Source organism: Aquarana catesbeiana, linkage group LG12, assembly GCF_042186555.1.
Source record: "Aquarana catesbeiana isolate 2022-GZ linkage group LG12, ASM4218655v1, whole genome shotgun sequence".
Classification (NCBI taxonomy): domain Eukaryota; kingdom Metazoa; phylum Chordata; class Amphibia; order Anura; family Ranidae; genus Aquarana; species Aquarana catesbeiana.
The window spans coordinates 42,108,535-42,180,623 of NC_133335.1; positions in this window are offsets into that span (position 1 = coordinate 42,108,535).

The window sequence follows — 72,089 nt, forward strand, 5'->3', positions numbered from 1 at the left end:
CTTACTGTAAGGTAAGGTAGTCACCAACATCTGGTGAGTGCGGAGTGACTACATACTTCACGTGGTGAATATACAGAACACAGGCTGGGAAGAAGACACAAATCACCCAACATTGCACAAAAGAATTGTTTGTACTGTGTCAGTTTGTCATTAGAACTATGTTGGTACACGGATTGTCTTATTTTTAGTAAAAATACTCACAACACATATAACCATATTTAAAAGTATACATTAGTAGTTTAAGCAAGTGCTGCCTGAATATTTATTGATGTTCGTCCATTTGGATGGATAGACAGTGGCTTCTCATTATAATAATTTAGTTATATACCTAGGCGCGGATGTTTTTTTCCCATTTTTCATATACACACACACACAAAACACTTGGAAAACAGATGGTAGAATAAAATAAGAAGTGTAATAGGCAATTCCATCTCAGCTCTCAAAGTTACCATGATTGAAACTCTTCCAATTAACTAGTCTAATTAACCATTATACAGGCACTATATTTAGAAACCAGTTTATCTCTATTGATTTGGTACAGTTCTGTCTCAATTACTTGGCTAATAAGTTACAGAAACTGCTGCTAACACAACTAAACAAATAACTGTCTTAAATCCACTGAGGCTACTTTATGAACACACACATTGACATAAAACCTATGCTGCTCATACACTGCCTGGAGACTATAGCTAGCTTTCCAATATTCAATAGATTTTGTGAATCTGGCCGATATAGGAGGTCCAGAAAACTGATGTTCAAGAGCTGAATGTACACGCCTTTGAAAAGTTTCATCTTTGCTTGCATATGCAATTTTTTGTTTGGAAAATCAGCATCAGCCACGCAAACATAGTTTCATTTTGGACCCCATTTATAATGAAGAGTGAATACTGAAAACCACAAAACACAACTTTTTTCTCCACACTGCACCTGCGTTTTATAATTCATCCATAAAATCCAGGCTGTGGTCTTAAACCCCTGCAGAGAACGCTCTGACAAGAGAGCTTGGTCAGGTAACTTGGAAAGGTCATGTAACTGGGCTCCTCCTAGAACTTTGCTTATGAATTAGTATTGAAATAAATCAGATTTATATACCAAAAGCCATGTGATGGTATAAGACACTTGTACCTCCCACATACTGTAAGGGCTTATTCACATCACTGAGTTTTGGAGCATTATAATGGACATTTGCAGTGCTTTTATTCAGGGGGAACCTGGTGGAACTCAGTTCCACCACCTCTGGCTCAGACCCTTGGGGGGGGCTGCTCACCACAATCACTTGTAAGCACAGAAGTCCGGTTTCTGTGTTTACAAGTGACAGCTCTGCACTCTGTGTGTAACCCCCCTGAACTCTGCACTCTGTATGTAATGCAATCTTGGTATTTAATGCCCCTTTAAGACCCTCCTAATGTTTGTGAAATTTGACGGACCACACCCACTATTTGATGTGATTCGGAGGGTGTGTTTGGGTGGAGGGTTTTGGGGGGGGGGGGTCGTGGTTGAGTTCCAGCACCTAGTGTTTGAGAAAAAAAGCCTTGGACATTTGTCTAGCAAAAAAATATGCAGGGGCAGCTCAAACAGAATTGTTAGATGTTACATGTTGGGATGTTAGATCAGAGTGCTGCGGTACGATGGAAAAAATAAAAGTATTTTTTCTGCTGTAATGCGAGCTGAAGAAGACCATAAGAGCATAAAGTAATGCATGTTTTCACATATCTTAATGAATGGTGAAGATCTAAGACTCCTATTATAAAAAGACCTTGAATTCCGACGTGTGTCTAGACAATTAGGCTGTGCGCTGGATGAAAATGGCTCCAACATTGACTCTTGAGATTACACCATTAAATGAAAGTCCATGTTAACAACCCTTGGTTGTTTTTGCCAGAGCAGTAAGAAGCATTTGAGACATTTTATTGTCAATGCATGCTCCTTGGATTTCAGTACATATGTATAACTGAGACAAGAGAAAAAAAAAAATCAGGTAGCACAGACAGTTAAATTAGTTATGCAGCACTAAAAGTAATACTGCCCTTTATGGTAGGCAGCACCCGAATACTGTGTTCCCTTGACAGTATGCCCCATGTGCACAAAAGTAGGGCACTGTGCCCAGCTGGCGTGTGCACAGTAAGGGCAGCTGGAGCTGCCTTACTGGCACATGCGCAATAGGGGCTGCTGTCTTTCTGAGATCTAGTGCTGTGCCCATCGATGATGCTCCAAGTCAGGATATACACAGAAATGTGCTTAGATTTTCAAGAACGGTACTGCACAGGTGCTGGCTGGATACAGTACCAGAGCACTGAAAGGCAGCAGCCCTTATGCCGCGTACACACGGTCGGACTTTTCGGCTACAAAAGTCCGACAGCCCGTCCCACAAACTTTCGATGGACTTTTGGCAGACTTGTGGCGGACTTTCTAACGAACGGACTTGCCTACATACGATCACACAAAAGTCCGACGGATTTGTATGTGATGACGTACACCGGACTAAAATAAGGAAGTTGATAGCCAGTAGCTAATAGCTGCCCTAGCGTGGGTTTTTGTCCGTCGGACTAGCATACAGACGAGCGGATTTCTGGGTCCGGCGGAATTACGACGTAAAGCTTCGAAGCATGTTCCAAATCTAAAGTCCGTCAGATTTGTGGCTGGAAAAGTCTGCTGAAAGTCCGGGGAAGCCCACACACGATCGGATTGTCCGCCGGACTTGGTCCGTCGGCGTCCGTCGGACTTTTGTAGCCGAAAAGTCCGACCGTGTGTACGCGGCATTACTATACATGCACTGGCCAGAGACACAGATGACCCCTACTATGCATGTGTGTTGCACGTATTAGGTGGTGGAAGTGCAAACATCAAGTTGTCACCAGGGAGACACTGAAGACAAAGGAGTCACCCTTTAGGTGAAAACCCCACAGAGGAAACTTTCATAGGCTGGTAATACTGTAAAGATTCCACAGTTAGAAACAGTAAGCAATGGTGACAAAACACGCAGCTACATTTATTTTTTTATGAGTTTAATATCATTTTAACTACATACGTGTAGAATAGGAGTACAAATGCCTGGCTCTATCAAGAGAAGAAAAAAAAAAAAACTATAGTATGATAGTTATTTAATGTCTAATTGCAGTCAAATATATTTTAATTGTATATTTCTATCAATATATAAAATTTAAAGTGAGTGAACATAAGAAAAATGTAAATCAGATCAATATTTGGTGTGACTACACTTTGGCTTCAAACCAGCATCAATTCTTACACTTGCACACTTTGTACACTTGCACAAGGGATTTCGTAGGATTAGAGTCAGGTGTATGATTAGCCAATTATACCAAGCAGGGGCTAATGATCATCAGTTTCATAGGTTGAAACACAGTCATTAACTTAAGCAGAAACAGCTGTGTAGGAGGCTTAAAATGGGGTGAGGAACATCCAACCTCTGCTACTAAAGTGAGAATGTGGAAGACAGTTTCATGTCACAGGTCATACACCACGGCAAGGCTGAGCACAGCAACAAGACACAAGGTAGTTATACTGAATCGACAATGTCTCTTCCAGGCACAGATTTCAGATGACTTTCAAGATGGTGCTGCTCAAGCTCTTTTGAAGAGGCACAAAGAAAACGGGTAACGCTGAGGACTGTTGACACAGTGGTCTGCCAAGGAAACAATGCAGCAAATAAAAGACACATCATGCTTACTTCCCTTCGACATCGGGAGATGCCAAGCAGTGCACAGAACTGGCAGAAACCAGGGGGGACCCAGGTACACCCATTTCTATCTGGAGACATCTGGCAAGAAGTGGTCCTCATAGAAGAACTGCCAAACCTCTGACGTGGAAACAAGGCTAAGCGACTCAACCATGCACAAAAACATAGGAACTGGGTGCAGAAAAATGGCAGCAGGTACTCTGGACTGACAAGTCAAAATTTGAAATTTTTGGCTGTAGTAAGAGGCAGTTTGTTAGCAGAAGGGCTGAAGAACGGTACAATAATGAGTGTCTGCAGGCAATAAAGAAGCACGGTGGAGGTTCCTTGCAAGTTTGGGGCTTCATTTTTGCAAATGGAGTTGGAGATTTGATCAGGATCAATGGTGTCCTCAATACTGAGAAATACAGGCAGATACTTATCTATCATGCCATACTATCAGGGAGGCGTGTGATTGGCCCCAAATTTATTCTGAAGGTGGACAGCCATTTCAATTACACAGTGCATGTCATTAAAGGGGTAGTAAACTCCGCTTTGTGGCTTTTACCTACATGTAAGCTTATAATAAAGCTTGAATATTGGAAGGAACGTATCAGCGCATAGTGGTCATGTGGATACGGATTTAGTTACAAGTGCCACGTCTTATCCAAGTAGATTGGAGGAAATAGAGAAATTGTGAGCGCAAGACTTTAAAGGCACAGTAATTACTAATTTATTAAAATTCCAGTTTATTTAGAAAATATTAAAAAGTAATATAAAACAGAGAGGCAAAATAAAGTTCAATTCAGCATTAAACAGTTTTACAAATTATGCACTCCATACATAGCTATATGGTTAAATTAGTAGTTAAAGCAGTGTTCGAAGTCAAAAGATCTTGATCAATATAGTTACATTACGTTGAACCAGAAGCTATGCAGTGGTGATAATCAGATTCTGTATGGGCTCAACATGTTACGCGCCTCATGCGCTTCTTCAGGAGCACAGAATTGAGTACCTGATAGGATGTAGCTATGTAAGTGGGAGTAACCTTATTAGCAAGTATCAATAGCTTTCAATAGACAACAATTTTAGCTTGATGGACGAGAGTCTAGTGTTAGAAGTACGTGATGGCTTGCATCAAGATTCATATAAGGTTAGATGTATAAGAGGTTAGTAGTCCCAATCTCTAGGTGTACTGAGGCTGGGTACTCAGCTGAAAACGATAGATGGAGGGGGGAAGGTTGTTGCCCTCATAGAGCCACACAGCCGTCTTGTGGATAGCGGCTGGTAGTGTGGATTGTACGTTGCATTCCAACAACTGTTCCCTAGTGCGCTCCTTCGGTATTTGGCTGAATTATTCCCTTTCCTCTGTCACTAGAAATGCATAGTACAAAACCTCCTCTAAATTAGTGGTCATCAACCCTGTCCTCAGGGCCCACTAACAGGCCAGGTTTTATGTATTACCTTGGGGAGATACAGACTAGAATACTGCAGTCACTGAGCAGCAAATGATATCACCAGTGATGTATTTCAGTTATCTTGCAAACCTGGCCAGTTAGTGGGTCCTAAGGACAGGGTTGATGACCACTGCTCTAAATGCATCTTGCAGCCATTAGCAAACGCTGAGACCAGATATTTCCCAATTCCCAGGTGCAGCCAATCTGATCATCAGTGGCTTCAGTGTTATGTAAGGGATACCATAAGCAGGTATCCACCAGAGATGACCAGATCACTGGCTACACCTCAAGGAAGTAGGAACCGGACTGATTAGGCTACAGTCTAAATATAATGGATGACAGGCTAATCTGAGGGGTATCATGTTTAGTATCTCTGGAATGGAAATTGCGTGCTCTACAATATATGGGTTACCAGATCATGACAAAATATTAATACTTTTAAAAAACTGTATCTAATGCCGCGTACACACGGTCGGACTTTTCGGCTACAAAAGTCCGACGGACGCCGACGGACAATCCGATCGTGTGTGGGCTTCACTGGACCTTCAGCTGACTTTTCCAGCCCCAAATCTGACGGACTTTAGATTTGGAACATTCTTCAAATCTTTATGTCGTAACTCCGCTGGACCCAGAAATCCGCTCGTCTGTAGGCTAGTCCGACGGACAAAAACCGACGCTAGGGCAGCTATTGGCTATCAACTTCCTTATTTTAGTCCGGTGTGCGTCATCACGTACGAATCCGTTGGACTTTTGTGTGATCGTGTGTAGGCAAGTCCGGTCGTTAGAAAGTCTGTTGAAAGTCCGCCAAAAGTCTGTTGAAAGTCTGTCGGACGGGCTGTCGGACTTTTGTAGCTGAAAAGTCCGACCGTGTGTACGCGGCATAAGGGTGTGACAGCAAAATGATCATAACGTCTGCGACATCCCATTGGCCACTTTTCAGACCTTCTCATTGGTCAGGCTCATTCTGTCAACACCCTCCTCAGGCACCAGAAAAGGGAGACTGTTCAGTAGCGTGTAGCTCTCTTTTAACCATCAAAGAAGGAACATCAGCAAAGACTTATGAGAACCACTCATCTACTCACTGATTTGACTTTGCCAAACATGCAGAACCTGTCTTTGTTTAGTATTTTTTATAATTAAAACCTTTTCATTTCTTGGTTGTATTATTGTCTCTTTTTTCTTAGTAATACCCTTTTTTCTGTAAATATTTAGTTTTCACCATTTTTAAACTATTTTTTCAATTAAACGATATTTTCAAAATCATTCATATTGTCTCCAATGCATCGCATAACCCCCGTCTCTTTGAAGAGCGCTAGTATATGGTAAATCTCTGGATAAACCTGTCTGTGGTGACAGTGGGGGTGATTTACTAAAGGCAAATCCACTTTGCACTACAAGTGCACTTGGAAGTGCAGTCTCTGTAGATCTGGGGGGAAGCTCTGCTGTATTCTATCATCCAATCATTATACAAACAAAAATGCTGTTTTTTTTTATTTTCCTTGCATGCCCCCCTCAGATCTACAGCGACTGCACTTTAAAGTGCACTTGCAGTGCAGAGTGGATTTGCCTTTAGTAAATAAACCACAGTGTGTGTTACAGACGTTCATTTTAAGTCATAATTGTTTGTGTGAACGTTCAATATTTTACGATAAACATATCTAGTGGAAGTGATTGATTTGGGATATGACGAGTTAATGGCTTAGTTAACCAAACCCAGCGACGATTACTTTCAGTCTGCTGGCACTTGTGTGTAGTCCTGGACAAGCTTGAAAACCTTTGTGCAGGGTGAGAGTGTCATTATCAGTGACAGCACAGTGTGACCAGTCCATTCGTCACAAGTTGGTGAAGGTGGCCAGGGTCCATCATGTTCTGAAAAAGAGAAGATTACAGGGGAAAGATTCCCACTGAAAAGAGACACAGGCAGACCATGCTTCTTAATAAGAGTTTTTTTTTTATTAGAAAAAAATATGTTTAATACAAAAAGAGCCAAGACCAGGTACCCACCACCAACACCAAGATCATATTAAAAATAGACAACGTTGTCTGTTTAAGAGCAGCTGCATCACGCTTCCACCATGCATGCACACACCTATAGCAAGGCTATTGTTAATTGGAGTAGATAGTGTTTTATGGATCATACTGAAGGTTTCAGTGACATGCACCATACATAGCAAAGTCTGTTCTGTTACTATATTTTATTAGAAACCCTTTTAACAAAAAAACCCTGCTAAACGGTGGTTGATTGAGACAAGTTGCTGGTCCCACAGAGACAGCTTTAATTAAGATTATAGCAAAACATAGCTGTCAGTGTGGAGAGATGATTATAGTCCACAGTTAGTATCCAGTCCGAAGGCATAGATATACAGTTTTCCAGAATGGAATTGCATGTATTCACAGGATCTAGCTGTTGGAAAAACAATAGCTCAATGATGCTATTATGAAGCTGGCTAATACTGGCTGAAAAGTAACAAACACTAGGAGGCAAAGTAAAAGAAGGCAGCTAAAAGGCCTATGGTTCACTCACCCGACCATTCATGAAGCGATATAATCACAGTCCTGTACTATCTTTCTCCGGTCCGGGGGGCTGTATGTGCCATCCTGTATGCTCCGTTTGTTAAGCGGGGTCCGTGGGGCTTCAGTGAGCAGTTTGCTGTCAGCACTATGTAAGTGTCAGGTCCTCTGGGCAACCGTTTGCTTGTCTCAGCCGAGACAGTCTCCTCCAGCTTCAAGCAATCAGCTACGTGTGCACAGGCGCGATGAGATACATCATCCACGACGCATATAGCGTCTCTGTTGTGATGCCAAAACCGACATGTTTCACCAGGAACTCTGTTTTTTTTCAAGGATAGGATCCAAACGGAGCATACAGGATGGTACATAAAGCCCCCCGGACCAGAGAAAGATAGTACAGGACTTTGATTATATCGCTCCATGAATGGTCGGGTGAGCGAACCTGTCAGGGGCGTGCCAGTACTGATCAGGGGCACCCGCACCTTCCCAAATTGTGCAGCAGTGTTTGCCCACCAGTATGCGCCGGCACTCTCCACAGGCGTGCGCGTGTGCGCGCTAGCGCTGTTTGGCGCCAAGGAACTTTTAAAAGTATCTCAGCTGCACTTGTGCGGCGCTGTTTTGTCTGCAGCTCTGTACCAGTGTTACCTGAACCCGTTTGCTGATTGTTATACTGACCCGGCTCCGTCTGACTTCTCTACCATCTCCAATCCTACCTGGCCTGCCTGACTCTGCATATCTGTTGTGACCCGTTGCCAACTTCTGCTGCCTCACCGACTCTGCTATTGCCTGCTGTACTCATCTGCCTGATCACCTTCCAACCCGGACTGTCTGACCTTGCTGTTTGCCTGCTGAGTTCATCTGCCTTATCCCCTGCCAATCCGGAACTGTCTGACTGTGTCTACTGCCTGCTGCTTGTGCTGCTGTGTTCCCAGCCTTCTCATCCAGCTCCAGTTGCCACTGTTCCTGCATTTCCTGCCATCCAGCTCGCTGACCACTTCTGCCTGCTGTCATCTGCAGTCCAGCCATCCCTGGAGGATCTCCACTCCGTTCCTGTGCCGGCCACTGCAACTTCCATCAGGCACTCCTACCCACTGTGCTCACGAGACCACTGTTCCCATTCCAGAGGCTCCTGAACCAGTGCTGTAAGAGGGGTCTTCTCCTACAAGTCGGGCTCTACTACAAAGTACCTAACAGAACCATAGGCCTTTTAGCTGCCTTCTTTTACTTTACCTCCTACTGTTTGTTACTTTTCAGCCAGTATTAGCCAGCTTCATAATAGCATCATTGAGCTATTGTTGTTCCAACAGCTAGATCCTGTGAATACATGTAATTCCATTCTGGAAAACTGTATATCTATGCCTTCGGATTGGATACTAACTGTGGACTATAATCATCTCTCCACACTGACAGCTATGTTTTGCTATAATCTTAATTAAAGCTGTCTCTGTGGGACCAGCAACTTGTCTCAATCAACCACCGTTTAGCAGGGTTTTTTTGTTAAAAGGGTTTCTAATAAAATATAGTAACAGAACAGACTTTGCTATGTATGGTGCATGTCACTGAAACTATCAGTATGATCCATAAAACACTATCTACTCCAATTAACAATAGCCTTGCTATAGGGGTGTGCATGCATGGTTGAAGCGTGATGCAGCTGCTCTTAAACAGCTAACGTTGTCTATTTTTAATATGATCATGGTGTTGGTGTTGGTGTTGGGTTCCTGGTCTTGGCTCTTTTTGTATTAAACATATTTTTCTAATAAAATGCATCCCTTATTAAGCAGCATGGTCCGCCTGTGTCTCTTTTCAGTGGGAATCTTTCCTCTGTAATCTTCTCTTTTTATAGTATTTAGGCACAGAGACTGCACCTATTATTGGTGAGCCTGCACATCTTGAGACACCACATGTATATTGAATACCCAGTGTTGTGGTAACTAATAGTGAGTACTAATCTTTAAAGTGGAGGGCCACCCTGAAAAAAAAAAAAAAAAAAATCACCAAAAATCCTAAAAAAAAATAAAAAATAAAAAAAAAAACATTTGAAAAAAAAAAAAGTTAAACTTACCGAAACTCTTGTTGCTAGGCAGTCTTCCTAATCTGCCTCTTCCTCGGTGAGCAGCCCCGTTGTCTTCTGGGAACTGTGTGTGTTCCCAGAACACCACGGGGCCATTCACAGAACGGAGCGCCGCTCGCGCGTGCACAGTAGGAAACTGGCAGTGAAGCCGCAAGGCTCCACTGCCTGTTTCCCTTACTTAGGATGGCGGTGCCGGGACCCGAGAGCCGAGGGACGGGTCGGCCTCGGGCGGCAGACATCGCGGGCACCCAGGACAGGTAAGTACTTATTTAAAGTCAGCAGCTACAGTGTTAGTAGCTGCTGACTTTAAATTTTTTTTTTTTAGGACGGAATCCCGCTTTAACCAATTTCTCTCCATCATGTTCTGAACCTCTGTGAAGTTACAGAACGAGAATTTCCATGCTTGGGCAATGGTTTGCTTATTGGCTATGAAAATGTGTATTAGGACGCTGTGACACGGCACATTATGGATGAATTATGTTTCAAACATATCTTAGCACAGGCCATAAAAAAATACCAAATTGATTGTGTGAGCATTGACTATTTGACCTGAATCCTTACCCTGGGGTTCCTCATCAGTTCCTTGGGTCACTGGTGTTTGTCCTGTTACTTGCTTTTAGAGACAGGTGATATAAGGCCTAGTTCTCTTCACAGGCAAATATTAAGATATAGTGAACAAAATTTATCAAACTAAATTATTTCAAACACAATAATTTCTAGTACAAACCCAGCAGCCTTTGTGGTAGGTTTAGTATATATTAGGCTCAGAACCTAAAATCCTGATTAGACAACTGTGACAGTTATTCAGCGACCAAAAACATATTTCCATCCAAAACACACGCTAAAAATTATTAAGTGATCATTAGAATATTTTATATCAGGGCAGTTCCAAATTTGAACAGCAGAAGGTGGAATTTATGTATCAAGCTGTCATATCATAGTAAATCTCTTTAATTGCTCCTATACTGTGCTGCCTTGATGCATAAAAAAAAAAAAAAATTCTAAAACGTCCATATCTTTAACAATATCCTCTCTCTGCTACTGACAGTTTTATCATTGTGAATGTGAAAAATATATCCGCGCTTGGAAAATAAAATAAAACAACCAGCAGTTGTGCGCTATAACCCAAATACCAGGCACAAATAATAATGTTTAAATAAAGTGCAGCGCTAGAACAATAGAGTGCAATCCTTACATTTAGCACAATACATGTGATATGTGCAAAAAACAATTAAGGTATAATTAAGTACAATCATTTACATGTCAACAGTATAAACATATCTAAATGTTAAAATCTATAACAAATATGCAGTGTTTGCATTGCATGTGAAAAATATTGTGCAAACAGAAAAAGTTCATATGCAGCTGAGTTTCATCAGAAAAAGTCCCATGAAGGAAAGGTGCATTGGAAATGACGATCACACACTTGACAGCGTGATACACGTCACCACAAACAAAATGAAGGCTTACCGGAAATCCAGCAACCCCCCCCCCTTACTCAGGGAGGTCACAAAGCGCTTGGTTGGATCTCTGATCCTCTGAAAAAGAAATCCAAACTTCTCTCCCCAGCAGGCTTGGATAGTACCCTGTTTCCCCGAAAATAAGACCTAGCGTGATTGTCGGTGATGGCTGCAATATAAGCCCTACCCCCCAAATAAGCCCTAGTTAAAGTCCTTGTAGGTCCTATTTTCAGGGTAGGGCTTATTTTCGGGGGAAACAGGGTAGGGCTTATTTGGGGGGTAGGGCTTATATTGCAGCTATCACCGACGATCACGCTAGGTCTTATTTTCGGGGAAACAGGGTATACACCAGGAGGTTCACAGCTTCCTAATTAACACGCCCTGATCAGCTGTCAACCTCCTGGTGTATACTATCCAAGACTGCTGGGGAGAGAAGTTTGGATTTCTTTTTCAGTGGATCAGAGATCCAACCAAGCGCTTTGTGACCTGAGTAAGGGAAGAGGGGAGGTCACTGTCGCTGGATTTCCGGTAAGCCTTCATTTTGTCTGTGTTGACAGGTATCGCGCTGTCAAGTGTTTGATCAACAAACCATTTTATCATTGTGTTGAGCTGGGTACTTATAAACCATCCAGTTATTTTGCAGGTAGATATGAACCTACTGCTGTAGCGTCAAATCAAAAGGATAAATGTTTTACTTTTTTGGCAGTATTTAAAAAAAAAAAAAGAAAAAATTCAGTAGTTTGATCTTGCAGGTGAATATACACTTTATTACCAAAAGTATTGGGATGCCTGCCCTTGCATGTACATGGACTTTAATGGCATCCCAGTCTTAGTCCGTAGGGTTCAATATTGAGTTGGCCCACCCTTTGCAGCTATAACAGCTTCAACTCTTCTGGGAAGGCTGTCCACAAGGTTTAGGAGTGTGTCTATGGGAATGTTTGACCATTCTTCCAGAAGTGCATTTCCCAAAGGTGTTCCATCGGGTTGAGGTCAGGATGTGTCAGGGAAAATCTAAGCTTCTCCATATAAGCATATAATTTCTTTGCGCTTAAAAGCACAAATACAGCTCTCTTATATAATGCCGGGAAAGCGCGCCTTTCTTTCTCTCCAAGTAACACAAACAGATGCTGGTATCACCTCGAGCTCAGTATATCCTGCCAAGCTGCTTTTATTTATACTAAACACATCGATAACAAAAGAGGCTGCTGACTTCAGAATCAGCCAATCAGACACTTGTATTCATTCAAAAGAACCAATGACACACATGCATATATTCAAATAGAAATGCAGTAGTGATGTGTGCAGATGGTGGTGTACAAAGCCATGCGGCAAGCAAATGGTTTCGAACACAACCGTGTGCACATTCCTGCTGGTACTAATGATGCGAGCCATAGTACATTATGGCCCAGTGGGCCATCATTTTGAATGGTTATACTATAGTTCCCAAGTACATAGACCTACTTACTTAGGAGTTTAAATGTGATCACCATGGAGTGGCCAGTTCCCTGGTGAGGCATAAACAAACATCCTTAAAAGAGCAAACAGATCCATGTCCACTGGAAGGTTTCCGCATCCAATGGTCTTCCACCAGCGTCTGTATGTGCGAATACCCTCACATGAGCGTATTACAGCAGAACTGACACTGGGGGACATCTGACAACCTACATTAATAAAAATTTCCACAACAGACACTGTGCAGGCCAGTCAAGTTCCTCCGCCCCAAACTCGTTCATCCATGTCTTTGTGGACCTTGTTTGTGCACTGTTTTGCAGTCATGTGGTAATAGAAAGGGGACATCCCCAAACTGTTCTCACAAAGTTGGGAGCATGAAATTGTCCAAAATGTCTTGGTATACTGCTACCTTAAAAATTCCCTTCACTGGAACTAAGGGACCAAGCCCAACCCTACACCATAATCCCCCCTCCACCAAATGATTTGGACCAGTGCACAAAACAAGGTCCATAAAGACATGGATGAGTTAGTTTGGGGTGGAGGAACTTGACTGGTCTGCACAGAGCCCTGACTTAAACCAGATAGAACACCTTTGGGATGAATTAGAGTGGAGACTGCTAGCCAGGCCTGACCTCACAAATGCACTTCTGGAAGAATGGTCAAACATTCCCATAGACTTTTGTTGCTAGTTTAATTTTTTTTTTTTTTAATTCTGTGTGACAGTGTGTCTCTGTGTTATTCTGTACTTGTAAAGAAAAAAATCTCTAAATACATTTTTTTTTTTTTTTAAATCAAAATAACATTCCCATAGACACACGCCCAAACCTCGAGGACAGCCATCCCAGAAGAGTTGAAGCTGTTATAGCTGCAAAGGGTGGACCAACTCAATATTGAACACTACAGACTAATGCCCCGTACACACGGTCGGACATTGATCGGACATTCCGACAACAAAATCCATGGATTTTTTCCGACGGATGTTGGCTCAAACTTGTCTTGCATACACACGGTCACACAAAGTTGTTGGAAAATCCGATCATTCTGGACGCGGTGACGTAAAACACGTACGTCGGGACTATAAATGGGGCAGTAGCCAATAGCTTTCATCTCTTTATTTATTCTGAGCATGCGTGGCACTTTGTGTGTCGGATTTGTGTACACACGATCGGAAATTCCGACAACGGATTTTGTTGTCGGAAGATTTTAAAGCCTGCTCTCAAACATTGTGTGTCGGAAAATCCGATGGAAAATGTGTGATGGAGCCTACACACGGTCGGAATTTCCGTCAACAAGGTCCTATCACACATTTTCCATCGGAAAATCCGACCGTGTGTATGGGGCATAAGACTGGGATGCCATTAAAGTCCATGTGAGCGTAATGCCCCGTACACACGGTCAGATTTTCCGATGGAAAATGTCCGATCGGAGCGTGTTGTCGGAAATTCCGACCGTGTGTGGGCTCCATCGGACATTTTCCATTGGATTTTCCGACACACAAAGTTGGAGAGCAGGAGATAAAATTTTCCGACAACAAAATCCGTTGTCGGAAATTCCGATCGTGTGTACACAAATCCGACGGACAAAGTGCCACGCATGCTCAGAATAAATAAAGAGATGAAAGCTATTGGCCACTGCCACGTTTATAGTCCCGACGTACGTGTTTTACGTCACCGCGTTTAGAACGATCGGATTTTCCGACAACTTTGTGCGACCGTGTGTATGCAAGACAAGTTTGAGCCAACATCCGTCGGAAAAAATCCTAGGATTTCATTGTCGGAATGTCCGAACAAAGTCCGACCGTGTGTACGCCCTATAAAGGCAGGCGTCCCAATACTTTTGGCAATATAATGTATGTTTGTGTGAGGTTTCAGGCTAGGTTAAATTAATAACCATTAACATCCATTCAGATTTGGGTGAAGGTCTTATGCCTTGGCCACATAATGTTCATTGTATGTATGGCAGAAAATTAAAAATCACTTTTGGCAGAAGTTTAAAATCACATTATACATGCTTCCCAAATTGTGGTGTACAGGGCCTGAGCTATACGTCCCAACCCCTAGGACAATTGCTATTTAGCTCCTATCCCAGTTGACTGGCTGATCTCAATATCACAAAAAAATAGGAATCTCATATCCACACAAGACACACAGAAGGTGGGGTTGAAGGAGTTAAAAGGGACAGTTTGCCCATTTTGCATCACATCACCAGGAATTTAAAGATAGAAGGGTGGGAGGGAGGGTAGCAATAAAGAGTTGCATTGTATTGGTGGACAGGGTTGCAACTTATCACGGGGAGGAATGTGGTATAGGCTGTCCATTATATAATGTGTGGGTACCTATGTGCTGCACCCTAGCAGCCCTGTCTGCCCAGGCCATGACCTTTATTGGCTATGCAGAGATAAAGCTCTGGTGGCCTACTGTATGTACCACTACCATCAGAACGCATAGGAAAGAAGAAGTACGAGTTTGTGGCAAGTTTCTAGTTGAAACTGAGTAGTGACAATTTATATAAATAACACAATGGTAGCTGCAGTTTTTTCAGCTGACATAAAATTGATAAATCGCACTGTGCAAAGTTTCTAATGGTGATACACAGCAAATCAGAGTTGGTGAAATACAGGCTTAAAGCCTAGAAGCCTGTGTAATATTCAGTGGCGGCCTGTGGCTTCCCCTGCTCGGCGGCCTCCAGTTCTCCCGCTACCCGCAGGTCATCACGGCGACGGCGGCTTCCGTTTCCTCCCTCCTCCTCGGCGGCCAATCGGGAGTCTTCTCTTTTCGGCCAATCGGAAAACGGGTCTCACACCCGCTTCTGATTGGCCAGATTGGGGTTCAGTCTTTCAACAGCGAATGTTCATTCGCTGTTGTAACACACCTGGGTGGGCTCCGTTTGCATTCCCTGCGACCCAAGCTCACCCTATGGCTCTAATCAGGTGCTTAAAAAAAAAAACCTGGCCAATGTAATTCATGCGCTCTGAAAGGGGCCGGACGCAAGAATAGGGGGCGGCCGCCGCGGCCCTGGATAGATGCATGAATCTATCCATTGCATATAGGGGGTGGCGTGGAGAGAGGGGGCAGCGTTTGGGCACCCCTAATGGACGGCCTCCCCCGGAAATATTAATATCGGACCTTGTCTTGCAAACCGTCTCAGTCAATCTCTTTTGCTCTGTTTATCAATCTGCATTTCCCTTTAAAAGAAAAAAATAAATAAAACTTTGTTTTTTTTTAAAAAGATTTTAAGTTAGATTGAAAGAAAAAAATTAACAAGAGAGGCAGATTTAGATAAACTAAAACCCAAAGCATCATAAGTGTACAGTCAGAGCCCTACTAGTAAATGTTCTATATCCACAAAACAGACTGAATTCCATTCTGTAAAATGGCACAGATTGTCTAAATCGAGCTCCATAAAAAATATACAACCAAAGCTCTAAAGCAGCATTACAGAGGTATTATAGAAATAACAAGGTGTTGAATATTTTAAAAAGTCAGCAGTGATCGCTCTGCATTTATCCAACCCGGTCATTCTTACAGGAGCAGCTTACCTCAAGAAGTATTAACTTTCATCCACATTCATTTTTTTTTTCTGCGGCTTAGGTTTTTTTTTTTTCCCATCTTTTTCTTTTAGTATTTTTTAAATTAAGCCCTAAATTTGTCCCCTCTGAATTCTGGCAGAATAAGGCCGAGCTAATAAAAGTTTAAAGATAGGTCACTCTTAGAGCAGGATGCTTTTAGTTTTCAATTTCCCCAGCGGATTAATTTATTTTTTAAGCCTACAATATTTTATACAGGGAGAGAGGGGGTCCAAGAACGGAACCGGTATTTGCGTTTCTATAGATACGGGCCATTCTGCAAAACTTTACAGTCAGTGCGCTTTTGTACATATTTGTTTTCTATGTTATTTATAAATGTAGTTTTAAAGCTCCTTAAGTCATCCAGTGCTGCTAGTACTCCTTCTCCAAAATATTTATAACACCAGCAGTTAAAAATTTGACATTTACACTGTTTTTTACCCCATTTGTCCTCATGTTTTTTTCCTCTGTCTGTTGCTCCGGTTGAAAGGATTTTGTAAGCTAAATATGCCATCTCAAAATGATACAAGAGGCATTGTTAACATTTGCTATTACATAAATCAAACTATTCCTCTTGTAGAGATTTAGAGACAAAAGATATTTTTATGCAAGCATATCGATCATGGAATAGACTTTCTTCAGCGCACATCAAGCTTCCCGTCAGCAATTCCATTGATTGACAATGCTGAAGTATATTCAGGATTTAAGGATACATTAAAAAAATTATGTTCTCTTTTCCGTGCGTTGTATCTTCTACAGAGTAAAATGAAGTGTTCCTGTACTGCTTGATTTACTCAAAGCTACAAGCACTGGTGAGAGTCGGCACTAAAAAGAAAAGCTAAATAATGAGATCTACCTCACATGGTACTGCCAGTACTGCTTTTGGTAAGTTTCAGTCTCTTTATGAACAACAACATCATCATCATCATCATGTTCATGGTTAATACAACTTGGTACAAAGATAAGAAGACAAAAAGTACACACTACGAAACACTGAAACTGGCACTTTTCACACCAGAGCTTTTTCCCATGTTCAGGATAAAACCTTTCTGTTATAAAGACCAAATGGTTGGATCGGCCTACCAAAGGACCAGACTTTGACTATCCAACGTAACAAAGCCTGGTTAGCCACCAGCTTTATGGCTGCCAGGAGGGCATTCCTCAAGCAGTGGACTTCTGCCTCCCTACCGACCATTGCTGATGTGAAATCGGATCTACCAAGCCGTCTGCACAAAGAAAAATTGGACGTGGTCCTATCTCATCATAACAACTCACCACGCTTCCAAAAGAAGTGGAACCAATAAATTACCAAGGTAATGCCAGCCCTAGACATATCCATTTAATGTCTCCCACCTCTGAACTGTGGGGTGACCCCGCCTGTCATCCCACTCCAACAAGACTGACGCCACGGATTTGCCCTCCTGTTTGCTTACCAGCTTGTCTCATAATGGCTCCTGCTTGATACATAGTTATGGTGTCTTATATTCTATAATTCCACCCTGATGTTATTTGCTGCCTACCTATTGCTCTACTCCTCATGTTAAGTGATTGACTGAGCCCAGTATTGGCTCTTCTCATGCAAAACCCTAGCTCTGGCTCATTGTCCCTTCCCTCCCTATCATCCCTATGCCCCCGCCCCTGTTCTTGGCATTACATTGTGTGCCATCTAGACATGTGCACACTGAAATATTTTGTTTCGGAATTTCAGTTTCGTCCGAAAAATAAATTTATTTAGTTAGTCCCAAAATTCGTTTTTATTATTTATTTTGTTTCGTTAATTTTGTACCAAAAGCGGTACAATTTTTTGCATGGAAATTTAGTGTTATGTATTGTAGGCCTGCAATTCTTAGTAATTACTTACTTAAACCTGACCAAACAAGACTCTAGTAGACATCCCAGATATGACAAAGTTTGAAACACAAAATCATGAATTATAATCTAATAAATAATATAATTTTATTCAATAATGTAATATAAAATAATGAAATTTGTCAAACAAAGAAAATTCAATAAACATCCTGAGTGTGATAAATTTTGAAACAAGGTACAGCACAAAGTCCGACATCACAATCAGGACAATGGAACCTGCTTTCTTTTCGGACTTTCTTTCCATTGCCATCTTTCTTTGAACAGCAAACCACGCACATCCTGGTAGGTGCTGCCTTTTTTGCGGTTGGCGGTATGTAGTCCATAAAGTGACGACCAATCAGACGTTCTGGGTTGGCAGCGTCCACAGCATGTTGTCCAGGTCTGTTCACAGCTACTGATGGCGTCTGGTGGTTGACAAAAATCTGCTCAGCCACCTTCCAGATAAAATCAGAATGAACAAGAGGCTTGTCACTCTTTGCTCTGTACAGGATATATGCGTTCCAAAGGCATTGTTCCAGAAGCTGCCTAAAAATCTTATAATATTTTTTTTGCTGTTTGTGCATAGCCGGATAAAATGTCATTGCCTGATCGGCTCTGTCGACACCTGCCATTGTATTATTATAGTCTATCACGACTTGCGGCTTCAGCACATCTTTCCCACCTTTTGTGTGGACCATGGCAGTGGAGGTATTGTGCACAGTACTCATGAGACACACGTCCTTCTTGTCTCGCCATCGCATTGCCATCATCGTACCCTTCTGCCAGGCAACCATTTCTCCGGTTTTTAGTTTTTTCTTGGCAAACATAGATGGCATGTCATGTCGGTTAGGCCTAACGGTACCATACGCATCAGTCTTGTTTTGTAGCAAAACCTCATACAGTTCCAGAGATGTGTAGAAATTGTCCATGGTCACACACTATCCCTGGTTCAACAATGGCTCCAGCAGTGTAAGGACAGATGATGTGGCCATCCCATAACCGCGGTACCTGGGGTTGTACATGTGCCTTTACCGGTGTAAATGACCGAATTCCAGATGTACCCAGTGGATGACTCGCAGAGCATGTAGGATTTTATGCCAAACCGCGCTCTTTTGAAAGCAATAAACTGTATCTAGCTTAGGCGTCCCTTGTAGGCCATCAAACTTTCATCCACGCTGACGTCCCTTTCTGGCTGGAAATTCGCTGGAAATTGGTCACAATAATTTGGCATACCCCCCACATTTTTTTTAGTTTGGGCGCAGGAAGTGGAAATACTTCATGATGAGGGAAAGCCGGTATTCTGACATCACGGTGCCAAAAAACGGAGTGGCCAGTAACTTATTGGTGGTCCAGTACCATTTCTGGAGCGGTTTCCCCACCACCCCCTGAAGAATGATGAGTCCCAGAAACTGCCAGATGTCCTCTTTTGGTCACCGGTTCCCACCTTCTGCTTCTGGAAAACCTGGTATGCAGTGTAGCAGATTGCTGCTCTTGGTAGCGATTTGTCTCTGTGACAATTTTTTCAAGTACCTCCTCAGTGAGGAATAATTGCAGGTATGCCAGAGGGTTGTCACTCTCAACATCTACCTTCATCCCAGGTGATCCAGTGAAGGGGAATCTTGGGGGCACTACCTGGTCCGTATCGCAGTCTATTGGGCACCAAGTGCGCACAACGCTGAGGTCAGGTGCAGGATCATCACCGTTGTCACTTGACAGATCAGTGTCCGTGTCAGATGACAAATCTCCCCACAACTCACTATCGCTCAGTTCTGCGAGCAACTCTGTGTCGCTGTCACTCAACTGGTCCAAAAGCGCTTTTTTAGCAAAGTGGCGCTTTGATGCCATGTTACAAAAATTTTATGGGCACAAATGACAGGAAAATGACAGGCAAGGGGCACTGTACAGTAATCTTGTGTCAGATCTGAGATACAGTGTAATCCTCTCAGATTACAATGTATCACCTCTTTTATGTGTGTGTCACTTTTGAATTTCCCTCCCAGTTCCGCTCCCATGCGCGCTGCTGCTCGCAGGGAACGGAACTAGGAAGTCAGATGCCGTTCGGATCTCTTGCCGGTGATCTTGCCGGCGATCACAGTGGAGGACGTTGCTGGATCGCCAGGAGAAGGTAAGGGGACTCTGCTGAAAGCTCTGCAATGTTACCCCGAGCGTGACTCGGGGTTACGGCTCCTGGCAGAGAAAATCAACCCCGAGTCACGCTCAGGCTCACCGCCAGGAAGGTTAAAAAATGCATTTGTGTGAAAATCCGAATTGAGGTCGAATCTGTCAGTTGAAGACTAATGGTGTCTGTCGGAAGTTCTAAGAAGATTCAACGAAGCGGCTAACCTGTACGACGCCGCGATTGTACATTTCTGTTTGAATGCTCTGCCCACAAGCTATAAAATAATTCTAATGTTGTTTGACTAGTAATAATTATGAAATTATTACTAGTCAAACAACATTAGAATTCTTCTATAGCCTATGGCGGAGCATTTGACCGTAAATATCTGATCGTATGTTTTTACCTGTTTCGTCGAATCTTCATGTTTCTATAATGTGTAATCTTTGACTAATAGAATTAGGTTAGGCACATTCGACCACAGGTTGAATAGACACAGATCGCTATTGTCACCGTCATGTCGAATCTTCTATCTATCTACATCGAACTGTTGTCACAACGATACAAAAATAAAATGTATACGAAAATAAAGCATTTTTTATTTCGGATCCCGGATTCTGCGTTTCTCGTTAACGTTTTGTTAAAACGAACATGAAAATCCCCAAAATTCGGACGAAAATGCATTCGGAGGATAACGAATGCACATGTCTAGTACCATCTCCTTAAGTTATTTCTATTGCTCTACGCTAGTCTTTTGACTTTGTCTATTGGAAAATCCAATATAGTTTCTTAAAAAAAAAAAAAAAAAAAAAGAAGGAAGGAAGAAGACCAAATGGAAAAGATCCTCTTAGATATATTACATATTGCAATGCATGTTTAAGCTCTCCCCTATTTTGTGTCTGCTGTTTGCTACGGTGAACACAATGCCATGTTGGCATTGTGTTCACCGTAGCATTTGCATTGGCAGAGCAGAGTAGGACTGGCCATAAAAGGGATTACTTTGACGCAGTTGGCCAGCTTAAACATGTATTGTAATATGTGTGAACTAAAAATCCCTGTTTGTCATTGCAAAGTTTGCTAGAAAGGATATATAGCAGGGTGCAAGAGGGTTATCCAGAATTTCTAGAGTTAACATGTGGTCACGCCCCTTTAGCACCTGAAGGATTGTACAAGCTATTGGGATTTGAGCACAGGTATATCTTGTTTCTGTTTGTGAGGGTGTACAATCTAATAGAGAGGGGCAAGGGGTACAAAAGGTAAAAAATATGCAGGGATGAGTTAATGAACAAAGAAAAGCTCAGTTTTTAGGCAGATAGGTTGTCAGGGATCGCCTAAAAGGTGTGCAGAGTAGCCAAGCAGATTGAGGTAGACAGTCCCAGAGGATGGGAGAGGCTCTGGTGAAGTCCTGGATGTAAGCTTTGGAGGAAGAAATAAGGGAGCAAAAACAGCAGGAGTTCTTGGGAGGAGCAGAGAGAGCAGAGGTTTGGGTGATATTTTAATACACAATGGGTTTATGTAGTTCTTCATAATTAGAATAGTATTTATTATTTTATTTATTATTATTTATTTAATCTTATTATCAATCAGAAGCCAGTGGAGAGATTGGCAGAGTGGGGTGGCTGACACTGAGAAGTTAGTATGGTAGAGTCTGGCAGCAACAATTATGACAGACTGAACGCCAGGTAGGCCAATGAGGGATTTACAATAGTAGAGGTGAGAGGCAAGAAGGAGTGAATAAGTAGCTTGGTGATTTCATTGGTTAAAAAATGGCATATTTTTGAAATGGTACATAAGTGACACCTGCAAGATTTGGACAGTGATTGGATTAGGACATAGGTGTGTCCTGCAGTCTCAGCTGCACGGGGCAGTGATCTGTGCTGAGTTGCTTCCTGTTCATTCACAAACTGGAGCATAGTAACGTTTACTATGCTTCAGTTATGAATGAACACAGTGAGTGTGTTCCCTGTGTTCATTTAGAATTGAAGGGGGCAGGTAAATTACATATTTACTAGCCCCTCCCCCCTCTCACCCTTTTGGAACATCCTCCACAGCAACTGGATGGGGAGGAGAGGAGGGACGCCAGCATCACTGCTGGGGGAAAAGTTGAAAGAGGGAGTGAAGCCTGGGCAGTAGGGGGAATCCGCAAGTAGTGATTAGGGTGTGCCTAGGCACAACCGGCACACCCCCCACGCACGCCTATGGATTAGGAGCTGAAAGGACAGGTCAGACTCCAGAATTACACCTAGCACCCTGGCATAGGAAGAGGGACTGATAGTTGTATTATTGATCCCAATAGTAAAGTCAGGGGAGAGGGCATGGGTGGTGGGACATTATTAGCTCAGTTTTAGAAAGCTTTAGTTGTAGTAACTGGTTTGACATCCATACTGATATATCAGTTAGTACATAGTTACATAAAAGTTTTATCCCTATTGTGGGGTCACCAGTACGGTATTTGTACATTGAAATCATATCCCCTCTCAAACTACTCAGAGGCAGGCGGAAGTAGAGAGTAGACATTGCTGGAACTGGCAGCAGAGAGCGGTCTTTTCCCACATCTCTCACCTGGCGGTTCATACCTCTGGCATCTCCCTGTTGGAAGGCTGGTCTACTCCTCTGGATGACTGGATCTCCAGGCTTCAGTGATATTTCCCAGTGACACCACCAGGCACTACCATCATCCCCGTGGGGATATATGTGAGTTTGACCCCTGCTTTGCAGAGGTCCACTATAACTGGTAAGCGCAATTGGAGATTTTATGCAAGACCGATTCCTGTCATTTGAAGTTTACTTAATATGGATTCGTCCTGATAGACATTTGTGGAATTTATCCATCCTATTTGGATTATTAATTTAATCTTACATATTGCGCTGCACTTACCCTTTATTTCTAGTTTAAAAGCCCCTCTAGCTTTTTGGCCACTCCCAGCACATCTGCACCCTCCTCATTTAGGTCCAGTCCATCCCGTCTATAGAGCTGGTAGCCAACTGAAAAGTCGGCCCAGTTCTCAAGGAACCAAAATCAGAATTTGGCCAGACTGCTGGTTGGAAGCTCAACAGTGGGGACCTTGAGTGGAGAGTGAACAAGTCTTGCTTTTTGACTGCTGGTGATTGCTGGGTTGCATTTTTAGGTTCTTTTTGGGGCTTTTCCTTGTAGCTTTTTAACGCCTTTTTCTCACACTTTTTAAACAGCTTTTTTTTTTTTTCTTTGCTTCCTTCAGCCTGCTAATTAAGGGGAGTGGTTAATTGGTCACAGGTGCTTGAGGCCTATATAACCTTGTGCAGAACTCATTGTGAGCTTGCTCATCTTTGAGTCTGCTGGAACTCTGTCCAAGTGGAACTGGTTTAAGTGGTGAGTTAAAAACCAGAGTTAGTGGAACTGGTCTAAGTGGTGAGTTAAAAACCAGAGTTAGTGGAACTGGTCTAAGTGGTGAGTTAAAAAGCAGAGTTGAGAACAGGAGGTTATAACAAGGGACATAGTACCTGTGTAGTGTGAGTACCTGAGTGTTGTCTGAGTAGTGTGTGTGTGGATCGTTAGTACTTGTGCAGGCACTAGCAAAGAGTAGATGGGTGAAAGTCAGGAAGGGTAGAGGGGGAAGTGCCAGGGATGCCGATCCAGGGCTGGAGCATCCCAATAAGTACACTCCATTGAGTGACATTGGTGAAACCAGTCAGGGACCAGCACTGCTGGAGCTGAGGGACTCTGCTAGCTTCCGGGGGAAGAACTCCTCCAGTGAGAGTGGGGGGGAAGCGAAGGGAAAGAAAAGACAGATTCTGGTGGTAGGGGACTCAATTCTTAGAAGGACAGAGGGGCCAATATGTAACAAAGACTTGAAGCGCCAAACAGTATGTTGTCTACCGGGTGCTCAGGTTCGGCACATCATGGATCTGGTGGATAGATTACTGGGAGGGGCTGGGGAAGACCCAGCTGTCATGGTGCACGTTGGCACCAATGACAAAGTCAGAGGCAGATGAAGTGTCCTAAAGAATGATTTTAGGGACTTAAGAGCTAAATTGAGGAAAAGGACCTCCAAGGTAGCATTCTTAAGAATACTACCGGTACATCAAGCCACACCAGAATGGCAGAGGGAGATTAGGGAAGTAAACAAGTGGTTGAAGAGCTGGTGTAGTAAGGAGGGGTTTGGGTTCCTGGAGGATTGGGCCGACTTCTCAGTCGATAACCGGTACTATAGAAGGGACGGACTGCACCTAAATGAGGAGGGTGCAGATCAGCTGGGAATGAAGATGGCCAAAAAGTTAGAGGGGTTTTTAAACTAGGCGATGGGGGGGAGGGTCCAGAGGTAGAGATAGTTAGCGCGGAACATATTCCAGAGGGTAGTATTGGGGGCATTAGTGGTAGGTTGACCGAAGCACATAAACCCAAGGTAACTATAGTAGCAAGTCTTAGTTGCAATCTCGGAACACCCAATAAGAGGATAATATACGACCGGTCTAAACTACGTGGCATGTTCACCAATGCCAGGGGCCTGGCGGACAAGATGGGTGAACTAGAGATACTGTTGTAGGAGGATTTGGATTTCGTGGGAATTTCAGAGACCTGGTTCAACAGGTCTCATGATTGGCTGGCAAATATTCAAGGGTATACCCTTTATCGCAAGGATAGAGAGGGTAAAAAAGGGGGAGGGGGGCTTCAGTAACCAAAACCGCAGTGTTTATCCTCATGACACATCACAATAAGCACCTCCATGGTTAACAGAGGACAGAATTAAAATTAGACTTGGGAAACTTAACATTAATAAATCACCGGGACCAGATGGCTTGCACCCGAGGGTACTTGGGGAACTCAGTCATGTAGTTGCCAGACCATTGTTCCTAATTTTTCCTGACAGTCTACCGACTGGAATGGTACCAGCTGATTGGAGAAAAGCCATGTAGCACCAATATTTAAAAAGGGCCCAAAATACATCCCTGGGAATTATAGACCAGTTAGCCTAACATCAATAGTATGTAAACTCTTGGAGGGGATGATAAGGAACTATTTACAAGATTTTAGTAATGAGAACGGTATCATTAGCAGTAATCAGCATGGATTCATGAAGAATCGTTCTTGCCAAACCAATCTATTAACTTCTATGAGGAGGTGAGTTGCCATCTAGATAAAGGAAAGCCTGTAGACGTGGTGTATCTGGATTTTGCAAAAGCATTTGACACAGTTCCCCATAAACGTTTAGTGTACAAAATACGGTCCGTTGGCATGGACCATAGGGTGAGTACATGGATTGAAAACTGGCTACAAGGGCGAGTTCAGATGGTGGTGATAAATGGGGAGTACTCGGAATGGTCAGGGGTGGGTAGTGGGGTCTCTCAGGGTTCTGAGCTGGGACCAGTCCTATTTAATTTGTTCATAAACGACCTGGAGGATGGGGTAAACAGTTCAATCTCTGTATTTGCGGACCATACTAAGCTAAGCAGGGCAATAACTTCTCCACAGGATTTGAAAACCTTGCAAAAAGATCTGAACAAATTAATGGGGTGGGCAAATGAGGTTCAATGTAGAAAAATGTAAAATAATGCATTTGGGTGGCAAAAATATGAATGCAATCTATACACTGGGGGGAGAACCTCTGGGGGAATCTATGATGGAAAAGGACCTGGGGGTCATAGTAGATGATAGGCTCAGCAATGGCATGCAATTCCAAGCTCATGCTAACAAAGCAAAGAGAATATTGGCATGCATTAAAAAGGGATCAACTCCAGAGATAAAAGGATAATTCTCCTACTCTACAAGACTCTGGTCCAGCCGCACCTAGAGTATGCTGTCCAGTTCTGGGCACCAGTCCTCAGGAAGGATGTACTGGAAATGGAGCGAGTACAAAGAAGCTAATAAAGGGTCTGGAGGATATTAGTTATGAGGAAAGGTTGCGAGCACTGAACTTATTCTCTCTGGAGAAGAGACGCTTGAGAGGGGATATGATTTCAATTTACAAATACCATACTTGGGACCCCACAATAGGGATAAAACTTTTTCGCAGATGGGAGTTTAACAAGACTCGTGGCCACTCATTAAAATGAGAGTTTTAACCTTAAACTACATAGAGGGTTCTTTACTGTAAGAGCGGCAAGGATGTGGAATTCCCTTTCACAGGTGGTGGTCTCAGCGGGGAGCATCGATAGTTTCAAGAAACTATTAGATGAGCACCTGAACGACCACAACATACAGGGATATACAATGTAATACTGACATATAATCATACAAATGGGTTGGACTTGATGGACTGTGTATACTTACTTCAATCTTGGTGTTCTTTGGGTATTTTTCCAGGACTGCCTGTGTAGTAGTTGTGCAGGCACCTCCTGTAATAGGGACCAGGTCTTTTAACTGCCTCCCCCCCTAGTTTTCTGCAGGCAGCTTGCAGTGGTTGCATACCTCCCAACCTTTTGAGATAGGAATGAGGGACACCTATTAGTAAAGGTATATTGGCATAGGAAACACCCCCTATCACCCCCCCTTAAAGGAGAATTATACATGATAAAGATTTGTTTAACCCACAAGTGCTTTTTTTTAACCACTACTATTTCTTTATATTTGCTTTTGGAATTTACAAATGTGGGCATTTAGAATTTGGATGAAAAGGTTTAGCACTGGGAAACACTTTTTGAAAGATAAATAGTGCTTTCTATATACAACTATATAGATCAGACCAAAATGAAGGACAAATGAGGAGGAAAGAGTGACAGAGGGACTTTGTTCCATATCAGGGACAGTCCCTCAAAATCAGGGACAGTTGGGAGCTATGTGGTTGGGCCTGTTGGGTTTCCCCCATAGCTCTGCTCTCTGCACAGGCTGTGTGAAGCACGGTCCTGATGTCACTGATCTTTTTGTAAGGTACAATCTGGTTTGCAAAGGCATTTGGTACACACAAAATGTATGTATATCCTTTATAGATATTAAAGGATTGTTTTGTCTGGAGTTCAGCTTTAATCCAATTGAATAGTGAATGGGGTGAAAAAACAATGTCTAATGCCCCGTACAAATGGTCGGATTTTCCGACGGAAAATGTGTGATAGGACCTTGTTGTCGGAAATTCCGACCGTGTGTGGGCTCCATTGGACATTTTCCATCGGATTTTCCGACACACAAAGTTTGAGAGCAGGCTATAAAATTTTCCGACAACAAAATCCGTTGTCGGAAATTCCGATCGTGTGTACACAAATCGTAACGCACAATAAATAAAGAGATGAAAGCTATTGGGCAATGCCCCGTTTATAGTCCCGACGTACGTGTTTTACGTCACCGCGTTCAGAATGATCGGATTTTCCGACAACTTTGTGTGACCGTGTGTATGCAAGACAAGTTTGAGCCAACATCCGTCGGAAAAAATCCTAGGATTTTGTTGTCGGAATGTCCAAACAAAGTCCGACCGTGTGTACGGGGCATTACACTTATGTCTAAAGGAGGGATTAATCGAGAAGTCCAGGAAGGAAACTAAGCAGAGTCCAGCATGAATGCAATCTGACTGGGGAGAAAAACCTTTAATAATGTGCAGAGAAAAAAAATTAAATTGTGTTTGCAAGAGCTGCAACATGTCATTAATCATCACTCCCTGCTGAGCCCTGACTTGGAGAGATGTATCACCTGCCACAAGCTAACCTCTTATTTTTTTTTATTTTCACCAAACAAATATCTTGCATTTCCCCTGCAGGTTTGAGATATTGGGCTTGAGTTGTTCAATTATTTAAGGAAAAAAGCTTCATCTATATTATGTAGAAGTGCTCTAGTGAGGCTGTTTTTTTAGAATTTGGAAATAAAGACTGTCTAAGAAGTTGGTCTAGAAGATGATAAGCATAACAACTCAAATGACATATGTTAAACTAAACTGGTGGTATTATTCTAAGGCCCCATGCACACTGGGCATTTTTACAGCTGCTGTTTTTGGCATTTTTTTTCTACAGCCAGTAATCTCCTCAGCATGTTCTCCTATGTGTCCCTGCACACAGACTTTTATCAGCAACCTTTGAAAGGGGCGTTTTTCAGGCTGGATAAAAAAACCCCAGAACTACTGCATGTCTGTAGAGAAGTTTATCAGCTGTAAAATCGCTCTAATGCTGAAAAATGTGGTAAAATGCGGTTAGCCAGTATTTATGAAAGTGTTTGAGCCTCAAGCTTTTGTGGGAGTATAGTGCACAGAATCTACTTTCCTAAACCAAAAGGATGTAATCCAAATGGAGGAGTTGTGGAGTATGTAAAGCAGTGGTGGCCCATCCATAGGGGCGCCCGGGCGCCGCCCCCCCCCTCCTGTAGTCACAAAAAAAATAATTAAAAACGGCCCCTTTAAGAAAAAAAAAAGTTCTTTAGCTAAGTGCACTGTGTTTAGGCGCCAGACGCAGTGCACTATGGGAAGCGCCACGTCAATGCAATCACGAGATTGCAGACGTGGCGCTTCATTTGCGGGCACTTAATCCGCCTTGCAGCGCAATACAAAGCATCGAGTAGCTTCTGCCCAAAAAATCACTGTGATTCTATGGGTGGGAGCATTGTTGTTCAAATCTAGAGGTTACTTCCTGGTTTCGTGAAACAGACTAAAACCGGAAGTGACGTCGACAACTCCGTTCTTCGGCCCGAGTGGAGCTGCAGGAAGGAAGGTAAGAGAGCACACCACGCAGCATGATGAGGGTTCAACTTCATAAAGGCTAACTAGTACATCCTCCCTTTGTGCCTTTAGAAACTATCAATGACATCACCTGATTATAAAAGATTAGAATGAATGAATACCTCCTATGTGATCTCTATGTGACAGTGCAAGCGCTGTATGGGACAAAGAATCACATTCACATACAATTATAATATATACTAAAATGTGTATTAAATATGGCTTCCTCCACCCGAGCACCCATAGAGCACCCACCCATAGAGCATCCATAGAGCACCCACTCAGAGCATCCATTGAGCACCCATAGAGTATCCAAAGAGCAACCAAAGAGCATCCATGAAGCCATTGGCTTTTACTGCCCTAATTTATTTCTGAACAGTTGCTGGAGATAGATGTCATTATAATAAATTTATTTTATTTATATATATATATATATATACATCTCTCTCTCTCTCTCTCTCTCTCTCTCTCTATAATATATATATATATATATATATATATATATATATATATATATATATATATATATATATATATTACTACTCTATAGTACATACTGTATATAGATATCTCACTATTCCCTGTCTCTTTACAGTACATTTTAATTGTTTAGTATATCTATTTTTATAGTACACTAGTTATATTTTATGCAACGATTAGTGAAATACCAAATCAGGTTGTGGATTTAAGCAGGCGATATGTAAAGACGTATAGGGGTCGGCAGGACCGGGCTATGGACTGGGCAGGTGTCACCTATTCCATGGCATTGTCTGCTCTGGCTATTGCCATCCTGATGCCCATTATTACCTATAGAAGTTGGTTGGGCTGGTGACAGGTAGATTGTAGTTGAGATTTCAGATCTTGCTAAAGACCGGTGATATGGATATCCCTGTTAAATAAAAAAATGGTTTATAGATCATTAAACACTGTGAATGTGTTGTCTATGGGCATATAAGATGACCCAAGTTGACAGTGCCCCTGGTAGAATTATTATGCCACCTGGAGATGTCAATTTATTTATGCTAAAATATATAAAATTCATTAACCACTTCAGCCCCGGAAAGAATTTACCCCCTTCCTGACCAGAGCACTTTTTGCAATTCAGCACTGTGTCGCTTTAACTGAAATTTGCGCGGGTGTGCGACGTGGCTCGGAAACAAAATTGACGTCCTTTTTTTCCCACAACTAGAGTTTTCTGTTGGTGGTATTTGATCACCACTGCGATTTTTATTTTTTGCGCTATAAACAAAATAAATCGCATTATTTTTTACTTTTTGCCATGATAAATATCCCCAAAAAATATATAAAAAAATTTTTTTTTCCTCAGTTTAGGCCGATACGTATTCTTCCACATATTTTTGGTAAAAAAAAAACTAAGAAAATCGCAATAAGCGTTTATTGATTGTTTTGCTCAAAAGTTATAGCGTTTACAAAATAGGGGATAGTTTTATGGCATTTTTATTAATAATTTTTTTTTTTACTAGTAATGGCGGCGATCAGCGATTTTTATCGGGACTGCGACATTATGGTGGACACATCGGACATTTTTGACACATTTTTGGGACCATTGTCATTTATACAGCAATCAGTGCTATAAAAATGCATTGTAAATGACACTGGCAGTGAAGGGGTTAACCACTAGGGGGCGGGGAGGGGTTAAGTGTGTCCTAGGGGAGTGATTCCAACTTTAGGGGGGGTGGGCTGTGTGTGTGACGTCACTGATCTCTGCTCCGATGACAGGGAGCAGAGATCCAGTGACACTTGTCACTAGGCAGAACGGGGAGATGCTGTTTACAACGGCATCTCCCCGTTCGTCCTCTCCGTGAGGCGATCACGGGTATCCCCGTGCGCACACGTCGGCAAATTCAAAGTAACGTACGGGAATGTTACTTTGCGCAGCCGTGCCATTCTGCCGATCTACAGGAGCCGGTCGGGAAACCGGTTAAGTAAGGTGTTTTTTGTTTTTGTATTTTATCTAGATATATAATCTGTCCTGTGATTCTGGGACTGTATACTCTGTCCTGTGATCTGAGCTGTATACTCCTGACACTATGGGTGGAAGCAAGTGGAATACAGGGGAGTGGGTGGATTATATAAGGGGTGTGGTTTATGAGAAGTGGAAGGGGTCAAAAATGATCAAATTAAGGTACCGTAAGAGATGGATACTGTTAGGCTCTGAAGAAGAAGGTGCTACCTTCGAAACGCGTCAGCCAGCAGCGGTCTGCACATCTTGTCCATAGGTCTGGAGACTGCTACCATCATTTGACTATTATGCGTGATTTTTATCTTCCCTTGTGAGTAGTACTTTTACGTTTTCTGTTTTAAAAAACCTTTTTAAAGATAATGCACTAGGCCGGTGCGCCCTCTCTTTTCTGTTTTTTGTCTAACGTAGTCCCCCACATGCCTAGACACCTCCACTCCTAAATATTTAACTTTATGCACAGTTTGGACTTGGGAGGCTATATTTGGCAAAAGGGGGTTGCAAATCATCTAATGACAATAGGATTGATTTGTCCCAGTTAATTTGGAATCCCGAAAATGACCCAAATCTTAAAATAAGATTCATGAGTGTTATTAAAGAGTTAGAGGTATCCCAGAGAAAAATAAGGGCTTCATCTGCATATAGAGCTTTTTTTTTATCCTCCCTTGCTGCTCTATGAAACCCAATAATCTCTGGTGTTTGTCTAATGGCAAGGACTAAAGGCTCTATAGCCAGAGCAAAAAACAATGGTGACGGAGGGCAGCCCTGTCTAGTTCCTCGACAATGAGAATGTGGAGGATAAAGTATTAATTCTTAGCTTCGCTGTTGGTTTGCTATATAACAGACACAGCCATGCTAAGTACCCAAGGCCAATACCAAAAGCGGTGAGGAATGCCCACAAATACTCCCACTCAAACACTATCAAATGCTTTAAAAAGATCGCTTGGGCACCTGCATTGTCCATAGATAATTGCATATTTTAAAAAAGCAGTGGATTTTCATAGCTGTTGTCTTTGATGGAATAAAGCCTGATTGATCTACATGAATTAGGGTGGCAATATATTTGGACAGTCGATTCTCTAGTACCTTAGCTAAAATTTTAACATCAGAAGTAAGTAGGGAGATGAGTTGATACGATTCTGCCAATAATGGGTCCTTACCATGTTTTGGAAGTACAGTTATTATGGCTTCCCTCATTGAATCCGAGTGTTTATGCGTTTTTAAAGCCGTCTCTAATACTTTTAGAAGTTCAGGTAACAGAATCTGACCATACTTCTTACATATTTCAGAGGGAAAACCATCGGCCCTGGAGCTTTGTTGTTATGGGCCTGTGACACTGCCTGTTTCAGTTCCTCCAAAGATATAGATGCTTCTAGATGTTCTCTTTCTATTGGTTTGAGTTTAGGGATAATACGTTTATTTAAGAACTGCCTAATTTGATCCGTTGGTTCAGTCACCCTCAGAGGCGGACTGACCATTCGGGCACTGGGGCACTGCCCGAGGGCCCCATGCCACTAAGGGGCCCCATCAGGGTTGCCAGCCTCAATAAAACCAGGGACAGTATGTAAAAATCTGTGTTTTTTTAAAAATCCCAAGAGTATAGCTGCCCCGCCTCTCCAGTACCTTTTCAGTGTGTGTGTGTGTATTCTGTGTGTGTATACTGTGTGTGTATATTGTGTGTCTGTGTGTGTATACTGTATGTGTGTATACTGTGTGCCCCCATAATCTATTGCCTGGGGGCTCCATAATCTCCTACTGCCCGGGGGCCCCATAATCTTCTCCTACTGCCCGGGGGCCCTATAATCTCCTATTGCCCGGGGGCCCCATGAGCTGTCAGTCCGCCCCTGGTCACCCTTGACTCATAGAGCGAGGTGTAGAAATCAGAAAATGTATTGAAAATACTACTTGTGTCATTCACTTTCACCCCATCTACATTTTTGACTGATGAACTAATCACGGGTTCTTGTTGAGCCCGTGCTATTACCGCCAACATATGCCCTGTCTGTTCCCCTTGTTTGTAATGTTTTTGGCTCAGGAAGAACCTTTTATTCTCTGCTTTAAAGATAGGGTTCTATATAGTTTCTGTGCATCATTCCAAGCCAATCGTCTAAATTTCTGTAGGATCTGTAATGAAGTCCCCCACTGCCTGCTTCACGATCTCCATCATATCTGTCTCCCATTGTCTAGTGGTATTCTTAACTTTAGAAATCTCTTTAATCAATAATCCCTGTAAATAGGCCTTCATAGTAACCCATATTATAGATAGAGACTGTGCCATCATTATTTTTAAAAGATTCTGTTAGCATCAATTCAATGGCACTCCCTGTTGATATCAAGGACAGTCAGTATGGGTTAACTTTCCATAATCAAGAGGATAGCTGCCCATAACCTCAGGGTTATGGGCGAATGGTCTGAAAGGCCTCACGGGCCATACTGAATAGAATTCAGCCATGGGAGTAAGTTATCATTGCCCAAGGCTAAGTCTATTCTTGATAGAGATCCATATGTACTTGAACAACATGAATATTCTCTTGTCGTGATGTGTCTAATGCCGCGTACACACGAGCGGACTTTACGGCAGACTTTGCCCGGCGGATGGGATTTTGTCGGACAATTCGATCGTGTGTGGGCTCCAGCGGACTTTGTTTTCTCAAAAGTTGGACGGACTTAGATTTAAAACATGTTTCAAATCTATTTGTCGGACTCGAGTCCGGTCGAAAAGTCCGCTCGTCTGTATGCTAGTTCGACGGACAAAAAGCTACGCTAGGGCAGCTATTGGCTACTGGCTATGAACTTCCTTATTTTAGTCCGGTCATACATCATCACGTACGAATTCGACGAACTTTGGTTGATTGTGTGTAGGCAAGTCCATTCATTCAGAAAGTCCGTCGTAAAGTCCGTCAAAGCCTGCCGGGCAAAGTCTGCCGTAAAGTCCGCTCTTGTGTACGCGGCATTAGTCTCCAAACATCTATTAGACCTATTTCCTGCAGTTGTTTAGCAAATCTAGTCTCTTTCCCCTTAGCTTATATTAAATCTATCCTCCCCCTCATTAAGTACATTATTGAAGTCTCCCATCACTAATATAGGGAGTGTCGGCCATCGTACCATATATTTGGCCATTTGTTTTAACACCTCATCATTATATGGAGGAGGGATATAAATAGTCATCAAAAAAACTATTATTATTTAATGTGCCTAGCAGGAAGATATAGCGCCCTTAATCGTCTAAGATGCACTGTTTACAAAAAAACTGAACAGAGGGAGCAACCAGAACACTCACACCACACGCATATGAAGAATATGTAGTGCGAAGATATTGATATGGAAATTTATATTTATGAAAAGTAATGTGGTGTCTCCCCCCAAATGGGTCTCTTCCAAAAATAATATTGCTGAATTATACTGCATGGTGGCAAAAACCACGTGCTTTTTTCCCTTTATCCCCCAAACCTCTTATATTCCATGATCGTATTTAACTTCCCTAGCCATCATACAATCTATCCAGTATCCATATCAGGTACATAAGAACCCATGAGATAAATTACATTACTATGCATCGTCTAGAAGTACTAATCATAGCAGGTAGAATACCTTGCCAAAATAATAATACGTAATAAATTTGAATGGTACAAGTTGAGTAAAATTGGGGTATAAAACAAAACAAAACAATAACAAAAAACCCTCCAAGACACATGGGAACACCCAAACCCTGTTGGAGACTCAACAAAAAAAAAAGAGAATCTCCAACCTCACACCACATTGTCCACACGGGACTTATACCAAGGGGCCTTTTGTGGCTAACTCAGTATTTTCAGGTGTTATACTAGAAAATAGAAAAATAGAAAAAAATGCCTTCATCGTAAGACTCGTAATTGACTTGACTACAGGTACTGCAGTTCTCCAGCTACAGTCCTGATTTTAATAACCCCCTCCATACGTAGTTTGTAAACAGAATGCACAGTTGTGGGAAATGTCAACTCTGCCAATGCAGCAGTAGAAGATCTTTCACATACTACTACCATCCCATTATCAAAAAAAGAGATTTTCAAGTTTTATTATCTTTTAAGGTCATCTATGGCCTAAACACTCCTGCATTCTACACGTTGTCAAACTAAATATCAAGAATAAGAGCTGATGAGACTTTACTGTTAAATTATTAGTTGCTCTTCTCATGAATTCTCAGTATATGCTCACCTTTATAAATGTTTACTGCTGTCTGTTTTCAAAGTGTCACCTAATTAAGCTCAATCAGTGCCACAGATAAAGGATATATTGGTTGCATGCACATTTTTAGCTCAGTAATGAAGGATTTTTTTTTTTTTTATGTTATATGGTTCACAGCTACTTAATACACTCATGAAGACCCTAGTAACAAGTCACATAAATTAACAGCATTCACAAACAGGAGAATAAATTACAATCGGAGTGGAAAGAAAAGCGATATTAGCCGAGTGACCCTCATAGAAGAGCTATACAGCGGCTTCTTCATTGATAATGTGTAATGAGCTGTCAGGTGTATGGAAGTCAGGCCATAACATCAGTTTCAATAAAAGCTTGCAGTCTTTACCCGTTCTGTGGAGGATGGACTTAAAGTGTAAGTAAACCCTCCTATCATTTTCAGCCAAGGAAGCTGCCATCTTTGCCTTTGTTTAATCTAAAACTGCCATGATGCTTCACATGTGATCAGTTATGACACCAGCCATTGGATGGCTTGACAGTTTGGTTGAGAGCACAACCAATGGGACTGTTACATTTCCGGCACGTGCCGGAAATGAAACAGTTTTATGGATGGGTTTACTTCCACTTTAATGCTAAAAAAATTCAACTCTTTAAGTCACTGCTCTTAATGCTGTTAAAGTTGACCCACAAAAACTTTGAAAAGACACATAGAAACTGCCACAGAGATTCTACCCTCACTATATATGTAATGACAAGAATGGATACCTGCTTCTCAATTTATCTTTGGAGACACAGTCTGGCTATCTATCTATACAGTGGGGAAAATAATTATTTGATCCCCTACAGATTTTGTAAGTTTGCCCACTTATAAAGAAACAAAAGCTCTATAATTGTTATCATAGGTGTATTTTAAAATGATAGAGACAGAATATTAACCAAAAATCCAGAAAAAACTATGACCCTAAGAACACCATCCCTACAGTCAAGCATGGAGGTGGAAACGTTATATTATGGGGCTGTTTCTCTGCTAAATGTACAGGCCAACATTGCCGCGTTGAGGGGCCATGTATTGTAAAATCTTGGATGAGAACCTTTTTTCCTCAGCCAGAACATTGAAGATGGATCATGGATGGGTCTTCCAGCATGACAATGAACCAAAACATACCGCCAAGGCAACAAAGGAGTGGCTCAAGAAGAAGCACATTAAGGTTATGGCGTGGCCTAGCCAGTCTCCATGCCTATAGAAAATTTATGGAGGGTGCTGAAATTTTGAGTTGCCAAGCAATAGCCAAGAAACCTTAAGGATTTAGTAGATCTGTAAAGAAGAGTGGACCAAAATCCCTCCTGAGATGTGTACAAACCTAGTAACCAGCTACAAGAAACGTCTTACCTCTGTGCTTGCCCTGTGGGTTTCTCCACCAAGTACGAAGTCATGTTTTGCTTGGGGATCAAATACTTATTTTATTTACTGAACTGCAACTCAATTTATAACATTTGTATCATGTATTTTTCTGGATTTTTGGTTGATAGTCTGTCTCTATCATTTAAAATACACCTATGATAACAATTATAGACCCTTCATTTCTTTGCAACTGGGCAAATATACAAAATCTGCAGGGGATCAAATAATAATATTACCCACTGTATAAAAAAAATCTATATAAGAATCAATCCAGTCATCTATAAATTGAAGTTACCGTCTTCTCTTCAGGTACTAAATTTCTTCTATGAATTCCTTCCAAAACTCTTAGTTAAAACAGACATTCTCAAAGCCCCTTTCCATTTGCTCGTGTAACAGTTGAGAGCTACTTGGAATATGTGGAAGCTCAGATTCTTTACAGTATTTCTGGTTCTATAGCAGCTCATTTGTTGTAACCAATCAGGCAACCGAGGGCAATGACATGGGAGTATCCTGAGGTCAAATGTAACCCTTGTGTGGAAAAACGGGAACTCGGTAGATGTGGTAACTCGGTATGAATCCATGCCTGCTAATGATGACATGGTGGATCATCTCCAAGGCAGCATGTCACAAGAAAACTGCCACAGTTATAGAAACCTCTGATATTCTTTTTCCTAGAAGTACATGATTTGGTGCCAGGTTCTTAATTAGATTCTAGGCTAGTGAACCTCAACCCCCCAGCATTTCCATGCCAGATAAGTGCAATATGGCCTTTAAGTAGTTTGCGGTACCATTCTTCTGCCTTCATTTTAAATCTGTACATCAATTTATAAAATGTGATCAACAGAGCAGCGGGAGAAAGACCTTTTCATTATAATTAAAGTTGGCCTTTAAAATTTAGCTCTCCCAAGCTTTAGCCCATAAATATTGGTATAAAGATTGTCATATGCACTATAAGCCCTAAAACTATCCCTAGCCACATCTGGAAGCCTAAAAAGATGCTGCCATTAAGAGCTGTACACATCATTCCTAGACAGAAACAGAGAAATGCTTTAAGGGCTGTAAGAAGAATGCTCACAAGCTTGCTGAACATTTTGTTACGATTGCAGTACATGATACTTTTCAGACCGATGCCTAGAAGCTGAAGTCTATATAAACTAGGTCTGACCTGGCGACATGAGGAGGGGCCAGTCACCCTGCATTCTGTGTGTAATATTTTTGCTATACGCGTTTATTTTTCATCAGCTGTATTCTGACAATTTAGAACACGGATGCTTAACCTTTGACCTGTTGCAGAACTCTGCCTCAAAGAGTCATGCTTGTAGCGGTCAGCCTTGCAATGTCCCATGGGACTTGTAGTTTTGCAACAGCTGCAAGGCCACAGGTTGAGCACCCATGCTCTAGAACAGTGATGGTGAACCTTGGCACCCCAGATGTTGTGGAACTACATTTCCCATGACGCTCAACTACACTGCAGAGTGCATAAGCATCATGGGAAATGTAGTTCTGAAACATCTGGGGTGCCAAGGTTGGCCATCACTGCTTTAGAATGTCAGTGCCCTTAAACAGTGCTCCCACCTGCTAGACACAAGTGGAAAATATGGAAAAAAAGTTATACAGATATCAAGTAAAACATCAGAATTCCACCATTGTTTACACTCCTGTTGACCAGGGCCTCTGGTATTTACACTTAGTAGTTGGGCAGCAACTGTCAGACAATAGTGACATTCCATCCTCATTACTTATACTTAAGTGTCAGGTCCAGATAAAGTTAGTAAAAAGGTATGTAAAATGCAATTCTAATCTTTGATAAATAGGCTTGTATAGTGTTAATGGAGTGTTATAGAGTGGTCCCCTCCCGTCCGCCCGGGGACCCGGGCCGGAAGGCAGGGTCTCGGACGGCACCCGGGTAGGACAGATTATTCAGATTCTTGCATATAACCACTCGTGACAGGATCCCTTTAAAAAAGATATAGAAAAATAGCTATTAGCAGTTAGTCACAACTGGACTTTCTCTGTAATGTTGAAGACATGTCATAGCTTACCCAAGCCATTTCTTCAGTTGTAATGAACGATTGGAACCTTAACCACTTACCCACTGGGCACTTAAACCCCCTTCCTAACCAGACCAATTTTCAGCTTTTGGTGCTCTCACACTTTGATCGACAATTACTCAGTCATGCAACACTGTACCCATTTGAAATGTTTGTCCTTTTTTCACACAAATAGAGGTTTCTTTTGGTGGTATTTAAAGAGGAGTTCCCACTAAAAAAAAAAAATTGAAAGTCAGCAGCTACAAATACTGCAGCTGCTGACTTTTAATAATCGGACACTTACCTGTCCCAGTGTCCAGCGATGCAGGGGATCGGAAGTCCCGCTCGTCTCCCCCTCCGTTTGGCGGCGCCTGCATTGCAACTGTGGGCGCTCGGGTGTGGCTTCACAGCCGGGCACCCACTGCGCATGCGAGAGAGGCGCCGAGCGCCGTGATTGGCCACGCAATGATATGGGACCTGCCACGTGTCCCATATGATTGACAAAAAGGAGGGGGAAGAGCTGAGCCTGTCCTGCACCGAGGGGAAGTGATGTCACCAGCCCAGGCACTGAAGGAGGCAGACTACGAGGGACACCCTAGCAACAGGCATTTATAGGTGAGTAAAAAAAAAAAAAAATTTTTCCAAATGTTTTTATTTTAGGCACATTTATTCATTTTTTTTTTAATTTTTTTTTTTGGGTGAAACGCCACTTTAATCACCGCTGTTTTTTTTATTTTTTGCGCTATAAATCAAAAAAGACTAAAAATTCGGTAAGAAAAAAAAAAAAATTCTTTGTTTCTGTTAAAATTTACTGCACAGCGCTGCAAACTATCTCTCCCTCTCTCCTCTCACACTGTACCGATCGGTACAGAGAGGGGAGGGAGGAACCGGCGTCATGTCATTTGACGGAGCGATCACGTGGTAAACAGCCGCTATGAGCGGCCATTTGCCGTGATCCGTGATGCTCCGGCGGTCACGGATGTTCCTGGGTGCGCTTCTGTGAGGACGTCCATGGACGCCCACCCAGAATAAGCCGACCGCGATTTAGCCGTCTTTCAGATTATGGCCCGATCAGCATGTGGTTAATCCAATCACCATGGAATGTGTCAAGGCAGATGTTGATTGTCCAAGCATAGCTTGCATAGACACTTTAATCCAATGACTATGAAATGTCAAAGAATATGTTGAAGAACAGGATGGTAAGTTGTGGAACGGCCCTGTACTCGTTGCATAATCCCTTCCTTGGTGTAAGGAATGGGTGTTAATCTTTCTAGTCACATAGTGAAAGGTGTGAATTGTCAAATCGCCGGGATAGAAATGTTAAAGTGGTATTACATGTGGAACGCAGATGGTGTTGAAAGCTCCCAACCCCTGTTCAGTTTGATGTAGATGGACTCTTTAATGCCACATACAGACCAGAATTACTCTCTGTTCAAAATGTGCACCTCACTGTCACAAAAAGAATGTCCCTTCTTCATAAGGTGCAGGAAAACTACAACCAGTGTTTCTTTTCCTGCATCTGTAAATTTTTACTTCCGTCATTTTCATTTTTTACATTTTACTTCCTTCATTTTACTTCCTTTGAGGGTAATATGTTGAGAGGTTGTTTTGTTTTCCCAGTGTAAAGGCCTTTGCAATCCCAAGCACAGTGCAATGCACACTTTACTTGTGTTGTCTAAAGAGGCCTTTGATATTACGGGGTCAATTTACTAAAGGCAAATAGGCTGGGCAGTTTGCAAGGGAATTTTCAATTAGCTTTGTGGATGCAGTGAATATTCACTTTGCAAAGAATACCCAATCACAAGCAAGGAAAATTAAAGATTTTTGCTTGCACATGATTGGATGATGAAAGCCAGCAGAACCTCATCACCTCATCCAGTATGCTATGAAGAAATGCAAATACAAATGAAAATTTCCTGGCATAGTGAACAGCCTGCTTTTTTTAGCAAATCAACCCTTATTGGTTCGGCCATGTAAATAGAAAAATTTACACCCATGTAGACTTCCTGAAACCAAGCATGGGATTATGCAACTGAGACACAACTTTCACATCTCCCATCCTGTTCTTGTTCATTCAGCATTTTCCTTGACACATTCAATGGTGATTGGATTAAGGTGTACATGCTACCTGTGTGGATATAAATTTCTGGGGTATGTTCCTAATACTAATTAGAAAAGGGAGAGGTTGGAAATCTGCTAGATAATTGCCACATCCCTGATAGTTAGAGAGAGAAGACTCCCCTGGCAGGTGGAACTTTAAAGGCTCTAAGGAATGTACAAACATGAAAAGAATGTGATATAAAAAAAGTATTTAATAGTATCAAAAAGTATTAAAAAATGTAAAATATTATAAATATGAACAAATATAAAAATGAACATATGAAGAATAAACGGTCAGAGGCCACAAGGCATGGATAAACCACTCAATGGTGGTCCTGGAGATTGATACAGAAAACCAAACACCAACACATTTCGGAGTCCTTTGAGCTCCTTCTTCAGGGAAGGTTTTAACAATCTTGACAAATACAGTAGTGCCAGGGCATCGATGTATAGCGCATGACTAATCAGTGATAAAAACAATATTTGTAATAAAACCAGTCAAGGTAGAAAAGATGTGCAGAGAGCAGTGGATCCTCTTGGCTTAAAGGCGACCCACACAGGGTGCACAGGGATCACCTCCTAGGAGATGAGAAAGTCCTTAGCTCCAGAAATAGCCCTTGTTGCCTTTGGAATTCCCTCAATAGACATATATCCCAGAAGAGCGTGGCTCCAAAATAAACTTTTAGTGGGACAATCCTGAATAGTCTATGGTGTCCAAAAAAAAGGGGGTATCTGAACGCCGTTGGTGCACCCAGTAGCACTATCAGACCAGACGTCTGGTCTGATGTGTGTAGGACCCACTGAGCAGTGAGGATTCCTTCTGACAGTACCACTGGGTGAACCAACGGCGTTCAGATACCCCTCTTTTTGGACACCATACACTACACTTCCACTTTAAATGAAAGCTATACACTGTGTGGGATAAATGAGAACCTTCATAGACATATAGATAAATGTTTGTTGTCGACCAATAGGTGTAAACTACTATCCAGCAAAAGAATGGTAACATTTCCTATGAAAGATGACAATGACAAGTTAGTCAAGATAAAAAACACCTGTAAGATAGCAATGAATATTTGACACTGATGCAATGCTGAAAGATATATCAATAAGTAGACAAACACAGTTAAAGACAGAATTAAAATGAGTGACATCAATTAGTGGAGAAATAAATTAGAGACATTGGTAAGGAATTGAATGGCTGTCAGCCTTAAATGAGAAAATGTATAATCACCATCAATATGTAGCAAAGTGATTATTCAGTGTCTCTTGATATACAATGTAAATAATTGGGCAATGGAAGCAATTGAGGAACTACATAAAGCATACAATGAAGTATATACAAAAGAAATCCTTATAAAAGAGACCATTTGTGAATGGATGTAAAGGGCAAGAGATAAGCTAGTGAATGAATACACAAATGAATGCTGTCAAAAAGCAGGTGACCAAAATGTGAAATGGCAAAGTAGACTAATGTGAATGAATGAAAACAGCTGTAAATAAAACAGAAGTGAATGAATACCATGGCTCCAACACAGGTAAAAGAATAGTGCCATGCATAAGCAGATGAATGAATGCCATTGTATAGAGGCTAATAAATGAACAACACTGCTACCACTGACAGGAAGGTGACCTTATACTACACTCTATGAGAAGCTGAATAATCTTTTTTTTTCTCTAAGCAGGTAACGGGAACAGGCAAATTAATACCAATGCTTGTAACTAAAATCTTAATACTTAAAGCGGAGTTCCACCCTGAATTTTTTTTTTACATTTTCCCAGTCCTTGACCAATAATGACAAACATTTGGAGTGAAAATTTTTTTTTACTTACCTGAAGTGCCCTGTTGCTAGGTGGTGGCTCATAATCTGCCACTTCCGGGTCCGCGGAGCTCCGTATTACTTCCTCCCTCGCCTGTGCTCCTGGGAAATGCGAGTCATCATTTCCCTGGTGTCAGTGGGCAGGAGTGTCTAAAAAAAATGCGTTATTTCCCAACAGGAAATGGCGCGATTCAAGGCGAATCTATTTAAGTTGCCATAACAACGGGGCGGGACCTTCCTCTGGCGCCGCCCGTTGTTATGGCAATTTGATAAACAATCGGCGCTACGATCACTGGTTACCCAGCATGCACCTCTCGATATGTTATCCAGGAGGAGGTTGCGAGTGGGCTTCATATGCCCACACTCATCATTGCAACGGCCAGAACAGGATCAGATAAATCGTAAGTAAAAAAAAAAGAAAAATAGGATTACTCTCCACTAGCATATACACATATAGTTTATTTGTATTATTAATACAGTGGGAGGGGATGCCTGTTAAAAAAACTAAATTTCGGTGACCAGAACTCCGTCTTAAGCCGTGTCTACATTTATTATATTTTAGATAAAATGTAGCAAATAGCAGTAAAAAATATTAGTGTCTTTTGGATTGCAGGAGTAAAATCAATACACCTGGACAAAAGCCACACAAATATAGAGCCTACCAAACAGATGGTACCAAAGTGGGAATTACCAGAACTGCCACTATGAATTAAAAATATTTACTAGCTAATGATTTGGTGCAGGGCATTTGTCACCAAAAACAAGTGAACAGAAGCATGTCTCTGACCTGAAATCCATTCCTTAGGGACGGTTCACACCACAACACCAGCGCTTTTGCTTTTTACCTTAATGCAAGATCCAAGATGGGGTAGATATTCTCTTTTGGTTTTGAAACTCTCTATCACTGGAACTATGGCAATAGCACCTTCATTAAAAAAAGACCTGAAAGAGCAGAATGGGGGGTCTATTAGCCTGTGCAGAGATACAGGCAGGTTTGAGAACGTGAATTGGAAAGAGGGCAGAGAGCAGGTCTCTAGCTTGTAGCCCCTGTAAACCCCATCCCTTACCCAGGCATCTGAAATGCTATCAGACCAAGTATATGCAAAATTAAAGTGGGGGCTTCCTTTGATCTAGAAGAGGAGTGTGTAGGTTTGGGAGATATAAAGTCCCAGGGCTTGTGGTTGAATTAGATTGCTGCTTGGGTCTTGTCCCCAGTGCGAGTTGAGAGGAATCTTAATATAGCGCGGTCTTACCCTGAAGGGTCCCGATGCGTGTGGGAAGGGGGGGTAGTCTTAAAGCTGAGGTCCACCCTAAAAAAAAAAAAAAAAATACATAAAAACGCTCCTTTTAAATACATTAAAAAACATTTGAAAAAAAAAAATTTTTTTACTTACCAGAAATGCCTGTTGCTAGGCAGATCGTCCTAATCTGCCACTTCCTATTCCGCGGTGATCTTCAGTCTTCTCCTCCTCGCATTGACTTCTGGGAAATTTGGGCGCGGTGTCTTCTGGGACCTGTGTGTGTCACAGAAGACAGCTGCCCATTCAGAAATCGCCGGGGGACTCGCGCGTGCGCAGTAGAAAACGGGCAGTGAAGCCACAAGGCTCCACTGCCTGTTTCCCTTAGTGAGGACGGCAGCGCCGGCACACGATACGAGGGACGGATCGGCCTCGGGGGGCCGACATCGCAGGCGCCCTGGACAGGCATGAGCATCCAGTGGATTATCCTGCCGCTGCCAGGTGCACCTGCTGTTACTGTTGCTCTACTAAGCCTGTTTAGACCCCCCTGAGTAAGGGCGGTCGTAGGCTTTCTGGTAAGCCTCCATTGTTTCTATTGAAAGGTGACGGGCAGCACAAGTGGTGGAAAACATAGACCCTGGGTCACGCATTGCAAATCTTCCTTTTGGATATTTTCATTTATGAATTGTTTTTGTTACCAATTTTTTGTGTTTTTATATGCATGTTTACTGCCAATGGAGTAATTACATATGGACTATTTTTTCACTTGACTTTTCATTTTTGCACTGGATTATTGATCATTATTGTTATACTGGTAATATACTGTATACATTATCATTACACATATCATATTCACTTGTAGTATTTATCTGGCGCTGCACTCTTATTTTTATCACTACCAAAACACAATACATTTATGTCCAGTAAAAGAAAATCCTACAATTAAGTAAATATATAAACATATGAGAAGAAGTGATATCGTTTCCAGAGGAAAGAATTAGATTATGGAATCAATTACGGCACAAATCCAGCCACCGAGCTGCAAAAGCAAAAAAAATTAAAAAAAAGGAACAGTCTCAATCCGTATTATAGCAGATTAAGACATTGATCTGTGAAAACGACAGCAGAATTTTTCTCTTTTGTTTCCTGGAGTGATAAATTCAATCAAGTCATTGGATGTGCCCAGTGCCCACCGCACATCACACCTCACACAGCTCAGATAAATGAGGCCAGAGCTAAGATCACAGTACACAACTAACAAGATGTCTGCCAATCATGCAGTCCCCTTCGTTAGCATGCACCTGAAAAGCTTTTGCAGGAAATTAAACCGGAGATATTAGATAGAGTGGTGGGGTTATTACTTGCAACATAGAATTTTCCATCAGATAAAAAATATGTTCTCTATAGCCAGCCAGTCAAAATAAAAACATAAATTCCTTTTGATCATCTGTTCATTGTCCCTTTTTTCTATATGCCATACCTACTGAGCTATCACCAGCGCAGTCATTCATATCTCCTCCCTCCATCTCAAATGGACTTGGAAAAGCAAACAATGTCTGCTGTAGTCATTATTTCACAATGACAATGAATACAATTATCCATGAATAGTCTCATAGCAAGCAGTTAGAAATTACCTTTAACTGATCTGACTAGAGAAAACAGAAATACCTATGCAGTAAATATATAGGTTACTGCACAGGCCAGATCATCTACATAATAATGTCAAAGAACAAACAGCGCGTGCGATTAACAATTAGCGACATATACAGTACATCCATAGATGGTGCAATTATAAAAATGTAATGATAACTGTGTAATAAACGTGCAAAAACTATATTGCATTAAAAGTCTATAACTAAATATTAACCACTTCAATACCGAGCACTTTCCCCCCTTCCTGCCGAGACCAATTTTCAGCTTTCAGCGGTGTCGCAATTTAAATGGCAATTGCGTGGTCGTGCAACACTGTACCCAAACAAAATTTTTATCATTTTGTTCCCACAAATAGAGCTTTCTTTTGGTGGTATTTGATCACCACTGGGGTTTTTCTTTTTTGCTAAACAAATAAAAAAACAAACACTAAAAATGTTGAAAAAAAAAAAAGTTTTTCTTTGTTTTTGTTATAAAATGTTGTAAATAAGTAATTTTTCTCCTTCACTGAGGGGCACTGATAAGGCGGCACTGATGGACACTGGTGAGGTGGCACTGGTGAGCAATGATGATGAGGCACTAATATGCAGCACTGATGGGCATCACTGATGGGCACTGATAGATGGCTCTGATGAGGAGGCACTGGCAGGCTTTATTGCTGGACACTGATTGGCATCTACAATGGGCACTGATTTGTCAACCCTGGTGTTATGAGTGGGCATACCTGGTGGTCCTGGGTGGGCATCCATGATCAGCATCCCTGCTGGTCCTGGGTGGGCATCCATGATCAGCATCCCTGGTGATCCTGGGTGGCACCCCTGGTGGTCCTATGTGGGCATCCTCGGGGAGGCTGTGCTGATAATCACAGCAGACCCCCCCGTCAGAAGAGCCGCTGATCGGCTGTCCTCTACTCACGTCTATCAGACGCGAGTGAGGAAAAGCCGATACACGGCTTTTCCTGTTTAGACCGTGATCAGCTGTCATTGGACACAGCTGATCACGTGGTAAAGAGCCTCCGTCAGAGGCTCTTTACCTAGATCGGAGATGCAGTGTGTCAGACTGACACACCACATCAACGATCACCGCGCTGCATGCCCCCTCGGGTTATCCTGATCACGTCATATGACGTCCAATCAGGATAACACAACCACTTTGCTGACGTCATATTGTTATATGGTGGGCGGGAAGCGGTTAAATGAACTCCTTAAAACAAATTTGTATGTGCTCTTCATTGAAGTCCGCACACTAATGATTATAAAGTTGAAAAATGTGTCCCCAGTCGACTGGTAAGTCATGTAAAGGGTCCCTACTCACCAAAAGATGTTGACCGGACAAGCGTCAAACGTCAAACATGACGTCATCAGAAGCTTAGCTTTTGATGATGTCATTTTTGATGACGAAGCGTGTCGAGTTAGGACGCACGGTGCGGTGTGTAAGGCTCTAGGTGATACGCAGCATTATACATGAGCCCTTTTTTAGCCTTTGTGAGGTTTACCTGATGCCCCAAAGCTTGTTACAATAAGAATTTAATCCTGGTTTGGCATTTTTAAATTGTTAAAACGTTTTAAATAAAGGAGGAAAAAACTTTTTTACGCTATGAGGAGCCAGTTTTTTTTTTTTTTTGTTGATTGCCACGAGGTTAACGCTTGGATTACGGACCACAGTAGGAAACATTGATCGGAGGCTGTCCTGGGGATTCCTTGGTCATGGAGACCGTTTAAGCTCGCCTGACCTCCTCTTATTATACCATAATCAGGGTCAACATCTTTTGGTGAGTAGGGACCTTTACTTCACTTACCAGTTGATTGGGGATACATTTTTCAACCTTATATCATCAGTGTGCGGGACTTCAATGAAGAGCACATAAATATTTGTTTCAAGGAGTTCATTTAATATTAAGGTATGGACTTTTAATTTAATATAGTTTTTGCACGTTTATTACATAGTGCAATCATACAATTAACTATCTATGGATGTATATGTCACCAATTGTTAATTGCACGCGCTGCTTGTTCATGGTATTTCTTTAACATTATTATTAAATTATCAATCACACGATTTGAGGCCCCCCTCTTATGCAATTGTTTGGTATTATGATCCAACCTATACACCATACATTGCACTTAAATGCCAAGCTCACCTTTTGGGAAAAAATAACTTCTGCAGAAAAAAATGTGCATTTATTATTTTTCCTGCAGGAGCCCACAGAGCATTGCACCCATGATTAGGAAATCGCGGGTGCAATGACAGGCTCCTCAGTATACACTCAGTACAGCTGTCTGCCCATACCTCCCATATGGGCAGACAGTTACTGAAGAGCAGGAAAAATCTACCAACTACGAGGTCACTCACCAGAGAGCTCTACAAGCCCTGTGCCACAGTGGAATACAGTACTGTACAGTACAGTACAGTAGTTCATTCATTCACAGAACTCCAGTGGAATGACTGGCCTCAGGTTATACACTGAGATGAAAGAAATCCTCCTACATGTTATACCTGTTTATCTACAGTATACTCCTCTCTACATCTATTCAAAGTCCAGAATTTACAAAGTTTGTCTGAGCTATCAGAAAAGGGGCGGAAAGTTGAACTTACACTCTGCAGAGCTGAGCGAGGAGAGCTTTGAGAGCTGATTGGAGGGGAGGGAAGGGGAGGCTGTCAATCAGCTGGGGATCCCTCCCCGTAACTATTTTTCTCTTGGTGTCAGAAGTGAATCATGTTGAAAGCAGAGGAAGGAGGCAGCAGACAGAAATGATACTTAATGCTCTGGATTGAGACAAGTACACACTATAGAGGGGTATAATTTGTTCATATTTAATGTCTGGAATTTACAACCACTTTAAGTTACAAACTTTAAGACTCACCCTACCTTCTTTTCTTTTCTATTTCAATATTATTAGAGTTTTATGCAAAAAGAGCAGAGTGTACAACTCTTAAACATACAGTAGTATCAGAATAGAGATAAGATATGGTCCCACTGTGCAGGTGGGTGAAATAAACATATCAATGGCAGGCATAGCAAACAAAATAACAGATCAAATTATCAACTTCTATTGATAATTGAACCCAAAAAACCATGTCTGACACACAAGGATAAACCACCCTATCAGGGTGCTCCGATCCCACGCAGGGGACATGGAAAAATATATTAGGTCAGCATTTACATATCCCACTGGCCAAAGTTTGTAAGAAATATATCGCACTGACACCCAAATAGACAGCAGCCAGCACAGCAATAGACAAAATGCAAAAATGTGTGATTGTAACAAATGTGCAGCGCTAGTGGAAAAAAATTCTGCAAGGCTACAGAATTCAAAAATATAACCAATGACTATTAGTGCTCATAATAAATGAATCTTAAACAATAATAGTGACCATATATATGATAATATCTGAAAAAAGTCCATATAGTGAAAAATTAAATGGAAAATTGTGATCATAAAGGATAAGACTGGATCAAATTGAAGAGATATATGGGTTGATTTACTTAAGGCAAATCCACTTTGCACTACAAGTTCACTTGGAGATGCAGTCGCTGTAGATCTGAGGGGGAAGATCTGAAATGAGGGGAAGCTCTGATGATTTTACCACCCAATCATGTACAAGCAAAAATGTTGTTTTTTTTAATTTTCCTTGCATGCCCCCCTCAGATCAACAGCGACTGCACTTCCAAGTGCACTTATAGTGCAAAGTTAATTTGCCTTTTAGCAAATAAACCCCATAGTCCTTTATAGAATGAGTAGATATGAGAGCCAGCCACCACCGATTGTAAGAAGTCTTACCGTAACAAATGGACTCAAATGAGCATACGCCCAATGAGTCACAAAAGCTTGTGGTATAAACACCAATGAATGGATCAATGTCTAGTTTAAGCCAAGATGAGAGATGACTCCACGTATTGAAGAAGGTCCCAACCAGGGTCAGCTCAGAAAAACCAATATCCACAAGTCTCGGTGGGATATGTCTTGACTGGTGAAATAACTGGTGTGGAACCATCAGTTGAGGATAAATTAATACAGAGCTGCAGAGTCCAAATTAGGTAATAGGCTATAATACCATCGGTGTGTGTTGATCACCTGTGTTGGTGGCATCCATAGAACAAACTTTTGATTTTTCATGTTCGTGTCCCATAGACTTTAATGGTGTTCGCACAAATTCTTTGCCCGTTCACAAGTTCTGGTGTGAACCGAACCTGGGGGTGTTCGGCTCCTCCCTATTAGTAACAATGTAGCTACTGGTGTATGCAGGGACCTAAGAGGCTTTACATGAGAGACCCCATAATTGCAAGGAGTGAGAGAGTGATGGAAATAGGATCGGTGGACGTTTTTTGAACAGGATCCACATTAAGAGATCAAGGGGGAGAGGACCACAGGCCTGTGCTTCCAATTTTACCCATTCCAGGCAATAACAGAACAAGTAGATTGGTGCCAACTGCGACATTGTATACCTGCACTCCTCTACTACTGCTGCCATCTGCTTCTCCTACCTACCTACAAACTGAGAGGATCGCAGGCACACTTACCTCACCGTGCTCTTGCGGCTGCTGTTGTAACCTCAGTGGTCCTTGAACCGCGGCAGTACGAGAGGCCTTCCCCTGCTCGTCAGGCTCTACCAGAAGGTTTGTGACAGCCAGTCACAGTGGCCCTTTATCATGTGACCAATTGTGCCCAATTACAGCTGATTACAGTGTAAACACAATTGCCAGTTATCGACAGTACTTTCCTCACGCGCTGTCACAGCGTGAGAAGAGGAGAGCAGGTAGCCGGAAATCCTGACAGGGGACATGCACACGGATAATCAGGGCACTGATCATCGGTGCCCTGATTATCAGTACTGCCCATCAGTGCAGCCTATCAGTGCCCATCAGTACAGTCTCATCAGCGGACATCAGCGAAGGAGAAAAATTACTTAGTTTCTGTTATAAAATTCTGCAAATAAGAAAGTTTTTTTTTTTTTCAAAATAAATAAAAAACCCAGTGGTGATTAACCACCTCCCTACAGGCCACTGTACATATACACGTCCTGGCAGGGAGGTGGTTGTACCGGGATCATGGTTGAGACTACAACCGTGATCCTGTTGTCATTTTCTTCAACCGGCGATTCTCTTTCATGTAAAAGTATTCCTGAGCAGCTGGGCTGTCTGATCGGCTGCATTGGAGCCCAAAAGAGAGATGAGGGGTCTAATAGACCCCCCATCTCTCCATAAAGAGTACCTGTCATTGCTATTGCTGTCAAAAGGGATGTTTACATTCCTTTTGACAGCAACAGCAATAAAAGTGTTAATTTTTTTTTTTTTAAACACTGTAAAAATAAATGATAAAAAAAGAATAAAGAAAAAAAAAATAATAAAATTTACAAGCGCCCCCCCATCACCCCGTGCTCACATGCAGTGGCGAACGCACATGTCAGTCCCACACACATGTGTAAACAGTGATCGCACCACACGTGAGGTATCATCGCAAACGTCAGTGTGAGAGCAATAATTCTAGCACGAGACCTCCTCTGTAAATCTAAACATGTAACCCGATAAGGCTTAAGTGTCACCTACGGATAATTTAAATTACCGTAGTTTGTCGCCATTCCATGAGTGCGCACAGATTTAAAGAGTGACATGTTAGGTATCTATTTACTCGGCATAAGATCATCTTTCACATTGTGCAAAAAAAATTGGGCTAACTTTACTGGGTTTTTTTTTACTCATTAAAAGTGTATTTTTTCTAAAAAAAAGAGTTGCGTTTGAAAGACCGTTGTGCAAATACCGTGTGACATAAAATATTGCAGTGACCGCCATTTTATTCTCTAGGGTCTGTGCTTAAAAATATATATATAATTTTTGGGGGTCCTAAGTAATTTTCTAGTAAAAAAAAAAGATTTTTACATGTAAATGAGAAGTGTCAAAATTGGGCAGGTATTTGAGGCAGTTAAATACCACCAAAAGAAAGCTCTGTCTCAAAATAATTATAAAAATGTCATATGGGTACAGTGTTGCATGACTGTGCAATCGTCATTAATAGTGCGACTGCACTGAAAGCTGAAAATCGGCGAGGTCTGGAAGGGGGTATTAGTGTCCAGTAAGCAAGTGGTTAAATATTTACTTAAGAAACCGGGGGGGGGGGGTTGCTAGAAAATTGCTTAGAACCCCCAAACTATATGTGTGCGCGTGTGTGTATGTATATATATATATATATAAATTATTAAATTATTATTATTTATTTATTTATTTATTTTTAGCAGAGGCCCTAGAAAATAAAATAGCAGTTGTTGCAATTTTTTTTTTTCATGTCACAAGGTATTTGTTCAGCGTTTTTCCAAATACATTTTTTGGGGAAAAAAATACACTAAAAAATAAAAAGGCCCCAGAATATATAACCCATTATTTTTTTTTGCAAAATATGAAAGATGATGTTATGCAGAATAAATAGATACCTAACATGTCATGCTTTAAAATTGTGAACGCAGAATGGCGCCAAACTACAGTACTTAGACCCTTTTCACACTGAGGCGGTTTTCAGGTGTTTTAGCGCTAGAAATAGCGCCTGTAAACGTGCCTGAAAACTGCCTCCCATGCTGCCTGAATGGGACTGACTGGGGCGGTGCGCTTGCGGGACGTTAGAAAAAGTCCTGCAAGCAGCATCCTTGGGGCAGTTTGGGAGAGCTGTATACAGCACTCCCAAAATGCCCTGCCCATTGAAATGAATGTCTAAAAAACAAACAGAATCTTGCAAGCTACCATGTGAAATTCCAAATGATAATTGGAGATGATTAACCACTTGCTTACTGGGCACTTAAACCCCCCCTCCTGCCCAGACCAATTTTCAGCTTTCAGCGCTGACGCAATTTGAATGACAATTGAGCGGTCATACAACACTGTACCCAAATGAAATTTTTATCATTTTTTTCCCACTAATAGAGCTTTCTGTTGGTGGTCATTAATCACAGCTGGGATTTATTTTTTTTTATTTTTTGCTAAACAAACAAAAAAAGATGGAAAATTTTGAAAAAAAAATCATGTTTCATAGTTTGTTATAAAATTTTGCAAACAGCTAATTTTTCTCCTTCATTGATATGCGCTGATGAGGCGGCACTCGTGGGCAGTGATAGGCTGCACTGATGGGCACGGATAGGTACAGTTAAGGCAGCACTGATAGGCACAGATAAGGTGGCACTGATGGGGACAGATAAGGCAGTACTGATGGGCACAGTTACGGTGGCACTGATGGAGACAGATAAGGCGGTACTGATGGGCACAGATAAGGCGGCACTGATGGCCACTGATGGGCACTGATGGGTGGCAGAGATGGGTGGCACAGATAGGTGGCACTGATAGGTACCACTGATGGGGGGCACTGATGGGCGCTTATGGGCACTGGTAGGTGACACTGATGGGCACTGATAGGTGGCACTGATGTGCAGCACTGTTGTTGTGCTACTGATTGTGGGCGCTGATGGGTGGCACTGTGGGCGCTGATGGGTGGCACTGATAGGTGGCACTGCGGGCACTGATGGGTGACGCTGGTGGGCACTGGTAGGCGGCACTGCTGCCTATTGCTAGGTGTCACTGGCAGGGGGCACAGATGATCGCCGTGATCGGGACTGATGTCGCTCTCACGGCCGCCGGTGATCGGCTTTTTTTTCCTCCTCACGCTGCCAGCGCGAGGAGAAAAAATAGCCGATTACCGGCTCTGTTTACATCACATGATCAGCTGTCATTGGCTGCCAGCTGATCATGTGGTAAGGGGTCGGGACCGACCCCTTACTCCGATCTGTGATCAGGCGAGTCTCATAGACTCGCCGATCACCGAGCGCGCTGCGCGTGCCCTGCAGGGGGCGCGCAGGCCGCTCCTGCATGGGATGACATCAATAGACGTAGTCCCGGCAATGTAGGTCCGCGCTGTTGCCGTCATTTGGCAATAGCGCAAATCTGAAGAGGTTAAAGGACAGCTGCTAGCACTGATCACGTCCCATATGCTCGTGCCAAAAAGTTTTGTACCAATATAATGCTGCGCTATCCAAATCTAATCATACGGTAACCGTACAAAATCATAATATGACTGGTTGCAGTTAAATAATGGTGGTGAGATATTCTAATCCTACATAAAAAATCTAGTGAATCTAATAACACAATCTTATGCGATTATAAGTTGCAATCATGAACTAAAAATGGCAATCCTATGCGATCCTCCCAATGACATCCTGTGTAGCATACACACCTCTATATACACATGTAGCAGTCATATGCGATAGAGAAATTTGCAACTCTATTTTTAAAAGTTTTATTTTTAAATGACAATATTCCCTAGATTAGGGTACTCACATTTAATAGGTGTTATGAGCGCACCACTCTGTATCAAGCCAAACAAATATAAAGGCGCTGTGCTGATGTGTCCTCTCCCGCTCTGAGAACACTCCACTGTCTCACGTTTGGCTTGTTACAGAGTGGTACAGCTCATAGCACCTATTAAATGTGAGTACCCTAATCTAGGGAATATTGTCATTTTAAATAAAACTTTTAAAACGGTAATACACTATCCAGTTTCCTCAGTTCTCCATATGAATATTGCAGCAAGCAACCATCCAAGGATCTAAATGCTGGCATTGAAATGAATGGGCAGCGCTTCCGAAGCGCCTGAAAAGTGATTCGAAATCTCAGCAACACGGGTGCTTTTAACCCCTTCTATGACCGATAGCGGGGGTTAAAAGCACCCTGCTAGCGGTCAAAAAGCACCGCTTAAACGGCACTAAATCGCTGCTAAACCGAGCGGCGCTTTCGCGCCAATGCTCAGGCGGCCCCAGTGTGAAAGTAGCCTTATTGCTAGAAATGTTGTTCACAATCTGGCGTTCCCGACGATACCTCACATATGTGGTGCGAATACTAGTTACATATGTGGGTGTGACCTACGTATACATTCACCACTGCGTGCACAGGGGGATGGGGGTGCTTCAAAATTTTTTATTTTTTTTTCATTATTGATACATTTTTTTATTTTTACATTGTCCCTTTCATTTTTTTTTTTTTTTATCACTTCTGGTCCCATGACAAGGAATGTAAATAAGGCATGACAGGTCCTCTTTATGGAGAGAGAGATTTGGGGTCAATAGGATCCCCCCTATCTGTCCTCTACAATTGAAAGCATCAGATAACCAAAACAAATAAAAAAAACACTGATCTAATGCTTTAAAAAAAAAAAAAATTTTTTTTTAAATTGGCCTTGTTTATATCGGCCTAGGATTGCTACCTGTCTGGGATTCACCTGGACAGTCCGGGTTTTGAATCATGTGTCTGGGTTTCAGTCCGACTAAAACTCGGACACAATATTCAGACAGTAATGTGGCTCAGAACAGGGCTTCACAGGAGGGTGAGGGGGCACTATGCACCCCGCATTACTATTCTTTTTGGAGCACCCAGGTCTGTTACAATCCTCTAGTGCAGGGGTCTCCAAACTTTCTATAGAAAGGGTCGGTTTACAGTCCTTCAGGCTTTGAGGGGCCGGACTGTGCCTAGTCGGAGTAAACAATGACCATCCTTTGGTAGTAGGGGGAGAAATAGTTGGTGTCAGTAGTGCAATAGTGCCCCATTTTTGCTGTCAGTAGAAAGAATTATGCTCCATTGTTGGTATAAGTGGCAGGAATTATACCCCATTGTTGGTGTCAATGGCAGGAATAGTGCTTCAAGGGCTGGATAAAAGGCAAGCAAAGGGGCACATCCAGCCCCAGGGCCACAGTTTGGAGACCACTGCTCTAGTGTATGCTAAAAATTAAAAAATATGCTGTTTGCCATTATTCTGTTTGGGTTTGGCTTGAAGAAAAAGTGGCAACCCTACATTGGCCATGAACTGGAGGTGACGTCATGCGTGCTCTGGGCTTCCTAGGTCCTAGAGATGAGCGGAGACCGCCTTTCCTCTACTAATCTCTATGGCCTGCCACTGCAACTGCCGGATTGGTTTTTGGGTTTCCCAATGAGCCAGGTGTGGATGGGATGATCCCCCCCCCCCCCCGCATCTAAAAGTGATCCAGCGGCCAATCAGCCACTCAGATCACTTTTAAATCGGAAAGAGCGGCGGCTGCAGAAAATATGAATACCAGAGTTATGGCATCTAATTGTAGCCATAACCCCGTATTAAACATTGACGTAAATTCCGATTTAGGCGGACGGCAAATGGTTAAAACTGGTTTGTGCCTTTAGATTAGAGGTGACAAAGGGTTTCAAGGAGATTTCCATTTTTTTTTTTTACAACATTTTTCTGTTATTGTAAACATAGAAAATCTCACTCGCCACAACTCCTCAATTTATCTTGAAAAGCAAGCGGAGATTTGAATCTGTTGTTGAAATCTGGTTTTCCAGCTACTGCAGTCGGACTCTCTGATGTACCATGAACATATTATTTATGACAGACATGAACCTCAGTAGCACAGAAACTAAATAGTGGGAGAAAATGTACTTTTTTTTTTTTTTTTTTTTTAGTTTATGAGGGGCCTGGGTCACTTTGTGTGCTGAAAACCTTTTAATATAAATTCAGTTTACCCAAAGAACAAGGCCGTATGCCATTGTGTGCTCCAGATGTGGCAGCAAAATATTCCCCCAACTCAGGTCTGCAGTTATCAGTCTGCAATTTTCTGGCACAATGTTTTCGACGTCTGCCTCTATTTGCTCAAGCACACTGCAGCACAAGTGAGAACAACACATTGCCGTTCTGTGAATTTAATCAATTTGTTCTGTTTTTTTTTTTTTTTTTTTTCTTTGGTCAGTGCCAGTAAAATAAACAGACAGCAATAGCACAGACTGAAAGATCTGCAGTCTTTCTAGCTTAGGGGGAAGTTTTAATTTGATGCCAGTTATTTAGCTGCAAAAGGCATGATACACCCTTTATTATGGCTAAATAATTTATAGCCTCTCCAAAAGTAGGCGGTAAAAACAGACAGCTACTCAACACAACAATTTAGTCTAAAGCTTGACCGCCAACTGATGGGGGCACTCGGAAATAATTGTCATCTGTTTTTATTAGGATTTGTGTTTAGCGTAAAAAGCATTTGACATTTTCAACTCCCTTGATGTATTATATAAAGTGTATTTATGTAAAGTGTGATCAAGCTTTTCTGATCTGATGTAGCGAGTGTGACCAACCCTATAAAGTCCCTATAGAGAGTAAAGAATATATTTGGCAAACCTTAGATGCTGCTACGAAGAATAGGGTGCCTGGGAGCGACTTGGAGGTATTATTATTATTATTATACAGGATTTATATAGTGCCAACAGTTTACACAGCGCTTTACAACATGAGGGCAGACAGTACACTTACAATACAAATCAATACAGGAGGAATCAGAGGGCCCTGCTCGTTCCTTACCACAAAGATGTAGGCCAAAATATCACTCCGCCAGAATGCAGATAAAAATTATCTCCATTCCACATGGAGTTAAAGGTTTTTCGTACAAAGCCGATTGCCAAAATGTGCTACAACTGCAATAAACTAGCGTAACAAACATCCCACTGATTAGTATTTTGCCATGTATCACCATTAAGGCTTTCACATACTGTACTTTCAACCATGGGCACCATTAGATACCATGGGGCCCGTACAGAATGCCTGATATTTACACCCCCCCCCCCCTTTGGCCATGCAGAGGAGAAAGGAGAAGAATGAGGTGACGAGCATAGAAGTGAATTGTGGGTGTGGTTAATGTGCATCAATAGCATGTGAGGCTTACAAAATGTGAGTCTACGTACAGATAGCAGGGGTCAGAAGTATGAAATGTACAGGGGGTCAGAGGTATGTAATGTGCAGAGTGCAGGGGTCAGAGGTATGTAATGTGCAGAGTGCAGGGGTCAGAGGTATGTAATGTGCAGAGTGCAGGGGTCAGAGGTATGTAATGTGCAGAGTACAGGGGTCAGAGATATGTAATGTGCAGAGTACAGGGGGTCAGAGGTATGTAATGTGCAGAGTACAGGGGGTCTGAGGTATGTAATGTGCAGAGTGCAGGGGTCAGAGGTATGCAATGTGCAGAGTACAGGGGTCAGAGATATGTAATGTGCAGAGTACAGGGGGTCAGAGGTATGTAATGTGTAGAGTACAGGGTGTCAGAGGTATGTAATGTGCAGAGTACATGGGGTCAGAGGTATGTAATGTGCAGAGTGCAGGGGTCAGAGGTATGTAATGTGCAGAGTACAGGGGGTCAGAGGTATGTAATGTACAGGGGTCAGAGGTATGTAATGTGCAGAGTGCAGGGGTCAGAGGTATGTAATGTGCAGAGTACAGGGGGGCAGAGGTATGTAATGTGTAGAGTACAGGGGGTCAGAGGTATGTAATGTGTAGAGTACAGGGGGTCAGAGGTATGTAATGTGCAGAGTACAGGGTGTCAGAGGTATGTAATGTGCAGGGGTCAGGACTTGGTAATGCACAGAGTAGATGCAAGCTCCAATGCAGAAATTTAATAAACGTACATTTTCATATTAATGTGAGTGCATTTATTAAATTTTTGCAAAAGGCAGAATTTTCTTTTAAAGAACAGTCCAGTATTCAGACTGAGGTGGTCAGGAGTATGTTACATACAGTCTACATTATGGAATGCAGAGGACAAGATTGCCTAAAGCAGTACTAGTGTTGCTTGTACTTTCCACAATGTGCAAGTATGCAGAGCATGCTTCCATATTATGGCAGATTCACTTGTCTGTTTGCCCTCCTCCAGCGATTGCAGACCTGAGTTGTGCTTTGTCGCTCTGTCCTCTAGAATCTCCGTCTTTTCAGCCACTTCTTTTGGGATCTGCGGTACTCCTCTTTAGCTATTGGGCAGCAAATGTGCCGCAGACAATGTACAGTAATTAAAATCTTGCTAAGGGAGATGATTGATTTTTTTTTTAAATCAAAAGCGAACAGACTATCTCTTAGCACATGAATATATTCCCCCCACCCCAAAGGGAATGTCACCCCTCCAGCAAAGCCCCCTCCTCCCTCAAGTAACCACCCCCCCAGTAGAAATCCCCTTGAGAAGCACAAAAAAAAAATGTAAACATGTTTTTTCAATACATGCATCAGCTTAATAAAATACTTTTCCACTACAGTCTCCATTGGGGTAACTTAAAGCTAAACCCCAAGCAATCAGTAAAATACAACACTGAAATACCTTTTTTTTTAACCCAATTCCCGTGCAAATGCTTTTATTTTGTTTTGGATGGAGCAAAGAAACGTTGGAAACGCTATTAGGTTTTTGTTGGCAACCCCTCTAAGAATTTCCCGTGTCTTGGGAGAATGGGGAGAGGATGTAACTGAGTCATTCCACATCCACAGAGGAAGTAGAGTGGGGGGGATCGCAGCACAGTGCAGGGAGAGAGGGGGCAGAGAGAGGGAGAGAGGGAGAGGGAGGGAGAGAGATAAAGACGGAGGGGGAGAGAGAGGGGGAGCAAGAGATTGTGAGTGAGAGGGGGAGGAAGAGTGGATGAGAGAGGGGGAGAGAGAGAGGGGGAGGGAGAGAGGGAGAGTGAGCGAGGGGGGAGTGAGAGGGATATAGAGAGAGGGGGGAGAAAGAGGTGGGGAGAGAGGGAGAGGGAGAGAGGAGGAGGAAGGGAGGAGGAAGGGAGGAGAGGAGGGGAAGAGGGGGAAGAGAGAAGGGAGGGAGGGAGGAGAGGGAGAAAGGGAGGATAGGAGAGGGAGTGGTAGGAAGGGGTACGAGAGAGAAGGAGTGTGGTGAGAGAGAGAAAGAGACGTGGGTGACAGAGGGGAGGGTGAGAGAGGGGGAGGGGAGTGAGAGAGAGGGAGGTGAGAAAGAGAGGGGGTGAGGGAGAGGAAGATGGGTTGTGGGAGAGAGGGGTGGTGAGAGAGAGAGAGACAGTGTGAGAGAAAGGAGGGTGACAGAGGGAGGGGAGAAAGAGGAGGGAAGGATAGAGGAGAGAGAGAGAGGGGGGGGGGGGAGAGAGAGAAAGAGAGAGGGAGAGAGAGAGGGGAGATGAAGAGAGAAAGGGGGAAGAGAGGGGGTGAGGGGGGAGAGAGGGAGTGAGGGAGGAGAGAGGGAGAAAGAGGGGGGAGGTGGAGAGAGGAAGTGAGGGGGGAGGGAGAGGGAGAAGGGTGAGTTGGAGAGAGGAAGGGGGAGAGAGCGAGTGAGGGGTGAGAGAGGGGGGAGGGGGAAAGAGGGGGGAAGATGGAGAGAGGAAGGGGGAGAGAGGGAGTGAGGGGGGAGGGAGAGAGAGGAAGTGGGGAGAGGGAGTGAGGTGGGAGAGAGAGGGGTGACAGGGGGTAAGAGAGAGAAGTGGGAGAGAGAGATGGGACGGTGAGAAAGAGGGGGTGAGGAAAAGGGGGGTGAGAGAGATCCCTAGCACTGTCCACAGCCCCTCCTGTGCCCCATGTCCCAGTCTGTGGGAGCACTGGGGGGTAAAGAGCAGGGAGGAGCTGGAGAATGCTTGGGGTGGGGGCCGGAGAGTGCTGGTGGGGCAGAGAGCACTGGGAAAGGTGGAGAGAACAGGAGGGGTGGGGGCTGGGGGGGCTTGAGAGTGGGTGGCAGAAAGAATTGGAGGGAAGAGCAGGAGGGTGCTGGAAAGCACTGGGGAGAAGCCAGGGAGCACAAGGAGGGGCTGGAGAGCACGGGGATGCAGAAAAAGTTAGATAGGAGGAGCGGTGGGGAGACTGCACATAGTGGAATTGATTTTTCCATATTCCTCCTGCAGCCGCTGAATGATCACTTCTCCTCCTCTCCCTCCTGCAGACATTCAGCGGCTGCAGGAGGAATATGGAAAAATCTATTCCACTATGTGCAGTCTCCCCATCACTCCTCCTATCCAGGCACACAGGGAGGCTGCACGGGCACTCACGTTCTATCCAGTCGGTCAGACAGCATAAGGACATTGGAGGTGGAGCTCCTTCCTCTTCACACTCATGGGGCAGCTCAGCTGGATAGTTTCAGTAGCCCCCCCGGCCCCGACTGCTGAACTGAAGAGGAGGCAGGTGCGGAGAGGTCGGGTGAGCGGAGCAGGCTAAAGAAGCAGCTCAGCTGCGGGTCCCACATAGACATGCCGCCCGCATGCCTTGTAGAGATGGCACCTGGAGCCGGGTGCTGTCAACCAGCCACTGCTGCCACCTAGAGGCCTCTACTGTCCCACTCCCCGCACCTGCTGCCACTGGACCAGGACACTCCGTGATGAGGCTGTGACATCAGTGATTGATCAAAGGCAAATTAGGTGGCCGCGAGGCCCCTGTGAGTGCGAGGCCTTAGGCGACCGCCTAATTTGCCTAATTAGAGAGCCGCCTCTGACACAGAACACAGTTTTAGCAGAGTGGAGAACAAAAGTGTACATTGCAGGTTACCAAACCTACGATGTGGTGGCTGCATTGTTTTATTTAAGGCTTTTTTTCTTTTATTTTCAGTAACACTATCCATGGAGGAGCAGGATGATTAACCTATGAGAGGATGTATGGTGGGACTACAGAACACAATGATATAGGGAGGGGGCTGTTCTGCAGAACACAAAAAAAGAAAAAAAAAGGGAAATGTGTGAACTGATTACTCAGCGGAGAATGGCAGACAGCATAGGAAGTTAGGAGCAAAGATGCACAAAATCATATCGCCTGACGCCCGTGTTTTTTTTGTTTTTTTTTAATCAACATCTGCACTGCATTACAATCAGAGGAGCACAGAGGAGATTTGCAGGGTATTTTAGATCCTGGATGTCTCATTAAAGAGATCCTGTCACCAAAAAATCATTACACATTACTTTTTGTCCCCCCCGTGTAATCAAAAAAAAGTAAAAAATTAAAAAAGTTACACCCAAGCACATAAAATCCCCCCCCCAAAAAAATTTGAGCACCAATCCCCCCCCCCCCCCCTACACATTATATCATTTATATAATTTGTTAATGTATCTAAATCTGCTAGTACATCTAACACTCACCTCCACCCCAAACTGACAATGCTGCTGTCCATAGGTTCCCCTGTGCTATATATATATATATATATATATATATATATATATATACACATTTAATCAATGCAGCTGCCACATCTAATGATTGGTAAGCTGTGATATATTACATTCTGGGTTTTGGGTTTAATTACTGCTGAAACAAAACACAAAAGAAGAGAGTGGAAAGCCGCCTTAGTATAACTCGGCATTAATATGGTAAAGTTAAAAACACAGTAATGGTCAAACTCACATTGTGTGAAGATAGATACAGCATAAGAATTCCACTGTGGCCGCACTCCTTTACCCACCTCAAGACCCCGACAGGGGAAGGGGGAGCCGTGGATGTTCAACCAAGCTGATGGATCCTGGCAGCACATCCGAGGCCATCCACCACCATAGCTTCCAACTGTCCCTGATTTGGAGCAATGTTCCGCTGTCCCTCATTCCTCCTCATTTGTCCCTCATTTTGGTCTGATCTATATAGATATATATAAATTGCACTTTCTATCTATCAAAGTGATGTTTACATTCAGGCCTGGACTGGGACAAAAAGTAGGCCCGGGCATTTTGGATTGAGCAGCCCATAACATGTTAAGCGGTCCCTTCCCCACTCTCCACCCTGATGGCTCCCCGGGGAGAGGGGAGGGGTTACCCGGCAGAGGTGTGGGGGGGAGGTGAGGGGGGACCAGGAAAGAGCATGGGGGGTGGATAGCACAGGGGGGCAGCGGAGAGTATGTGGGGGGGGGATGTAGAGAGCACAGGGGGTAGCAGAGAGCCTGGGGGAGGTGGAGAGCCCAGAGGCGGGTGGCGGAGAGCATGGGGGGGAGGTGGAGAGCACAGGGGGGCAGAAGAGGGCCTAGGAGAATGTGGAGAGCACAGGGGGCTGGCAGAGAGCATGAGGGGAGGTGGAGAGCACGGGGGGGTGGCGGAGAGCATGGGGGGAGGTGGAGAGCACAGGGGGGGTGGCGGAGAGCATGGGGGGAGGTGGAGAGCACAGGGGAATGTGGAGAGCCCGGGGGGGTGGCGGAGAGCACGGGGGAGTGTGGAGAGCACGGGGGGGTGGTGGAGAGCATGGAGGGAGGTGGAGAGCCCGGGGTGGCGGAGAGCAGGGGGGGATGTGAAGAGCACGGGGGGTGGCGGAGAGAACAGGGGTGGTGGCAGAGAGCATGGGGGGAGGTGGAGAGCACAGGGGGGCAGAAGAGGGCCTAGGGGAATGTGGAGAGCACAGGGGGGGTTGCGGAGAGCATGGGGGGGCGGAGAGCCCAGGGGGGTGGTGGAGAGCATGGGGGAATGTGGAGAGCACAGGGGAGGTGGCAGAGAGCATGGGGGGAGGTAGAGAGCATGGGGGAATGTGGGGAGCCCAGGGGGGTGGCGGAGAACATGGAGGAAGGTGGAGAGCCCGAGGGGGTGGCGAAGAGCAGGGGGGGATGTGAAGATTTTGGTCTGATCTATATAGATATATATAAATTGCACTTTCTATCTATCAAAGTGATGTTTACATTCAGGCCCGGACTGAGACAAAAAATAGGCCCGGGCATTTTGGATTGAGCAGCCCATAACATGTTAAGCGGTCCCTTTCCTCACTCTCCACCCTGATGGCTCCCCGGGGAGAGGGGAGGGGGTACCCGGCAGAGGTGTGGGGGGGAGGTGAGGGGGGACCGGGAAAGAGCATGGGGGTGGATAGCACAGAGGGGCAGCGGAGAGTATGTGGGGGGGATGTAGAGAGCACAGGGGGTAGCAGAGAGCCTGGGGGAGGTGGAGAGCCCAGAGGCGGGTGGCGGAGAGCATGGGGGAATGTGGAGAGCACAGGGGGCTGGCAGAGAGCATGAGGGGAGGTGGAGAGCACGGGGAGGTGGCGGAGAGCATGGGGGGAGGTGGAGAGCACAGGGGGGGTGGTGGAGAGCATGGGGGGAGGTGGAGAGCACAGGGGAATGTGGAGAGCCCGGGGGGGTGGCGGAGAGCATGGGGGAGTGTGGAGAGCACGGGGGGGTGGTGGAGAGCATGGAGGGAGGTGGAGAGCCCGGGGGTGGTGGAGAGCAGGGGGGGATGTGAAGAGCACGGGGGGGTGGCGGAGAGAACAGGGGTGGTGGCAGAGAGCATGGGGGGGAGGTGGAGAGCACAGGGGGGCAGAAGAGGGCCTAGGGGAATGTGGAGAGCACAGGGGGGGTTGCGGAGAGCATGGGGGGGCGGAGAGCCCAGGGGGGTGGTGGAGAGCATGGGGGAATGTGGAGAGCACAGGGGAGGTGGCAGAGAGCATGGGGGGAGGTAGAGAGCATGGGGGAATGTGGAGAGCCCGGGGGGGTGGCGGAGAGCATGGAGGAAGGTGGAGAGCCCGGGGGGGTGGCGAAGAGCAGGGGGGGATGTGAAGAGCACAGGGGGGTGGCGGAGAGCACAGGGGTGGTGGCGGAGAGCATGGGGGGAGGTGGAGAGCATGGGGGAATGTGGAGAGTACAGGGGGGCAGAAGAGGGCCTAGGGGAATGTGGAGAGCACGGGGGGCAGAGAGCATGGGGGGGTGGACAGCCATGGGGTGATGGCGGAGAGCATGGGGGGAGGTGGAAAGCATGGGGGAAATGTGAAGAGCACAGGGGGGTGGCGGAGAGCACAGGGGTGGTGGCAGAGAGCATGGGGGGAGGTGGAGAGCATGGGGGAATCTGGAGAGCACAGGGGGGCAGAAGAGGGCCTAGGGGAATGTGGACAGCACGGGGGGGGGCAGAGAGCATGGGGGGGTGGACAGCCCAGGGGTGGTGGCGGAGAGCATGGGGGGAGGTGGAAAGCATGAGGGGATTGTGGAGAGCCCGGGGGGGTGGCAGAGAGCATGGGGGGAGGTGGAGAGCCCGGGGCAGCAGAGAGAAGCAGGATAGGAGGAGCAGTGGGGGCAGCTGCATATAGAAGAATCATTCTTTCCATCTTCCTCCTGCAGTCTCGAAATGCCCGCTTCTCCTCTACCTCTCACAGGTATTCATAGACTACAGGAGGAAATGAAAAGAATGATTCTTCTATATGCAGCCGCCCCCACTGCTCCTCCTATCCAGGTTACAGGGGGGCTGCACTCACATTTTCTCTTACCACTCGGCTCCATGGTGTCTGCTCTAACTCCTCAACCCTTCGCAGTCATGCCCCCCGACACCAACGGCTGACCTATATGGGCGAGGCCGTAGGTGTCTCATCTAGATCCTCCCCCTTCATGTTTCCATCCCCCCCGGCGGCCCCACAGCGCTCAGCGCTTAAAAGGCAGCCGCGGAGAAGCTGGGTGAGCGGGGCAGGCTCAAAGAGCGGCCCAGCTGCCTTGGGCCCCGCAAGGACTTGCGGCCACAGTGGGCCCGGCCCACCGGGCAAGTGCCCGGTTTGCCCTATGGCCAATCTGGGCTTGTTTCCTTGTGACAGCAATAAAAAGTGATCAAAATTTTTTTTCTATAAAAGTGACCATGTAAAAAAATAAAAATAAATAAATTAAATAAGAAAAAAAAATGTAAAAATTTTTTAAAGCGCCCCCGTGAGCTCGAGCAGCAAAGAAAACGCACACGTAAGTCCGCGCCTGCATATGTAAACAGTGTTTAAATCACACATGTGAGGTATCGCTGCGATTGTTAGAGTGAGAGAAAAAATTCTAGCACTAGACCTCTGTAACTCAAACCTGGTAACCGTTATTTTTTTGTTAAAGGGCCGTAGTTTGTCGCCATTCCACGAGTGTGCACAATTTCAAAGCGTGACATGTTAGGCATCTATTTACTCGGCTTAACATCCTCTTTCACATTATACAAAAAAAATTGGGTTAACATTACTGGTTTTTTTTTATTTTTTAAATGTTATTTAATTTTTAATTTTTTTTTAATTCATGAAAGTGTCTTTTATCCTAAAAAATTGCATTTGAAAGAATATAGTGTGACATAAAATATTGCAACGATCGCCTATTTTATTCTATAGGGCCTCTGCTAAATATATTATATATATATATATATATATATATATATATATATATATATATATATATATATATATATATATATATAATATATTCTAATTTTCTAGCAAAATACGGATTTTAACTTGTAAGGAACAAATGTCAGAAATAGGCTTAGTCATGAAAGGGTTAAAGTCAAGTTAGCTTTGTGCTCTCTTTTGTGTTTTGTCTAGTGGTGTTCTTGCCACCCAGAGGATCCATAAATAGCAGCAGCACCCTTTGACACCTCTGCCGGGTTAGCCCCCCCATATCAAAATTTTTGAAAAAATCTTATGCAGTTTGTTAGATCTTTGTTAGATCAACCGTTGTTTGCGTTAGATCTCACACAGAAGAAGCAATATTAAAGTGGAGTTCCACCCACTTTTACAACTCTTCAGCATCCCTCACTAAACTGTGCACTGTAAACAAATTGGATATTTTTTTATTTTTTTTCTCAGCACCTACTGTATATCTGCTGTATTCATTTTTCACTTCCTCCGCCCTGGCCGCGGCCCATCGCATCATTTCCTGTTTGCATTGTCTTCTGGGAAGGGGCAACAACTTCCTCTGAAACTGCCGTTGCTATGGAAACCTGACCTGAAACCTGTTACACTGCTTGTGCTGTACTGAGCATGTGCGAGATCTGCAAGAATGAGATCCAGGAAGAAATACAGTCTAGCTTCAGATGCCCACACTTAAGATGGCCACGGCCTGCTGTAAGTTTATAAAATAACAAACTACTGCTATAAACTAACAAAACAGACCTTAGTTTACAGACTAACTTTACTAGAATACATTAAGCTTGTGTATTATAGGGGTATTTTTATTTAAAAATTATCATTTGGAACACCACTTTAACAGTTACTTGCTGGGGGGGCTAACCCATCATCAGCCCCCCTTATAAAAAAATTGACCAAAAAGTTAGTTATTTTGGAAGCAATTTGTTAGATCCAGTAAGATCAAGTGGTTTTAACCTTAGATCTCACATAATTAGAGACTTATTAAGTGATTAATGAGGGGGGCTGGCCCCCCTTTTCAAATTTTCTGGCCAAAAATCATTCAGGCTAATAGATATTCGTTAGATCCGGTAAGATCAAGCGGTTTTAACGTTAGATCTCACATAATTAGAGATTTATTAAGTGATTAATGAGGGGGGCTGGCCCCCCCTTATCAAATTTTCTGGCCAAAAATCATTCAGGCTAATAGATATTCGTTAGATCCAGTAAGATCAAGCGTTTTTAACGTTAGATCTCACATCATTTCAGAGATATTCCACATCAAAATAGAGATATTAGGTGGTACATATGGACGGGCTGGCCCCCCCTTATCAAATTTTTGGGCCAAAAATCATTCAGGCTAATAGATTTTTGTTAGATCCGGTAAGATCAAGTGGTTTTAACGTTAGATCTCACATCATTTCAGAGATATTCCATAAAAAAGAGAGATATTAGGTGGTACAGAAGGTACATCCATCTTCAACCGTCTCTGGATGGTCTCTGGAACCTTCTTTGCATGGTTCTTCAGCGGGCGCCTGTAGTCTCTCCTCACACCTCCGTTCACCTCCCTGCCTCATGGTGATCTCTCCTCACACCAACAAGCTTAAGTCTTTAGCTAGCCCCCCTTCTTGCAAAGCAGGCTGGGCTTGGTAGTTCCACCCCCTGTAGAAATCAATGGGGCTGTATTGTGGGCCATGGTCCTCTGCTGCTGCTTGATTGGCTCCCTCTCCCTGCCAATAGGGACACAGTAAGAGGAGAGGGAGGGGGAGAAATCCCGCACAGGGACTGACAAGCGTGCTCTCCCTCAGTGAGTGCCTGTGTCAGTGTCTATTCAGTCCGGCGGTCGCTGGCAGGAATGGCGGGAGGTGCGGGACCATGTGTGATAGAGTAGCCCCCGCTACACACTCCCCCCACCAAAGAACCTTTGGTCCGCTAAAGGAGGTAAAGTGTCTATGACCTGTTACATGCTTTTGATATACACACGGAAAAAAAAAACAGGTTAGTGTGCACAGGAAACCATACAATTTACATCTGCATAAAACCCTGGCAGAGGAACATCCCACCAATTAGCATAGGAGGGGAGGTTAACTGGAATGGCCCAGCTAGATGTGCCAGGGGCTGAGTGTCAGAAACCAAGAAATCAGGCTGAGACAGAAGTACAGTTAAATCACACTTGTTTAATAATAAAAGTAAAAAGAACAAACGTAGTCAAAACATAGCCAAAGTTCAATAACAGGAAAGGATAGTCAGCCAAGCCAGAAGTCAGGGATCAATGTAGTGGAACAGCAAGCAAGATCTGGAGCCAGAAGGGATGTCAGCAAAGCAAGTCTTGAACAGGATCGCAGGAGATTGTTTCTGTGATGTTGACCAAGGCGAAGGCAGAGATCCTCTGGACTGGACGGCTTAAGTAGGCAGGACTGACGAGCAGGATATTAACAGCTGAGTAACTGTGGAGAGATAGGAGCTGGCAATTATACAACAGCTGAGTGGCCAGCTCAGAGAAGGAAGGGCTGAGCCCAGCCCTGACAGTGAGTTGGGATTGTTCACCACCAAATCTGCAGTGGAAGGGTCAGTTTCTTCAAGAGTCCTTTTTGCAATGAGAACGACCTCCTCAGAGCTTTCACCCAAAGTATCATATGTTAGTCTTTTGGGCGGGTGAATAACCCTTCGCTCTCGCTGTTCTTTAGGTTTTGGGGTTACAGGCACACTGGTCTCTTCTTCTTCCTGCATATCAGCTTCAGCTTCCTCAATGCAGGATGGAAAGTCTTAGGGGTCTCTTGTCAGCAGGGAAGATTGAGGGTCTTCCAACTCTTCAAAAGGTGGACTTTGAGGTACAAACTCAGGAGCCTCTGGCCTGAAAGTCACCTCAGTCACCTTGGGAGGAGAAGAAAGAGGGTGGGGGTGGGTGGCAGGCCCTGGCATTTGAGATGGCCACAGACAATCTTTCTCTTCATCCTCGCTGTTTTCATCTTCAGCAAGGGGTACAGAGTGAGATCTAGTCACTGGCCGGGATCTTTGAGGGGCCGTGGGTGTGGACTGTAAATCTGGCTGTGGTGGCACAAGAACTGCTTCTGACAGAGGCAACAGATGATTGTGATGCTAAGTCTTCAGCAGACCTGTGCTTCCCTCTGGCCGGATTTGATATACTGGGTGTCTGGGCAGATGCTTGCAAACGACATAGGGCTGTGACTTTCAGCGGCCAACTTGTGCTTTCCAGGGACACCCAGGTTTCTCAGCAGTACCTTGTCATCCGGCTGTAGGTCCTGCACTCGTACCCTAAGGTTAAAGTTTATTTTGTTTCTCTGTCCTCAGGCATATGAGGCAGCTTGAGCCTTATCAAAGGTGGTTTTCAGACGTCTCTGCAGGCGATCCACATACCCTCTGTGGAAAGTTGCTAAGGTATGGTCGAGGGATGTGCCGAAGGCCAAGTCTACTGGCAGCCGGGCCTACAGTCCGAACATCAAACTATTGGGAGAGTAGCCTGTGGCATCATTGGTGGTGCTGTTATAGCCACTATATGCTTGCTCCAGTGCTGCTTTTGTTCTGAACTTAGAGTTCCAAGTATATCCAGGAGGGTTCAGTTGAATCTCCCTGGTTGAGCATCTCCTTGAGGATGATACGGGATGGTTTAGACTTCCTGATGCCCAACAGGTCTGAAAGTCTCTTGATGAGACTACTCTTGAAATCCCTCCCTTGATCAGAGTGGATGTGTTGGGACAGACCATAGTGCACAAAGAATTTCTCTGCGAAGATCTTGGCCACCATGGATGCTTGTTGGTCCCTCATGGAAAACGCCTGGGCATACCGAGTGAAATGGTCAGTCACTACCAGGATATTTCCCTGCCCACTCAGATCAGGCTCAAAGCACAGAATGTCAATGCACACCAGCTCCATGGGTCCTTGACTCTGAAGATGGTCCATTGGGGCAGCTCGTGAGACACAGTCTTCCTTTGGATACATCTGATGCAGGAGTGGCAATAGTCCTCAACTTCAGCCTGCATGCAGGGCCCATAGAACCGGTACCTCACCACTAGAAAAGTTCTCTTGGGCCCTAGGTGGCCATGGTTGTCATGTAGGTGTCAGGGCTGGGCTCAGCCCTTCCTTCTCTGAGCTGGCAGCTCAGCTGTCAGCTAATTGCCAGCTCCCATTTCTCTCCACAGTTACCCAGCAAGTCGTCCAGCTCACTTGATCTCTGCCTTCACCTTTGTCAACATCACAGAGTCTTTCTCCTGTTATCTCTGGCTCTCTGACATTTGCTTGGCTGACTACCCGTTCCGGTTACTGAACTCTGGCTTGTTTTGACTACGCTTACTCTGTTTACCTTATTATTATTATTATTATTATTATTATTATTATTATTAAACAAGTGTGATTTAACTATACTTCTGTCTCGGTCTGATTCATGGTTCCTGACAGTAGGGAAGTTAATACTGTCTCCGTATGTTTTTAAGGTAGGAATAGCTGCCATTTTTCTTCAGAATCGTCAGAGGGGCCCCTTCGATAGACCAACCCTCTGTGCACCTGAAACCGATCCCACTCTCGGTGCAGCAGATGGGTTTCCTTCGGGGAGTCAGTGAGGAGCAAGTCAGGGCATTGGCTCTCCAAGGCTTTCAATGCCAAGTTACAGGGAGGGTCCTCCAACTGGTCCCTCCGCAGGTCTTTGACAGCTTGGGCAGACCTTCATCCCCGACTTTGGCAACATTGCAATAACATCTGCGGACACCAACGGCTGACACTCCAACCTCTTATGTCCTGTATCCTACTCCAGGTTGATGTTCTGCTCCTTGACATAAGGCTCGTACCCTTCAGGTGTCAGTTGGGCCTATTCTTCTGGAGGGTCTCTGGAACAATGGGGCCTTCTTGACAAAGCATCAGCGTCTTGTTTCCTGACCCCAGTCGATACTTCAGGCTGAAAATAAACCCTGATAGAGCAGCCAACCATCTGTGACCCGTGGCGTCCAACTTGGTGGAAGTGAGGATGTAGGTGAGAGCATTGTTGTCGGTCTTGATCACGAACTCCGCTCCATACAGTTAATCCCTCAGCTTATCCACCCACTTCAAGGCCAGGAACTCAAGTTTGTGCATGGGAAAGTTCTTCTCGGCGGGGGCCAAGTTCCGACTCACGTAGGCAACAGGCCGTAAATGGCAGTCATGCTCTTGATATAGCACCCCACCTAACCCATCTCGACTGGCGTCAAAGTGTAGCTCGTATGGCTTGGTTGGATCTTCATAGGCCACGACTGGAGCAGTTGTTAGGCTTCACTTCAGCTGCCTAAAACCTCTTCTCACTTCAGAGTCAATTGTTCCTGAATGAACTCCCTGGGTTTTCTGGGCCCTCCTGCCGGTCTGACAGGCTTCGCCAGATCAGGGTCAGCGTCTTAGCGAATCCATTGACAAATCTTCTGTAATAAGAGCAGAATCCCAGAAATGACCTAAGCTCAGTCACATTGGTAGGCCTCGGCCAGGAGGTCAGTGGCCACTTCATCAGCAGACACAATGTGACCAAGGTAGTTGACCGAGGGTTGATAAAACTGGCACTTTTCCAGAGACAGCTTCAACCCCCTCACCATGGAGTCTCTTAAGGACCTTCTGCAGAACTCTTCATGCTCTTCCAGGGTCTTGCTGAAAACGATGATGTCGTCTAAGTACACCAACACCACGATCAGTTTCATGTCACCCACGGTCTTCTCCATTAGCCCTTGGAAGGTGGCTGGGGCACCAGACAGGCCTTGATGCATACGGTCAAATCCAAACATCCCCTGTGGGGTAATCAAAATGGTCTTCTCCCGATCCTCAGGGTGCATGGGGATTTGGTAATACCCACTCTTCAAATCCAGCATGCTGAACCACTTCGCTCCTGACAGGCTCTGCAAGGCATCTTATATCATTGGGGTGGTATATTGGTCGGGAATGGTCCTTCAGTTCAGCGCCCGGTAGTCAATACTCAGCCTCAGTGACCCATTCTTCTTCCGTACCACCACTATTGGGGAAGCGTATAGACTCTGGGACTCTCGGATGATACCTGCCCTCTTCAACTCTGCCAGTTGTTCATGCAGATCCTCCAAGTCCCCTAAAGGAATCCATCAAACTCTTTCCCTGAACGGCTTATGCACTCCAAGAGATGGATCTGGTATTGGGCACTTTTTGTACACCCCACATCAAATTCACTCTTGGAGAATGCAGCCTGCCATCTCAGGAGCTGAGTCTTGGCCCTTTCCTTCCATTCAGGCAAAAGCGGAGTATTTTTTCGGATAGAGCTCCTCCACAGATATCCCATCCTTTGCTCCCCCCACCAAATCAGACGGCGGGACTGGGGTGGCCAGATTCACTTGTCCCAGCAACATCTGAGCCGGCATCTTCACTGGCGAGGCTATTATGTTGCGGACACTAACTAAGATCTTCCTGTGACTTCTTTGCAACCCTTTGGTTGAAACCACCTCGGGAATTATCTCCACTCCCATGTCTTCTCTCTGTCCGTCTGATCGTCTGATTGAAGGACAATGAAAGGGCCTGCTTGCTTCCAATTTAGCTTGACAGATGCTCGTAAATAGGCCAATTTACCAGGCTGTAACACCTTCACACACTTGTCCAAGCGCCAGATCTTTCCCTTCTGTTTTTGTACCAGGTGCTGGTAGGCTTGTCTCAACATGGGGTGCAAACTTGTAGTTGAAGTGCCCGGCTCCAGAACAAGAGGTGTCAACAGCCTTCTGACAAGATCAGTATTGGTCCCTATGATGAGAGGACTCTTACTGGCCCCTGGTGGGCGAGGACAGACCACTGCCTGAGTTTCAAAAGTCTCGGCTTTCCCAGCCATGGAGGGATCGAAGGTCAGCTTGACCGGTAGATAGCCATCATAGGGGAAGTTCTGAGTCACAATGCCCCATATCTGCAACTCACTTAAGGGTCACTTAAGCTCCAGTATCCAAAAGGGCCTTGGTGTAGACTCCCTTTACTTGGATGGGAACAACAGGAGAAGGTCCCACCAACTTGTCAGGGAGCATAGAGGAAGTGGTGGCCCTGGCCTGTTCGGTGGTTTGTATCCGCGCTCCTCTCTGCGAGGTTCTAATTGGGCTTAAGTCTGCGCTAAGTTCTGGGAGTCTG